The 72,089-nt window shown below is 35.3% G+C and overlaps 2 protein-coding genes across 2 annotated transcripts; both read left to right on the top strand.

Annotated features, from left to right (window-relative positions):
* Positions 1 to 33,739: 33,739 nt before the first annotated feature.
* LOC141684050 (putative methyltransferase TCM_000336) lies at positions 33,740 to 35,528 on the top strand. The gene is made up of 4 exons (XM_074488881.1): positions 33,740 to 33,929; positions 34,028 to 34,456; positions 34,604 to 34,876; positions 34,981 to 35,528. The coding sequence occupies exons 1-4, from the start codon at positions 33,855 to 33,857 to the stop codon at positions 35,311 to 35,313; spliced, it is 1,110 nt and encodes a 369-aa protein (XP_074344982.1). The 5' UTR covers positions 33,740 to 33,854; the 3' UTR covers positions 35,314 to 35,528.
* Positions 35,529 to 51,640: 16,112 nt separating this feature from the next.
* Positions 51,641 to 52,976, top strand: LOC141685199 (uncharacterized). Its single transcript, XM_074490316.1, has 2 exons — positions 51,641 to 51,732; positions 52,574 to 52,976. The coding sequence occupies exons 1-2, from the start codon at positions 51,641 to 51,643 to the stop codon at positions 52,974 to 52,976; spliced, it is 495 nt and encodes a 164-aa protein (XP_074346417.1).
* The last annotated feature ends 19,113 nt before the right edge of the window (positions 52,977 to 72,089 follow it).

The following is a 72,089-nucleotide window of genomic DNA, read 5'->3' as shown; positions in this document are numbered from 1 at the left end:
TGTTCCGCAGCTTTCTGGAAGCGTTGAGGCCGCTATAGCTGAGGTAGGAACTACCATTAGGCTAGGCTTTCAACTTATGATGTACCAGATTTATGTATATTTATGAATTGTAATAATGGCAAAGAAATGTAAATTTATTCAGAAACCTTTTTAGGGTGTATTGACATATAATTGTGGAATAAAATGACTTGTGTTATTTTTGAGTATTCATCTCTGAGACTATAACTTGTGGTGTGTGCGTGTATATTGTGGGGTCACAGTAAAGAGTAGTTGATTGTTTAATAAGATTGGGTGTAGTTAAGGGAAGTGGAACTCGTGACAACCCGGATCCCCGACCCCGGATTTGGGGGTGTTACAGAAATGGTATTAGAGCTAAGCGTTATAAACCTCAGAGATGATGTGACGTTAAGATAATAACTAAGATAATAAGAACTCTTGCCAAGTTCATAGTCGGGCTACCTAACGTAGTACTGATAGTTAAAACCCTTATGGGAATCCTTATAAATATCGTGATAGAAGCGTAGTTCGTTATCGTATATGGTAGCGGGAATCCGAACCCTGAGGTTGAGGAGCAACAGCGCGATGATGTTTTATTACTAATTGGAGATCGAATTGTGGATCCGATAGAGCGTCCGAACGCAGGACCGGATGATGTTGATATTGAGGATGTTGTCCTAGAAGGGATAGTTGCTGAGGAGGATCCCATAGAGGATCCTGACAAGAATGAATAAAGGACCACTGATGAATTGATGACCATGGTTAGGTCGACTACCAGAGGTAGGATTGGTCGATCACTACCGGAGGTTCGTTCAAGTTTGTAAAGATAGTAGCCCCCTTTAGCGCGGCTTACTCGTAAGACTGAGAAGTTTGAATGGACAGAGAAATGCGAGAACAGCTTTCAAGAACTGAAGCAAAGGTTGGTGACGGCCCCTATGCTGGCGTTGCCGGATGGAAAAGGAGATTTTGTGAAGTATAGTGACGCTTCGCACAAGGGCTTAGGGTGCGTGCTTATGCAACACGGTAAGGTAATCGCGTACGCGTCAAGACAATTAAGGGAATATAAAATTCGATATCCCCGCCCATGAGCTTAGGCTCGTGGCAATAGTTTTACCCTAAAGATTGGAGGCACTACTTGTGTGGAGAGAAGTGCGAGAATTACCTAAGCCATAAATGCTCTAGTACATTTTCACGTAGAAAGAGCTCAACATATGCCAGAGGAGGCAGTTAGAGCTAATCAAGAATAATGATTGGGAGATTCTTTATTATTCGGGGAAAGCCAATGTGGTGGCTGATGCCCTTAGTAAAAAGGAGAGACTCAAGATGATAATGTCTTTGGGAGAGTTTATAAGAGATTTTGGAAATAGTAGTGAAGGTAACCGGAGCCGGTACCGAAAAGCTGTTTGAGATTGCAATACAGTCCGAATTATCGGAAAAGAACATATTGTGCGAGAAAAAGTGAAGAATGAAGGCAGAGAGCCAACAAATAGATATGAGATTAATACCGAGAAAAATGATAAGGGAATAATAAGGTATTCCTATAGAATTTGGGTTCCAAATGTTCAAGAGCTTAAAGATGAGATCTTAGATGAAAGTCATAGTTCAAGGAATAAGATTAAGGGCAAACCCTGAATGTGATAGTCAGGGAGGATGCCATCAAGATAAAAGGAACCCATAACATAATGAAGTAGAAAATGAGGATTTTAACGTATAAGATAACCCCAAGTATGGGAGAAGGATGAAACATTTCATACTAAGGAAACAGAAAGTCGAGTAAGGAAAGGAGACCCGAGACGGTACTCCTATACGGCAATTCATGGACCTGTCTAAAAAGAACTTAGACTATTATCCCCAACCACCACCTTGAGGAAACAATGCGGTAGGAAATTCTTTCATGACCTTTAAGTCACTAAGCTCTTAGAGTTCTAAGGAACAAGCTGACCCAGTCGAGGCAAGAGCCTAGCTAAAGGAAATATAGGAATCATTTGAGATTCTAAATGATTGACGAACCACAAAAGACTGTTTTTGTCACTTACCCTCCTAAGAGAGAGACCACCCGCTGGTGAAAGACCAAGAAAGGCACGGAGCCAGAGGTTAGAATAAACTGATTTAAGTTCAGTCAATTGTTTTCGGGAAAGTAATTCCCAAAGATAAGGAGATAGTGTAAAAGCTTTGGAGCTAGAACAAAAGTGGATGAGTATGATGAATTATGAATCTAAGTTGTAAAAGTTATCAAGATTCATTCTGAAGACACGAATCCAGAATGACAGGATGTTTGGAATCAATACTTATGTTGTGTTAGTTCATGAAATAATGATAAGAGAAAGGAAAATAAAAAGAAACTGAAGTGGAAAGGAATATAAAGGCAATAGAGTTTGAGGTATGATAAGGGAGTTGTGTATGAGGAAACCCTAAAGACTCGTAGCAATAGACATAGAAAAGTATGTAATCGTCAGGATGAGGGTGATTCACCATGAGTTAAAATAGATGGTTGAAGGCATAAGAGATACATATATAATTATCCCCTATAAGTTGGGAGAATTCAATGAAACCTTGAGATAATTCGAAGAGTAAATAATAAGACGCGGATAGACTAAGGAGACAAGGAAGTAAGAAATTAGGAAAATTGGATGAAGGAAGTGACCTTCAAGGATGTGAAGTGTAAGACCTGTGGCTTGATACCCAGAAAGGGAGACGCCAGGTATGAAAGATATCCCAACATTGAGGTGACTGTTGAGATAAACAACAAAAGTAAATAAGGAATTATTAAGAAGAGGTTCACGTTGAACACGACCAATATCTTCCAGAACATCCTTGTTATCGTTACCAAACTAGGCAAGACAAGCGGATAACCGTTGTTATCTTTTGGAGGCCATATTGATTGACCCCCTTTTTAATACAGATGTTATTGTGAAATTAGAAATATACTATCGCGGTGGGAATGATCGAATAAGACCCCCTTATCAGGGATATATGACTTGACTTATCCATGGAAGGATACATGTACCTTTTTAAAGGTGGAATTAAGGATAGAACATCGGTAACTTAAAATGAATCCTAGGGGAATGCATAAAGGTTGGCATTTCACCCTTAATAGGGATAGTATGAGTTTTGACAGTATGAATTGGAAAGGATTAAGGTAATAACAACCTTTAATAATCAGTGGAGAAATTTTTCAGAAGAATATAGACAATGGATCTAGTATTAGTAAATGGTATTGTGATATGCCCTGTATCTAGGGAATACAGGAGGAACGATTGAAGGATAACCTTAGAGGTTTTACAAGGAGAAAGGTAATATTCAAAATTCTCAAGAATAGAAATATTGATAAAGGAAATATGACGTAATTATAATAATGCCAAGTGGGGCACGTGTTAAACCACGAGAAAGTATGGATCGAACCAGTAATGGTCGAAATTGTTCAGGGCAATTAGGACTTAAGATAAAAGATGTTCTAAGTATGATTGAGAGTCAGTCATGACAGTGATTAACCTCTAAAGACTGAGGCAGTAACTTATAGAAAAATGGTGATATTTTTTTTTTACTCATCAGATTTTAAGGAAAACATCTTCACATAAGCTGTGATTGAAATGAGGTAGAAAATTTATTTGGAGGTGGTTAAAATGACATTGACTGTAAGGAAATTTTACTATCAGGAAAGGCCAAAGAGGTGGCCGACACTTTAAAGGTAAGTGGATAATTATAGGCGCGTGTGCCAAAAGAATACAGTGATGATGGTTAAAACTGTGAAGGTTGTATTATGGTTTGGAAGATTGACATTCCTTCTGATGACTGTGCAATACCCAACCGTAATAGTAGTTGGTAAAGGTATAATTCGTGTAATCGCCATGAACGGGCTATCTATCTTAGAAGGTCCTATCTTGAGATAAGACAGTACCATGTTTCAAAAAGGACTAGACGAACCTTTGAGTAAGTCTTCTATTTAAGGCATATGATTTAGAATGGTATTAACCTGCTATCGTTGCTTTGATTGAAACTCTTCTGCAATTTTATCTGCTTCATGTCATGTATGTATGTCAGAATCAGGAGTGTACTTCATGAATCATGAATGGTGATTATGTTACCTCCTTAGAAGGATTTGATACGACATGTATGGACTCCGTATGGTTAGATATTAAGACTTCATGGAAAATGAATGACTACAGTAGGTCAGTGGTGGACCATAGTAAGGCAGCAATGATTCTGTGAGTAATGAGCTGATTACAACTGTGAGAGTTGTATTGGAATGGGTGTTGAGATTGAGTACCACTAATCGGGTCGTGGTAGTGTATAAGTTATTATTGATAGACTAAGTAAGTAGAGTATCTACCTATTGAATATTTACTCCTTCTTAGCAATAGAGAGTCGTATTACTATATGAGGAAGGTTGCGGTGCGAGCATAGAATCCTAGTAACGGTGATATATAGAATGAGATCCCAGATTCGATTTTCGATGTCGAGGGAGTTTCAAAGGTAATTGTGTATAAGCTCGAGGAAGAGCATGGGTCCATAGAATGATGGACGAAATAGCAAATATTTAGGCATGTGAAATACGATGCTATAATACTTGATGTTGATATAAATACATATATATTTTGTTCTCCTATGACAAACCTCTATAGTTCAGAGGTAGGTTCCAGGCCAGATATTTTGTGGCAGTATATTTTTTCATATATACAATTCTCTTCAATTCGTTCTTTTCTCTTCTTTTCATTTCATGTAAGCTGAGAAGAACAACCCTTCCAGAAAGGGGAGGTATTGCCGAATGACTATCTATCTGTGTGCTAGAAGCCTAGTAGGATACCATCTATTGTTTAATTGCTTATCAAGTACTAAAGGCTGGCCACCTTCTGTACTAACTATGCGATATAACAAGTGTTCATGATCATAGTGATCTCTCAACAAATTCCTTTACTTCTATATGAAGGATTAAGCTTTCAAAAATAGAAACAGCTGAAAAAGGAGTAATAAAGTTTTGGTAGTATTCGGAATGGAAACACATTCGTGATACTAAGGTTGACGTGGTTATTAAAAGGTTATAGAACGTTAACGAGCCAAAGGTATAACCAGTATAAGATTAGGAACGGAAGGTGATAGCGATTACGAACTGGAAAAAAATGGGTATTGAGAAGCAAAAGCTATAATGTTAGAAGCTATGATGAGAGTCTGTGTAATAGACTTGAAAGAATTTGGAATGATCACTTAACGCGGATTAAGTTATCTTACGACAATAGATCATATGTCAGGTATCGAGATGTCGTCTTATGAGATCCTTGAGGGAAGACAATGTCGATCTCCCTTCTGTTAGGATGAAGTTGTAGAGCGCAAGATGCTCGGACCCGCAGTAGCCCAAAGGGCCAGGGATATAATAGATCTAATCAGAGGACGGCTGGTAGTAGCCCAAGATGGACATAAGAAGTATGTTGATTTGACACGAAAGGACAAGGAATAGGAAGTGGGGGACCTAGTGTTGTTATAGGTATTCCCTTGGAAAGGAAGGATGAAGTTCGGAAAGAAATGAAAGCTAAGTCTACAATTTGTTGGACCCTTGGATATATTAAGACGTTTGGGAAGTTAGCATATGAGCTAGCCCTACCCCCGAACCTGTAGCAAGTTCATAACGTGTTCCACATATCAGTGTTAAGGAAGTGTAATTCAGATGCCAGATAAATAGGGGCACATGAGCGCATAGATATGCAACCCGACGTAACCTATATGGAGCAACCAGGAAGGGTTGTAGAGTGAAATGGGAACAAGTGCTTAGGAGAAGGGTTATCAAACTATTCAGAGTTTGATGGAAGAACCACAATGTGGGAAAATTTACTTGAGAGTTAGAAAGTGTAATGCTAAGAAAGTATCCCTATTCATTTTCTATCTGATTCCGGGATGGAATCCTTTTAAGGAGGGGAGACTGTAATAACCCCAATTTTTGGGAAATTTTGAAACCCTTAGGAATAGTGTTTTTGCTGAATGAGAAAACTTTTAATGCCACACTATGTAGGGGTTCTGATATGGATATTCTGAGGTTTTATTAGTACTCTATATGGTATATAAGTGTATGCAAATATCGTCAGAATCCAATTCCGAACACTTTGATTTTTCCCGGAAATACACTAGATACGGAGAGAATTGAGTATAAGGTAACATGATAAAAATGATTTAAATTAAAGGATTATAATAGAGGATCATAAAAAGTAATATAATGTATTGAGAAAGGTTAAGGGAACCTAAGTAATAAGATCCCGGGTATGATCCCTCAAACGATAAACGAGAACGAAAGTTAAGCGAACCGTATAACAGATCAGCAGTCATTAGGCAAACAATTAGGAAGTTAATCAAAGGGATTAGAGAGAGTGATGTCACCCAACCAATGAGAGGAGGACAAAGAGGGAAGGATGACATCATAACATGACCTAGGCATGACATGGGAAGGAAGGAGATATGGTGGCTTTTTAACCACACAAAATCAAGGGCAACAAGGTAATTAACTAAATCAAACACAAAACCAATCAACCAAGCCAAGCAAATCACTTTCATCAAAATCAAAAAAAAAAGAAACCAAGGCATTGTTCTTCATGCTCTCGGCTTTTTACTATTGCAAATGGGCAAGAATTCAAAACTCAAGATCCAAGCCTCCTAAATTGGTAAGATAATTCCCTAATCATCTTTATGCTTAGTTAGGGCTATATCATGAGTTTAAGTCATCAATTCCTTCTTAATCTTCTTCATTTAATCAAAGAAGAAGACAATGAATAGTGTTTTCAAGTTTTTAACTTGATATTTTTCTTGTTTTCCTTGAAGATCCAAACATTCCTAAGACTTCTCAAAGCTTCTTAAGGCTTCCTAGCTACTCCCACCACTTCAAGGAAGGTATATCATCTCCAAACCCTAGATTCCTATGTATTATAAGATGATTTTGATTAGTAGGGTGATATTTTAGCTTGATGTTGTGATTTAGAGTTTGGGATTTGAAATGGTAGTGAAATGGAATGGTAAATGTTGTTGTTTTGATTAAAAGAACTAAAGTATGGTTAAAGTTAAGCTTAGGCATAAGTATGAATGTTAAAATTGAATTGGTTGGGGTTTTTATGATGTGATAAGGATGGATGTTGGTTGTATGTTGGATTTGAGGTTGAATTGGGTTGGTTTTGAATGGTTTAAAATTGGGAAATCGCGTAAACATAGCCGTCGTAACGTCCGATTTTCTGTAGACTGTTTTTGTGCATAACATTAGGACCCAAGAACCCCCTGCTAGATTTTGACCATTGCCATGTTTAGATAGCTCATGTTACAAGCTTCGTTTTGATATGTAGTTCGTTCGATTCCGATGCACGGTTTTTGGAGAAACGACCGTTTCAAGTAACGGCGTTTCGCGAACGAAACTTTTCCCCTCGCCTTACTTTGAAACATAGGTTAAAGACCAAAAATGGTTAATTAATGTATGAAACATTTATGGTAAGTGTGTTAGGCAGTTGGTAAGACACTCGCGAAGGAATCGCCTTAAAACTCGTAAAGGTTAAATTATTAAAAATGGTGGAGCCGAGGGTACTCGAGTGACTTAAGAGAACCAGCGAGCGCAAAACGAGCGTTAGAGTCTGAGTTGGTTAGAGTATAGATTTACAAGTGACTTTGGTTTAATTCCAACTTACTTGTTGCTTATAGGTTACCAGACTCGTCCCGAGCCATTCGTAACCCCCAGTCGCTCAGGCAAGTTTTCTACCAGTTATAACTGTTGTTGTGATGTATATATGTATTTGCATTATCTTGCGATAGATGCATGTTGGTTAATTAGCAAATGTTGCAATATATTGAAGCATGCTGCTATGGTATATATATATGCATGCCTGTTTCGTATTCTTTCCATATATATCTGTTGATTCAGTTGATAATACCTATGCTAGAGAATAGCGGTAATTTGCGTATACCCTTAGTATAGGGGATAAAAGGTGAATATATTTCTAAACCGGGAGTCGATGTTCCCGAGTATATTATATTATATATATATATTTATATATATATATATATGGATATAGTTTTAAAACAATTGATCGAATAAGGTTTATTCGATACCTTTATTTTATCTAATTGAATATTTATTCGAATATTCATTCGAGGGCTTATGACTTCTTTATTTTATTAAATGAATATTATTTCGAATATTATTCGAGGGCTTATGACTCAGTTCATATTATTATTGAATATTACTTGGATATTCATTTGAGGATGTATGACTACTTTATTTTATGAATATTATTTATAGTATTCATTCGAGGTATTATGACTCCGCTTATTACTTAATAATATTCTTTATTGTAATAAAGAATAAGGTGTCGATAATCAAACTTATTTTTGATTATTCAAATAATGATATTACTTTCGTATAAGTATATCTTTGATTATTTGCTATTCATTCGAGTATAAGTTTTTCCAACTTCTACCTCAATTATTCTTCATGGGAATATTATTTAAATAATAATATTCAGATATTTCTTTCATATTGGGACTGATTTATTTTATAAATCAGCATTACTCCAAACATTCTTAAAAATGTTTTCGAGTCTTCAAAATGATTTTTAAAAGTTAGAGCGGATCCCAAAACTCATTTTTTATATTTAAGATCTTCCTTTTTAAGGGGATTTAAATACTCGCTCAAAACCTGAGGGATCCGGCTCTGTGGTGTATTTTATATTCGCAACAAGGTTGCAGTTTTGGTAAATGAATTGATTACTTACCCAACGTTCGGGAAGTAAGTCCATCTATTGAGTCGGCATAAGCAACATGGGCTCAGTGGGCGTCCATGATAGTGTAAGTGGCTCAGTGGGAGTCCATCAAATGCATAAGTGGCTGAGTGGCAGTCCAGCATAAGGTCCTATTACGACCAGGGTGATGACCAGTGGGGAATTCGTCCATCTACTAGTAGAAAAGGTTACCTATGGGTATCTTTGCCTGATCAACAAGATATCTGGTTTATGCCAAAATTCTTTTCCTTTCCCAAAATTTATTGGATGTTTCAAACTCTGTTCATACTTTACATGACAGAGGTTTTCAGGAAATGTATAAAGAAAATGTATATGTGGATATATATATATATATATATATATATCAGAACTTAATGAAGTATATCATAACTTCATTTCCTTTAATAATATTTCAAAGGTTTAATCTATTCAAATCTTATCTTGTAGTCTCATCTATGTGATGAACTGGTAAAAGCTCATTATACTTTGAACAGTGGTAGTTCAAGTAGCTTTATAAATGATATAAGTGTAGTCAAGTATTTGGTAACTTCATCTTTTAAACTTATATCTAGTTAATAATTGTCTTATGAATGACAAAGATTTTCAGAAAAACGTTGAGACAAGGTTAGATATATGAGATCACCTTGCAACGATATTTTTTTTATACAGTTATACACTGGGACTTTGTGTATATTATGCTTGGAAGAGGACTTCCAATATTTTGAAAAGTATATATGTATATATATATATACTGAATATTTTGCGACTTCATCGCATTAAGATATCAACTTGGTTCATTTCTTTTGACCAAGACTTTCATGAGTATTATGAGTAGGCTCATATATTGTTAATCATTATACATATTATTTTGGTGGGCTGGCTGCTCACCCTTGCTTTCTTCTTTCATCACACAACATCAGATAGATAAGATGAACATGACCAAGCTCCCAATTCGCAAGCGGATAGGAAACGTTCCGCAGCTTTCTGGAAGCGTTGAGGCCGCTGTAGCTGAGGTAGGAACTACCATTAGGCTAGGCTTTCAACTTCTGATGTACCAGATTTATGTATATTTATGAATTGTAATAATGGCAAAGAAATGTAAATTTATTCAGAAACCTTTTTAGGGTGTATTGACATATAATTGTGGAATAAAACGACTTGTGTTATTTTTGAGTATTCATCTCTGAGACTATAACTTGTGGTGTGTGTGTGTATATTGTGGGGTCACAGTAAAGAGTAGTTGATTGTTTAATAAGATTGGGTGTTGTTAAGGGAAGTGGAACTCGTGACAACCCGGATCCCCGACCCCGGATTTGGGGGTGTTACAGAGTCTCTCTCAGTGTAAGGCCCGGAGAATTCTTGATCCTCCGGAATAGGAGTCAAACCATGTATGTAAGGGGCGCCTGCCCTTGCGCTTCACTCCGATTTGCATGTCCACTTCCTCCAACCTTGGGGTACAAGGGCATCCCATAAGGGGGCTTAGTGGTCACAACAGTGTAATACTCATACCCAATGGGTCGAGGATTCACAGGTGCATGTAGCTTCTGAAATTGGGAATTCGTCCCTTGAGGATCCGTGGGATTCGTCCCTTGTGGTTGAGGCTCAGTTGCCCCTATCTGAGTTCCTCCTTGTGTGGCGGCATAGGTCGAATGCGGGGGTATCTCCACTACTGATTAAATTGGTTGGGTTACCCCAACTGGAGTTCCTTCCGGGGCGTTGCTCCCGCTCCGTGTTCTCACCATGGTTGTTGTTATGCTTCCCTGCAGTCGGTGCCAAATTTTATGGATAAAAACCTAAGGTATATTTAATGCTAGGGTTCGTGAGCTTCAAGGCTCGATTTGACTGCTCTTATGTTTCGTGACTCAATCTGCATTATCAAGATGCATACGTACCTCGCTGTATGCCAAAGATCAAGTCAAAAAGCGTAGTTCTGATTTGTGGGATGAGGCCCCTTATATAGATGTTGGGAGTCCTTGAATTGGACTAGAGTTAGGAGACTTGGTGGACAAGTCTCAGAATTAGAATGGACTTTGGAGTCCTAGGAAGTAGGAAACTGATTCCTTATCCTATGAGATTTATTGGAGGCCAATCTCCAAGGAATTGTGTCCTTATTTGGACTTTACTGATCAGCTGATTTATCCTTTATTAATTAATTATGAAATTAATTATATTCAGGGTTATTGGGCTTTCTTTGTTCCATCAGGCATGATCAATGTGTTAACCTTCTTGGGCCTGATTAATGTGTTAACCTTATTGGTTTGAATGTGATACATATGGCATTCTTTAATGGGCCTTGCAGCGCTAGATGTAATTAATGAAATATTAATGACATAATTAAGGTTTATTTTATTCCCTATCAGTAATAATTTTAAAAAAAATACTTTACAACTAATTGTGATAGTACTTTTTCTTACTAATCAATTGTCTTATGTTTTTCGTGAATAATATATTTTTTAAAAATTTTACTTTTTGTACTTATATATTTAGTTATTATTATTTTTTTATATTTGACCTGGATAACCTAAATATAACATATATGTTATAATTTATTTTATTTTTTAGTTTTCTGATTTTAATGAAATAAATATAGTATATAGCTATACTTTAGCACCCACATGCATGACGACCAAACTGTACCACCAAAACCCCTTACTTCAATTATATATAGGATATAATATAATCCGCTGATGTTCGAGACTTTGATCTAGAGGTATCTAATCTCGTAAGCAAATTCTGATACCATGATATGTTTTAATACCAACTTATTTGTTTACTTATTTATCAAAAGTTGGTGAGACATTTTATTCATGTATAATGACATATTTGTCTATATATATATAATATTACAATTAAAAAATGGTGTTGCTAAAAATCGAATCACAGTCTCAATATTAGTTCCCACACTATACTATCATTATGCCGCTATATCTGGTATATTTTTAATCAAACACATATTATGTATGTGACGTTAAAAAGAAATTTTGAATTATTTATTGCAATTCATGAAATGACATTTTTAGTCATATTTTTCCTTTCATATAAATATATATATATATATAGGCAAATCATCAAATAAAAACTAAATTTAAAATAGAAACTAGAAACTAATATAAGTCATTAGATCAATCTAAAAAATGGAGAACCCTCGATATATATATATATATATATATATATATATATATATATATATATATATATATATATATATGGGTAGCACTTCGTGAAAAACCTTATTATAAAGAGAATCGTGGATAACCGTTATTTAAAAAATATAAAATATGTAATTATTTTATTTTTCATCATATATAGTTATAAATTTTAATTATCATGTTAAGCACAATTTTTTAATTTTAAAATCATTGAAATTAATCAAAAAGTTTAAGTGAATCTATAGTAGAATCACAATAGAATCACACTTATTAAAAATTATTTCACTGTAGAATCAAATTTAAAATCAAGTAATTTTATCAAATTTTAATTGTTAAATATTTATTATATTCAAATATGATTATTATTCTAGATTAGCATCGAAATATTTTTTTGAAATAAAATTTTACAATTTGTGATGAGATTCTATAATAAAATCAATTGTTCTCCACGGTTCTCCATATAGGATGGTTCCCCACGGAGTAAAGGAATATATATATATATATATATATATATATATATATATATATTTGGTTAGCTATATATTTTTAAATGGTTTTTTCTAGTGTGCCCATGAGCAAATTTTAACCCCTAGAATTTATAAAGTTTGGAGTGTTTTGATTGGTGTATTTGTTGTAAATACGGGGGTCCATCATTATTAAGAAGTGTTGGCCAATAAAAAAACTAAAATTAAAAAAGTTTGTGCTTAGCGTGTGCCCGTGGGCACACCACGGAAAAACCGTTTTTAAATAAGTTGCAATTAAGATAATAATTTGATCAATATTTAACACATAAAGATAGCCATTATATGAAAAATATAAATAAATTAAGACATGACATGTATTTCGTAAGTAATGTAATATGTTTTAAGTAACTGTTCTATTAAAATCAACGATATTATATGTAAGAATTAATTAACAATGTTAATAATCATGTTCGTACGAAAAATAAATAAATAAACTTTATAATGTGTGTGTATTCAATAAAAATTATATTGTTAAAATGTATGTTTAATACAATTTTAAAAAATAGAATGTTAAATTTAAGTCATTTGACCGAAATAGACCGCCAAAAATATCAAATAAGTCAATAATTATGGGACAAATGGAATAGTGTTAAATGTAAACCACAATTCATAAATATATTTGATTTTTGGTTTTGACCAATATATTTAAGCATATTTCGAACTTAGCATCAGAATTTACCCGATTTAAAAAACACACAAAATTTGATCATTTTTCACAAATATTTTAGAGCTTGATCGAGTTGAATTGTATATTTCAATTAGTTGATTTAGAAAATATGTTTGTTAGATCGGTAAGAACATAACATTAATGAAATAAGGTGTTTGTGACATGTTTCATCCACGAGGTTTAATATGTTGGAGATTTTTATAAAAATCAAGTCAATAAATAATATAAATCAAAATTATAAAATTATTTTATTGTGATTTGTTGTGGACTCAACCCGATTTATGAAAAATACTCACTATTTGGTACATGTAATTGCACGATCAGATAAATTTACGGGTGTTGTGCTCGACCATTTTTTTATTCATATTCCACTTTTTTAAATCAAAATACAGTAATATAAAATTTATAATATGTCTATGTGAGTTTTTAACAAATGTGATTATTAAAGTGCAAATTTTAAATTTTAATTTATCTTTCATACAGAATTATAACAAGGATGTTAATATATTTATTTTTACAATTTTAAAAAATTATAGCAACTAATGTAATTTGAAAAATATATTAGTTTTAAAGATTTTAGATAGTACCCTAATTACAAAAAAAAATGTAAGTTATTTATAAATTTATATAATTCAAATACATATGAATTTAATATATTTTGAACGAAACACTGAACTTCTTATAATTGTGATAAATAATTAATATAAATTCTTAATCTATGATATAATTGGGTCTATATTTTTATACAAGAAATTTCAGAAAAAAATTGTTTTTTATTTTATCAAAATTGGTAATTTTTTGAAGGAATCTCAAGTCCGGACATGGGAAAGATATTATTTTAAAGAAATCATTAACTTAACGAATATTAATTAATAGTGATTTTACGGTATATTATAATTAAATTATAATTGGACTTTTGTACCCCTCTCTGCTCCTAGCAGAAAGTAAAATGGATCCCCACAAACTTATTTGTTGCGTATCAAACTTTTGGTCGATTATTAATTGATGCGATGGCGTACGTACATTATTTATTCGTGCGGTTTATAGTATCTTCGAGGAGAGTGTCAAAAAAAGTGTCAAAATATCATGTAATATTATATGACATTTTTCTCTTGTTAGCTACAAATCGGAGACTAAGAGCATCTCTGATCCTACAAAAGGCATTTAGGTGTCAAGTACGTGACATATTCAGATAATATGTAAAAAAAATTACACTCCAACCATGTATCCATCTAGCAAAAATTATAGACAATCATTTTTAGTTACCTATATTTGGTCAACCAAGAAAACTCTTAGGTATAACTTTACATAATCACAATATAGATAATACCATTGGAGTGTATATCAAACCCTTTAGAGCATCTCCAATGGTATTAGTTACAATTGGTTGGCTAAATTGGAGTCGTAGGATAATATGTAAAATTTGTTGAACATGTAAGACATTGTACTTCAATGGTATTGGTTATATTGATTAGCTATATTTTAAAAATAGTTTGTTATCAAAATTTTATGTTGTTATAAATAGAATATATTACTTCAATATGGTAATAAATGATTAAATTTCTTTTTACAGATTTCTTACAGGTCTGTAGTGGTTCAACAAATAGCCAACATCAAAAGGTTGTCTATATTTATAAACAAGGGGAATGTACCGTTAAGGATGGATTTTTTTACATAATCTCTATATTTTTTATTTATAGTATGTATTAATAATTTTTAGTTAAGGGTTCTATGTGGTTGGAGATACTCTTAGCTAAAATTTTACAAAATGGTGATAGTCAACCATTATAGCCAACTATTTTCTATTTTACCATTAGAGATGCTCTAAGGGGTGCTAATCAAATTAGCCAAATTTTAGCATCCTTTACACCCTCCATAAATGGCAATAATACAATATATTCTAATAATATAATAAATATATATACCTTCATATTTATTTTCAATTATATTTATTTGACAATTTTGAATGCTAATTATTGATATGAATTTTGATAAGAATGATATCAAAGATATAACTGAAGAAAAGATAATAATATATTACTATTATTATTGAGTTAACAATTTTGACAAACTTGATTTAATAGAAATACTCTTAGACTCTGTTTGAGATTGCTATTAAAAAATTGATGTACTGTTAGAAAAAGTGTTGTTGTAAAAATCAGATGACTGTTTGGTATTTTTTTTGATTTGTATATATTTAAATGCAAAAAAATAAAAATAATAATGCTTTTGATAAGGTTTGATGGTGAAATCAGCATCTGCTTCCCACAAAAGCTGAAAAGCAGCTTTTTCTAAAAGCATGGGGGACTTACTTTCTCTAACAGCAGCTTTTCGGTCAAAAGCACTTTTTTAAAAAACAGCTTTTAAATTTTACCAAACAGTTTTTTAACTGCTTTTCAGCGAAAAGCTGTTATTGCTGTCAACAACAGCAATACCAAACACACTATTGTTGTTTTCAAGTACAAATCAAAAAAATTACCAAATGTGCTCATCTGATTTTTACAACAGTACTTTTTAATACCTTATCAAAATTATGCTAAACAAGAAGGGTTTTCATAATTCTTGTTTAGCATAATTTCATAATATTCAAGGACTTGTTCATAAGAATTAAAAGTCATTCCAGCTTTAGGTTCTTCAACTAATTTTGTAGTAGATTTATCACATTTCATTTTGTATTTCAAGGATAAGATTGATATAAGTATCAAGATTATAATATACATCAAACTTCATAAAAATATTTAACAAATATACTTGAAAACATTAAAAAAAACTTAACATATTCAAACAATATATACAAAAATATAGATAAGTGTTTAGATAACATACCTGGGATCCACGAAAATTAGATTTGCTTTGTTAAGGTTTGCTAGCGGAGGAAGAAGAAAACGTCTGATTTGATTTGGAGCTGAAATATCAGAAGAAGTTAGAAAGACGAGAATAAAACTGTATACATTTTATTTATTGGCTTTTTTTTCAAATGATTTTTGTGTAAATAATTATTGCAAAAATTTATTTATGGGTATAGTAACGTGATGTTTTATTTTAAAATTCTTATTCTTTTATAAATATATAGAAAACAATGATGATGAAAATATTATTTTAAAAATATGAGTGAAATTATATTTATATATTTAGGTGTAAAAAGGATTTATAATTATTTTTTTTAATTTTATTTACAATAAAATTCAACTGTTTTATATAAAATTATAATATATGTTAAACAACATAATATACTGTAATATTTGTAATCTTTCCTGTAATATATAATATTATAATTTATTTTGCAAGTATTGTCTTATTATTAAAATAAAAAATTTATAATTTTGTATAATTTTTTAATATATAATATTTTGTATAATCTCTTCTATATATAATAGGAGAACAAGGTGATAAAATTGTGAGATTAAAAAGCCTAATTGAAAAGACTAAACTACCTCTGTTTTTAATAGTTATATAAAACATGTGGTTCGGGGGAATCGAACTTCAGATATTTCATTCACATATACAACCTCATACAACTGCATCATATTGTCACATGCGCTTTATATCATCTATACTATATTATAATAGACGAAACATTAAAAGTTTGGTAGTCGGTCGGTCGGTACTTGCTGAAATTACAAAATTACCCTTGCTAGATAATTATAATTATATTAATCAAATCAAATTCATATCTAACTAGACTACTATTAAACAAATTATATGTCAGAATAAAATTTCACTTCTTCACCAAACCTACACAGATAATTGATCTCTTAAAATTAAGGTTGCTTCCTACATCAATTACAAGTTCATTGAATTATCCAAGTTCATTGATCTCTCCATTAACATCTCTAATTAAGGTGTTCTTTACAAATTAATATTGAAAGAGTTTGAATACTTGCTGAAATTACTTAGTTACCCTTATTTAATTATTTATGTTATTTTAATTAATATCCCGCCCTTCATTATTTTTGGAACCTATTATTTTAAATCTATTTTAAATTCTAATTAATATATAAATCAATTGCTTTTCAACTAAAACACGTTATTTTCTCAATTACCTTATAATTGAAAGGTAATTCATTGGTAAACATAATAAAATCGGGCTAAAATCTAAAACGAAATAATATATACTACTCATCCGGGTTAAAATAAAATAATATTTTTAACCGGATTAAAATAAAATAATATTTTTAACCGGATTAAAATAAAATAATATTTCACACTAGATTAAAATAAAATTATAAACAACCTAAATATATATAATTACATGGATTTGGTTGATATAACATGCTTATACTATTACGGGTTTCTTCTATATCTATTTTATCCATAATATTTTATTAAAACGACATTAAAGAGTATTCATTAATTTGTATGATAGCGTCGTACTAAATCAAAGTAATATATGATATGCATTCGTCTATACTAAAAGAGTATTATACAATTAATTGAAGAAAAAGCAAAACTAGACCAACTCAAACAAAATAATGTTTACTTTGATCCGATGTAAAATAAAATTATAAGATATATGAATAAATATCATATTTTGAAATTTTCAATTCAATTTATTTTTTTAAAAATATTTTATGATATTTAAAACAATCTGTGCATCGCACGGAAACTAAACTAGTACACATAATATATAAGTGTGCTAAATGAATATTTTATTCAACTTTAAAGATAGTTACTTAAATTCTGCAAAAAAAAGATAGTTATTTGAATATTTGTATAATTAATTTTAAAGAATTAAATTACACGTATAAAGTTAGGCATAGTACATAAATGGATTATTATCTTATTTATTATTCATTTTCTTAGTTTGAAAATATATCTCATATATTTACATATATTTTTTACACATATAATTTTTAAAGAAAATATTGAAAATAGGCCCGCAAGGGTTGGCTCAGTTGGTTAAAGAGGGAATATTTATCAACTTGGTCACATGTTCGAATCCCACGGGAGGAGAATTTATGATTATGCCTCCTGAGCCAAATCATGTCGCTTAAATGCGGTTTACCTTGGTTCACGTGGTTTGCAAGCTATTGCGTGAGCCCGTAGGGTTTACCCAGTGCGCATCTGAAGGGTAGCGGCTGCGGGTTACCTACGATAAAAAAAAGAAAAAAAAAAGAAAAGAAAATAGAATCGCTTATATATAAATAATCTATATTGGTATTACATATAAATAAGTTCGAATTGTAATGAGTTAATTCATTTTAGTTTATTTCGAATTTGAAATCAGAACTTGGCCCATTATTCAAAAAAATACTTTTAAAACATCGTCACATTCAATGTTTAGTAAATTATATGACAATGTTTTGTATAGTTTATTCCCTTCACCTTTAGTTGATGTACGCCATCATCACGGATCAAGATAAAGCTATGCAAATTTCTATCGTAGAAGTATTTCCAGAAGCTCGACATAGATGGTGCTTATGGCATATATTGAAAAAGTTTCCAGAAAAGTTGAAGGGTTATGACGAGTATGATTCTATCAAAATTTTTTTGTTATGCCTCAATGATACTATAGAAGGGGGTTGAATATAGTATCTACAATCAATTCGATTATAAACACAAGTATGTAACAGAAAACAAGTTTATTCAATATATCAAACTCTATTATAGTAGGTTAATCTACTCTCTCAGTGATGTATGATATCACTAAGAGCTGCTAGGTTTACAATAAATAATCTTCTCGTGAATGATAACACATATAGTGTAAACCCTAAGTTGTGTTTATATAGTACACAGTTACAAGATATCTTCTAATTGATATGAAATATATCTCTTCCTAAAATATATCAATCAGATATTATCTTTCTACAAGTATTTTGGTCGTCCAAAACCTAAAGCATATCTTTCTTTGTTTAGTCCAGATCCTCTCCTAGAAATCAGCCGCACTTTACTTCTGAAGCATATCCTTCCTTAAGTTCTGATATTATAAGTTCTGATACCTTAAGTTCTGATATCTTCCTGTCTTCAGTAAATCCTGATTTCCAGCTAAGTCCTGATATTAAGTTCTGAAACTAAACACATCAGATTAGTCATGACATCATCAAATATATCTAACAATCTCCCCCAACTTGTATATTATAAAAAATGTACAAGTTATAAACCTGATGATGTCAAAAACATTTAAGTACAAATGCAATGAGAGTTTATTTAGACAACTAACTACAACTTACAGTCCTTGCAGCTTTTACCAATCTTACTGAATCAATCTGAATCCAAAATGATTCTTGACAAAGTTTGATATCAGCTTCTCTTCTGCATTTCTCAGGACTTGAGCTAATTTAGCCTTGCCTTGCTGCAGTTCTTCATCTTGACTTCCAATCTGGTAGATGACAGTCCTAAGTACTGAAATGTGATTTCTTTCCAATCCATCACCAAGTCTGATTACCCTTGGATGAGAGGAGTGTTCATTGTAGCATAGATATTTCTATTTCAGAATAACTTCTATCTTAGCAGAATTCTTCTTCATTGGAATTTCTCTTCCATCATCTTCAACTATCTTTGGAATAAATTATGCAACCCTTGATCCAGAGATCTTGCTTTATCCCTTATGATCTTCATCATGAAATTTGACCATCTTCTGGTAACCTCAGACTTTATCTCCAAAAGATAATGAATGAATTGAAGTTCTTTAAGAGATTTGTTCAGCACATCTGATTCTGACATTCTGTATGTTCTTCCATCTTTAAGAAATATAATCAGCTTTTCCTTGACTTTACTCTTATCATGAGTATCCATTACCACTTGAGCAGATATTACCTTTTCAAGGTGTTTCTGTGTAACTTCCTCAAGTGGTTTGTCAGTTAATAAAAATGGATCTTTGATAGTTACTTCAACTCTTGTTTTCTTCTTGGCTTGGCTTGATCCTAACCCATATCTGTCTTTTCTCTGGCATTCACTCCAACAGTCATGAAATCAGATAGCAGTTGACTTTTCTTAGGATCTGATGGTTTAACATTTCTCCACAGGAGTTTCTTCTTATCAGCAATTGTCATCTTGTCCAAATCAACTTGAGCTCTATCATAGGTTGATGTCTTGATGACTTGTTCAGAATTTGCAGATTCTTCTGTAGCTTGTTGTTCTGAAATTTCTTCAGGATTTGTTAAGTTCTGAACTTCTTCACTCTGAACAACTTGAGCTATGTCAGAGGTTGTCTTAGATTCTTCTATCATCTTTCTTCTTTTCAGAGTTTCAACAGTTTCATCTTCTGCAGTAGCGTCATCAAAGACTTGAACCATCTTGCACACATGATCCATCAGAATTTGAGGAATCTTCATTTTCTGCTTCTTGACTGTCTCCCCAACTTTTCCTTTTCCCTTGTCTTTGGGATCAGTAGTAGTTTGAGATCTAGTCCTTAATCTAGGAATCTCTGTGGCAGATCTTTCTTTTATCACAATCCCCTTTTCTTTTGGCCTTGGTGGCTTTTTAGCATCAAAAGCTTTTGACTTTGGTTTGCTCTTCTCAACAGCAAATTTAGCTTCTTCTTCTCTTAATTCCTCTAAATCCACTCCTGGATTATCCTTAAGGAATAGTCTCTTGGCCAGTTCTTCATCAATAGTTTGAATTTTGGGATCCTTGTAAAAGAATGTTGCTTTCTTTCCCTTGAATTTCAGAGTCTGCAAAAACTTCTGTGAATCTTGGCTTCCAGCTTGAATCATTACATCATAAGTAGTTGTCAAAACTTGATCATCAGAATTTGTGATCAACAAAGGAACATCCTGATTTGTAGGTTTCTTTCCTTCCTTATTCCTCCTTTGAGTAGAACCAGACAATCTCTGATGGGAATATGTCTGTTGAGAAGGAATCCTGCTCAATTGCATGGTCAGGAGTAGTGAAAGAAGAAGTTCCACTGAAGATTGGATCTCATTTCCCTGGTCATCACTATGATCATCCTTTTTCTTCAGTGTCTTGATTGGTGAGCGTTTGGACTTAACTATCTTCTCCCCCTTTTTGGCATCATCTTTCAGGAGTAGTGAAAGAAGAAGTTCCATTGAAGATTGGATATCATTTAACTGAGTCTGTTGAGCAGCCTGATTTTGTAATACCTCATCCCGTTGGGCCTGCTGCTGGACTTGAACAAGCTCAATAACCTCTACTTTTTCATGAATAGGTCTGATAAACCTCTTCTTGTCTAGCTTTTGTATCATTTCCATCTTATCGGCTATCTCTTGAAGTTTATCAACATTTGCATGAGTCATGGAGTGTTGTCCTTGTAGAGTTCTAGTACTGAGAGCTGTGACTTTTAGTTGGTGCTTGAAGTCAGAACTTGTCAGCAACTCATCAGCTTTTGAAATATGTCTGACAGAACATGTGGGCTAGGAATAAAATTAGTATCATTCCATTTGTGCATCCACTCAGCCCCTCTGAAGGTTTCCTCCCATGAAACTGGAGCCTCTTCCTCAAACTGAAATAAAGCCTCATTTCCTGTAGGCAATGAAGTATTTACTGAAGCTGACTCTCCAGAACTTGTTAGAATCTCCTCATCTTCAGATAACACCAAGGTGTGTGGCTATAGGAGACTCTGAAGCATCTAAATTCTGATCTTCAGTATCTATATCCAGAATTGAAGTTGATTGTATCTCATCCTGTAGAATTGGTGAAACAGGAGATGTTGGTTGTTTTGCTGGTGGAGCTTCCAGATAGAGAACAGAAGGTATATTCAAATTATGAATATCTATTTCAGGACTTGTCTCTTGTTCTTCAACATCATCTGTAGCTTTGATTGAAGAGTGAGGTGGAGAAGTCACAGATTATTGTTCAGGTTCTGATCTGTGGTCTTCAAGAATTTTAGATTCCTTTATCAGAACTTCCTCAGCTGCTGGTAGGGCTTCAATCACAATAGGTTCTGATGACATCAGAGATTCCTTATCCCCTTCATCAGCATCTTCAGTATCCTCATATTGAGTTTGTGCAAAATACACACCTGCTCTCACCTTCCTTGATTTTCTAGATGGAGGAGTGACATGATCTGTATCAGAACTTGAAGGTCTTTTCCTTTTCAAAATCCCAGAACCCACAGCTTCATTCTGTTTCTGAGGAGTTACCTCTTCAGCTTCTATTGTCACAGGTTCTGATGTAGGAACCTGGACTTGTTCTTCCTCATCTGATTCATCTCTCAAAATCAGCCTTCTCTTTCTCCTTGGTGGAGATTGAGGAACAGATTTTGCTCTTGAAGATTTGGGTCTGGATATTGAAGCAGATTTTACAACTGGCACCTTTTGAAAAATACCAGAGGTTGGTTTGGTTTTGGATTTGAAAGTGCTGACAACTGGTATCTACTGAGAGACACCAGAAGTGGATTGTGGTGGTTGAGAGGGTGCAACTTCAGGAAATTTGGGTGTGTATGTGTTGGGGTTAGAGTTTACTAAGAACTGTTTTACAGATAGAGGAATTTGAGGAGGTCTTAGTATGTCTTTCTTATTATCAGCAGGTAACAAGTCTGTGAAGGCCCTTTTATGAAGTTGAAAAGGTTGAATCAAGCCACTAAAGACTTGGGGCTTATCAGAACAACAAAAACTGTAAATAAGCTGACAGAACCTAGCAAAATAAACAATATTTGGGTCCTCTTTCATCCTATCCCCAATAAAACCCAAAATAGCAGTTGCATAATCAAAATGAGTTGGATTAAGAAGTGCATACCCTATTTGCTGACTCAGAATTGGAATAACATCAAAATTTGAGCATTTGTTGGCAAAGGCTCTGGTGATGCAATCAAAAAAGAAGCTCCACTCCCTTCTGATATAGGGCCTCTTTAGTTGTCCCAGCTTGGACAGACTTTTCTCATAGCCAAGATTGGCCATCATGCTCTGTAGAAGTGGATCCCCATTCTGAGCATTGAAAGTACAATTTTCTGGCAAATGCAGAGCTTGTCGAACAGTAGACAGGTTAACCAGATGCTCATCTTGCCCAGTTGTGAAAATGATGCTTGGAGACCCATCTTCACCACCATCATCATAGACTCCAGGCCTCCAAAACTCCAGTATTTGTGTTCCCGAGAGTGCTTGTGGTTGGGTCAAAGCATACCAAATCTCACTGCGAGCAAGAAAATCTTGAATGAAGTGAAGATCTGAAGGAGCATCGTCCTTGCTGAGAATAGCCATATAGTTGTTGGGGACGAACTTGGCTCCATTAAAGATAACGTCCTTTGGTGCCATTTCTGTGAGAAATTAAGTGAAAGAATGTGTGTGTAGAAAGTGTTTGATAAAATGCCTGTAAGAAAGTAGCATCAGAAAATAGTAAGAGTGTAAGAGAATAAGAGAGATGAGAAAAGAGTGAGAACGTAGGTAAAAGATTGTAAAATCTTTTATCTCTGATATATATACGCTCCACTTATTACAATGGCTAATTTCTGAAGCTGAACCGAACTTTTGACACATGGCAACATGTAATCAGTCAAAACATTATTAGTGGGCACGGTAAACGTGCAGTAATAATTGTGTACATGCAGTTGTCAAAACAAACACGTTTCCCATTAAGCAAAAGATTAACAATGTTTTTATCTCACTTAAGTATTTTCTGAAAATATGACCGTTACAGTAAATATCAAAAATAAGTCAAGTAAATAAATAATGCCATGTAAGCATCAGGATTTGCATCAGAACTTGACTATTATCATAATTTAACGGTCATCAGAACATGGCTTCTGTACTAAAAAAGGTGAATGACTATTTTTGTGTTTCTTCACACAAATACTGACTGGTTTCTTCAGAGTTTAATCATCAATACATAATCAGAACTTGTCCTCAGAATTTTTGCAAATAATACTAAACTGTTTATCAGAAACAACTTAATCACCACAGTAATTTTCATCATTCATATGGAGTGATAGTGTGTGTATGTGCAAATGATCATATAAAGATTAAAATCTGATAAACTTCAGTATATCTTAGAAGTAAGGCATAACTAAAAAAATGCTTAAAATATATCTTGAATTGTGAAGTCTACTGTAGAACAAAGTTATGCAAGAATCCACCTCAACTGTTTTTGCTTATTTTATGCATCTTTTGAAATTATTTTGAAAATGGCTTCTCAGTGTAAATGAGTTACAACTCTCATCAGAATTTATGTTGTTATCAGAATATTTCTCCAGTAATCAGAGAATGTGAAAAGTCACCAAGAAAAATGAATTTGATTTTCTAATGCATATAACTTAATTCCAGCAATGCATTTGGATCTTCCCTTTCACATTTACTCTAGATCTCAAAGGAGTACCTGATTTTAATTTATTTTTTTTATTTTCTATAGATAAGTGAGGCTTATCAAGCATGCAATTCATCCTTAAGATTTACAGACATCAAAATTTGACAGATAAGAAGCAATCATCTAGTTTGTGACTTAGTAATAAGATACAGGAAGTAAATTTGACTAAGATCAAAATCAGAATTTTCTTGTGTTATTGATTTCCACATAAATAACTAATTCAAACATGGGATACATAGTTTTTTAAAGACTACTAAGTCAGCATCTAACAAGATAATCCTCATTGGATTGAATAGTCACAGAACATTCAAAACACTTTCAGAGTTCTAGAATCATATCAGATAATAAGCAGTGTTTAATATGTTACAATTTAATCACAGATTACATTGAGATAAGAAAATCTGTAAACACTGATCATAAAGTCTGATGTATGAGAATAAAAACTAAACAGATTTTGAGAAAGAACCTGAAACCATTCCAAGTTCATTAACCAGTCATGTAAAAGTAGCTTCACATAGTGGTTTTGTGAAGATATCTGCTAGTTGTTGATCTGTTGGAACAAAATGCAATTCAACTGTACCTTCCATCACATGTTCCCTTATGAAATGGTACCTAATGCTGATGTGCTTTGTCAATGAGTGTTGAACTGGATTTCCTGTCATAGCAATAGCACTTTGATTATAACAGTAAATGGGTATTTTAGAAAATTCTAACCCATAGTCCAGTAATTGATTCTTCATCCACGGAATCTATGCACAACAGCTTCCTGCAACCATATATTCTGTTTCTACAGTTGATGTGGAAATTGATTTGTGTTTCTTGCTAAACCAAGAAACCAATCTGCCTCCAAAAAATTGGCAGCTTCCACTAGTGATTTTCCTGTCTATTTTGCATTCTGCAAAATCTGCATTTGAGTAACCTATTAGCTTAAAATCTGATTCCCTAGGATATCACAATCCTAGATCAGCTGTATCCTTGAGGTACTTGAAAATTCTTTTCACAGCTATTAGATGAGGTTCTCTTGGATCAGCCTGAAATCTTGCACAAAGATAGGTAGCATACATGATATCTGGTCTACTTGCAGTTAAATAGAGTAAAGATCCAATCATACCTCTGTAGTTAGTAATATCTACTGATGCTCCAGTATCTTTATCTAACTTGGTGGCAGTGGCCATGGGAGTTGGTGCAGTAGAACTGTCTTGCATTCCAAATTTCTTGAGTAAATTTCTGGTGTACTTGGATTGATTTTTGAAAGTTCCTTCTTCAGTTTTCTTGACTTGAAGTCCCAAAAAATAGCTAAGTTCTCCCATCATACTCCTTTGATATCTTGACTGCATTAGCTTTGAAAAAATTTCACAGATTTTAGCATTTGTAGAACCAAAAATGATATCATCAACATAAATTTGGACTAAAAGTAAGTCCTTGCCATGGTTGATATAGAACAGAGTTTTATCAATTGTTCCTCTGGTAAATCCACTTTCCAGAAGAAATTGTTCCAGAGTTTTATACCATGCTCTTGGAGCTTGCTTTAGGCCATAGAGTGCTTTATCAAGTCTGTAGACATCATTAGGAAATTTTGGATCTACAAATCTTGGAGGTTGTTCAACATATACCTCTTCCTCTAATTCTCCATTGATAAATGCACTATTTATATCCATTTAAAAGACTTTAAACTTCTTGTGAGCAGCATAAGTCAAAAATATTCTTATGGCTACCAATCTAGCAACTGGAGCAAATATTTCATCATAGTCAATACCCTCCTGTTGAGAATATCCTTTTGCAACCAGTCTTGCTTTATTACTTGTTATTATGCCATCACTATCAGTTTTATTTCTGAACACCCATTTTGTGCCAGCAATGGATCTATTCTTTGGTCTTGGCACTAGGGTCTAGACTTTATTTCTTTCAATTTCAATATAACTCATCCTGCATTGCTTGCACCTAATCAGCATCTTGAAGAGCTTCTTCCACTTTCTTTGGTTCATTCTGAGATAGAAAGGAATGATAGAGACATTCATTTGTTGTTGTTGTTCTAGTTCCGCCACCTGCTTCAGGATCTCCAATTATTAAGTCAGGTATGTGTGATTTAGTCAACTTCCTTGCAGATGGAAGTTGATCTCTAGAACTGGATCCTACCTCATGATCCATGTTGTCTCCATCAGCATTTTCTGATGCTCCCCCTGAAGTTATGCTTTCTGAGATTCCAGAATTTGAGTTGGATCCTTCAGGAATTGAAGAATTAGAGTTTCCGGTATTGTCAGAATTTGGCTCATCAGAACTTGATGAATCAGAACTTGAAAAGCCAGTGACTAGTTTTGATGCCTCTTGAGAGTCTTGAGATGTGGTATGATCATCAGTTTGCTCCCCCTGAACAGGTACATTTTTTTTTGGAGCAGTTACCACAGTTTCAATGGCATCAGAATTTAACCCACCAGAACTTACAGGATCAGGATTTAGGTCATCAGAATTTACATCTTCATTTTTAAATCTCAACTGATCATGATCATTGAAATCTACAAGTCCAATAATCTTTTTATCATCAAAAGATACATTGATAGATTCCATGACAACCCTTGTTCTTAAATTGTAGACTCTGAAGGCTTTTGTGGAAAGTGGATATCCAACAAAAATTCCTTCATCAGCTTTTAGATCAAATTTTGACAGCTGTTCAGGATGAGTCTTAAGAACAAAACACTTGCATCCAAATACATGAAAGTATTTCATATTTGCCTTCTTTTTCTTCACCATCTCATATGATGTTTTTCCATGCTTGTTTATGAGTGTAGCATTCTGTGTAAAACAAGTAGTCTGCACAGCTTCGGCCCAAAAATAGGTTGGTAGCTTTGCTTCATCAAGCATAGTTCATGTAGCTTCAATAAGAGTCATGTTCTTTCTTTCTACAACTCTATTCTGCTGTGGAGTTCCACGTGCAGAAAATTCCTGCTTTATTTTATGCTCTTTGCAGAACTCTTCCATGATTGAATTCTTGAACTCAGTGGCATTATCACTTCTTCTTATTTTAATAGAATCTTTGACTAACTTATCCAGTTGTCTGACATGATCAGTTAAAGTAGATGCAGTTTCATTCTTCTTGTGCAAGAAATACACCCAAGTGTATCTTGTGAACTCATCCACTATAACCATAGCATATTTCTTCTTTGCAATAGACATGACATTGACTGGACCAAATAAATCAACATGCAGTAAGTGATAAGGCTCAAGAATTGAGGACTCAGTTTTGCTCTTGAATGAAGAGTTTCTTTGTTTTGCCTCTTGACATGAGTCACAAAGACCATCAGGAGCAAATATTGATTTTGGCAGTCCTCTCACAAGATCTTTCTTTACTAGCTCATTTATGTTGTTAAAATTTAAATGAGAGAGTCTCTTGTGCCAATTCCAGCTTTCTTTAATTGATGCTCTACTTAACAAACAGATTGCAGAACCATCAGAATTTGTTGAAAGTCTGGCTTCATATATGTTACCATGTCTGTAACCTTTCAGAACCACTTTGCCTGTAGAATTACTTACAACTTCACAGTGTTCTTCAAAGAAATCCACATGATAACCTCTGTCACAGATTTGACTCACACTTAGCAGATTATGTTTAAGTCCTGAGACAAGAGCTACTGTTTCAATTATGACATTCCCAAGATTGATATTGCCATATCCCAGAGTCTTTCCTATGTTGTCATCTCCATAAGAAACTCTTGGGCCAGCTTTCTCCATAAAGTCTAATAGCAGGGCTTTATTTCTAGTCATATGTCCTCAACATCCACTGTCCAGAACCAGGATGTTTTTCCTGTTGCCCTGCAATCATAAAGACCACAATTGATTAGTTTTAAGGACCCAGACTTGCTTGGATCCTTTGGCCTTGCTAAGTTTGTTAGCATTTACAGCGGATTTAGTTTCAGAGTTTATGCTAACATGCTTTTTATCAGACTTTATATCAGACTTCGCATCAGAATTTATACTAGAAGGAATTACACTAACTTTCTTTAAAGAAGGTTTTATTTCATAATAATCATAGTACAAACTATGATATTCCTTACAAGTATAAATAGAATGCCATAAACTGCCACAATAAAAATAAGGATTTTGTGGTTTAAACCTAACAGATTGACTCTTAACTCCTGATTTAGGAGGTAAATAGTTTATATCTTTATTTTTCCTGCAAAAAGAAGCAAGATGGTTAGAGTTTCCATAATTATAGCATTTCTTTCTAGGAGCATTAGGAACAGGCATATAATTATTACTTTTATTCACACCTTCCTTTCCATTCCTATTTTTCCTAGCTTCCTTTACCTTGTTCACATTTTTAATCTCTTTCAGCTTATACTTAAGCTACTTCTTTGTCATTAAGCCAATATTTACCAAAGCTGGTTTATCCTATTTTAATTTGTCAGAAGTTAACTTTTCTTTGACTTCTTTTTTAGAGTCTTTCATCTCTTCAGAATCAGACACAACAGTTTTTGCAACAAATTTAACAGGATTTATCTTTGGCTTTTTAGTCTGTTTGATAGCAATTGGCTTAATTGGCAAAGTCCCTTTCTCACTTTTACCATCTTTATAACCTAACCCCTTTTTCCAGTTTCCACTACTTAGAATATTCTGAGTTATTTTGCCTGAGTTGGTCCAAGTCCTGATGATTTCTCTTTCTTTCTCTAATTCAGTTTTTATATAATCATTCTGTTTAAGTAATTCATTCTTAACATACACAGTATTATCTCTCTCTGTCTGAATAGTGTTCATCTTGACTAACTCTTCTTCAAGATAGCTATTTTTGTTTTTGTACTTTAGATTTTCAGATTTTAATATTTCATTCTCTAAAGTCTGATCTCTATAGCTAATATAAATGTTTTTCATAAATAATCTCAACTCAGTAATATCTTATGTATCAAAAGCAAGAGTTGATAGAGGTACCTCTAGTTTAACAACATCAGAACTGCTATCAGCATTTGTCATTAAGGCATAGTTAACCTCTTCTTCAGATTCTGAAATGTCTTCCCAGTTTTTCTTCTTTGTGATAAGTGACTGGCCTTTATCACCTTTTCCTTTCTTGCAATCAGGAGAGATGTGGCCTCTTTCACCACAATTGTAGCATTTGACATTTGAGTTGTCTCCTCTGTCAGACTTTCCTTCTTTGACTTCAGTCTTTCTGAACTCTTTCTTGTCAGAACTTCCATATTTCCTGGAAAAATGCTTACCCTTTCTGAATTCCTTGTAGGCTATCTTTGTGATATCCTTCACCATAAGAGCACACAGTTGTATCATCTCTGCATCAACATCCACTTCAGATAAATTTTCAGGTTCTGAATCATCATCATCAGAATCTGATGACTCTGAATCAGACTGTATGATAAGAGCCTTTCCTTTTACCTTCCTAGAGATAATTGGATTTTCTTCAGCCTTTAAAGTAACTGTCTTAGACTTCCCTCCATTCCTCTTCTTTTTTTGTTCCATCTCAATTTCATGAGTCTTGAGCATCCCATAGATTTCATCAAGAGACATATATGCAAGTTCATAGTTGTCTCTTATTGTAGTAGCTTTCAAATCCCACTTTTCAGGAATTTCAGATTTGAATCTTCTGTGTCATATTCCTTATCCACTAGTGACAGATCATTCAACAGCTGTGTGAATCTGTCATATGTATCAGTTAGTGACTCATCAGATTTTGAGTCAAAGTGCTCATACTCCTGTGTGAGTATTGTCATCCTGTTCTTTTTGATGGCATTGGTTCCTTGACATCTCACTTTCAATGCATACCAGATTTCTTTTGCAGTCTTGCATCCAATCACTCTGTTTGACATGACATTGTCAAGTGCACTATGAAGCAAGTGTCTTACTTTTGCATCCTTGCCTAGTGAAGAGATGTCTTTATTGGTGAATTCTCTCTTTTCTTTGGGAATCATCCTCTGTGGCTTATTCCCAATTGCAACAGAAAGCTTTGTGGGCTTGTGTGGATCATCATAAATTTTGTCTAAATATTTTGGATTTGTAGATTCCAGAAACATGGCCATCTTCACACTCCATACAGGGTACTCAGACACCCTGGGCATAGGAACCCTGATGGTTTCATATCTACCGGTGTTTTGAATGGGTTGAACCTTTGCAGGTTCTTGAGGGTCTGGTATTTTTGCTTGATCAGACAAGATTGATTGTTTGTTTGGATCTTAACTGTTTGTAAGCTTAACAGATTGGCTCTGATACCACTTGTTAGGCCTCAATGATACTATAGAAAGGGGTTCAATATAGTATCTACAATCAATTCTATTATAAACACAAGTATGTAACAAAAAAGAAGTTTATTCAATATATCAAACTCTGTTATAGTAGGTTAATCTACTCTCTCAGTGATGTATGATATCACTAAGAGCTGCTAGGGTTACAATAAATAATTTTCTCGTGAATGATAACACATGTAGTGTAAACCTTAAGCTGTGTTTATATAGTACACAGTTACAAGATATCTTCTAATTGATATGAAATATATCTCTTCATAAAATATATCAATCAGATATTATCTTTTTACAAGTCTTCTGGTCATCCAACTCCTAAAGCATATCTTCCTTTGTTTAGTCCAGATCCTCTCCTAGAAATCAGCCGCACTTTACTTCTGAAGCATATCCTTCCTTAAGTTCTGATATTACAAGTTCTGATACCTTAAGTTCTGATATCTTCCTGTCTTCAGTAAATCCTAATTTTCAGCTAAGTCCTGATAAGTCCTGATATTAAGTTCTGAAACTAAATACATCAGATTAGTCATGCCATCATCAAACATATCTAACATTTTCTAAAAAATATTATGTATAATTCCATAAGTATGGATGAATTTGAAGAAAGTTGGACTAATATGATTGAAAAGTTTGAGCTCCAAGATAATGAGTGGTTAAGTGGATTATACAATGAGAGGATTCGTTGGGTGCCAATTTATGTGAAGGAAGTTTTATGGGCTGGTATGTCTACTACACAACGAAGTAAGAGTATGAACTCATTTTTTGATGGGTATGTGAACTCAAAAACAACGATGAAACAGTTTGTAGAATAATATGACAATGCGCTTGCAAGTAAAGTAGAAAAAGAGAATCAAGAGGATTTTAACTCATACAACTCAATGTATCCATGCATTACAGAGTATGAAATGGAAAAATAAATTCAGTCTATTTATACAAATGCAAAGTTTAAAGAGTTTCAACAAGAATTGAAAGGAAAACTTTAATGTGAAGTTTTTCCAATTCAAGATGATGGCTCAAAATATGAAGTTATTGAAGACTGTAAATTTGGAAGTCATCTGCAACTGTAAGTTGTTTGAATTTAGAGGAATATTTTGTAGACATGCAATTCCAATTCTTATTTACAAAAGAGTTTATGACATTCCTTCCAAATATATCATGAATAGATGGAGGAAAGATATAAAAAGATGTCATGCTCGGGTGAAGATAAGTTATAATACTTTGGCAGTTAATAATGAGATACAAAGATTTGAAAAGATGTGTAAATCTTCCTATAAGGTAGTTGAGATGGCAATGGATAATGATTTCAAATATGAAAAGGGGGTGGAATGGACAATTAAATTAAAAAAAATTCTTGATAGTCATACCAAGCATCAGCTGCTCAACCTTCTAAAGATGGTGGAACAAAAATTAAGACAAACAGTGAGCATCCAAACATAATTGATCCGGTGGTTTTTAGAGGTAAAGGACGCCCACCAATTAATAGAAAAATTCCCACTGTTGAAAAAGCTACCACAAAGAAAAAAGGGAGTAAAAAGAAAAAAGATGAGAAGAAAGAACATGTATGGAATTTATAATTCTTGCATATATATTATAATTATTTATTTTTTAATTCATATGTTACTTATATTTTCATATTTTACCAGGACATATATTCCAAATCATTTGAAAATATTGATGAAGCACAAAATTCAAAAAGTTGCCAAACACAAAATCAAAACAAATATTGTCACATGGTATGTGCTTCCACCTAAAATTTAATTGGCAGTATGTGTTTAAAGTATTTAATTAGTAATAGTATGGTTATACAAAATTTTAAGTTTCATTTTTTTTGTTTTTTTCCAGGAAAATGTAAATATCAAGGACAATCATAAGCATCACTCACTTGCTGGTGATAATTTGTTCTCAGCACCCATGTACAGGCATTTTCTTCTTATTATACTCCTGGTTATTTTGAGGTATGTAATATGGCTATAAGATTATAATATCTTTATTTTATTTTAAGAGTATATATACTAACATAAAGAAGTTCTGTCATGGGTGATATCTCAAGATGAAAGGAAGGTAATAGTGGAGATGGACTCAAAGCTAACAGTTGATGCAACTAGAGTATATGCTGGAAGTAGGTCATGTGATCGATCATTGCAAAATTATTCTCCAAGGATTATTGGAATTTATTATCAAACATGTTCGAAAGTAGGCTAACAAGGTAGCTCATGGAATAGCTAGATTGCCTTGTGTAACGTCTCTCCCTAAACATTTGGTAGAGGCTTGTTTGTTTGATGCTTCTTTTTAATGGAATTGATTTCTTGCTTAAAAAAAAAAGAGTATATATATTAACATATTTTGTATACATTATATTAGGTAATCCCTTATTGGAGTCATGATGGTGGTACAACAAATATGGATCCAAGTCATCTGGAGGAACACATACAAGCCTTCTATCCTCCTATTTTAGAAATCAAAGAGAATAAAAATTATTAATGAGATGTTTTAAGTTGGAAAGTTATTGAACATGTTCTTTTTTATTTGATCTAATTTGGGTATTTCATTATGAACACAAGTATGTTATGGTTTTTTTTATTGAGACTTATTGTTGATTTCTATTGAAACATATAATTTTACAAGTCGGTTGTTCATTATGTTATAGTGTTTTGATTACTTTTTATCAATCTTATTTGTTGTAATGTTTTATAATGAAATTATTTTTTTTAAAACTTAATATAAAAAGTTAAACATTTAATTGAAAAGAAACTATACTAGCATTAAAATACAAAAATAAATACATACTATAAGAAAATATATAAAACATAAAGATGTAATTTTTTTTAAATAATAAAAAGTAAATGCATAGTAATAACCGGTACAATTAAATAATAAAAATTTTGTAAGTACACCACAAAAACACAATTTTTAGATAAACAAATGAAAATAAGTTGAGGGTGTACACTAGAGAACCATAATCATAGTGGCGACAAATGTATTTAATATAGTGTTGTACAAAAATTCTATACATGTAGCATTACTCAAACTATCTTTCTAATGTGTGCCCAAGGGCACACAATAACAACTAAATTTTATGAGTTTGGTCCATCAATATTTATGATTAGAGGAGCTTATTGTGTGCCCTTGGGCACACATTAGAAAACTCGTTACTCAAATGTTTTTCCCTAAAATAATCAAATTTCACTGATATATTTTACTTCTAGGTTATTATGATGATAAAAGAATAGGGGAAAAGCAAAATCTTATAACCTGGAAGAAAGAATCACAGCATTGCATAATCATCATCCTCCTATAAAAGGACTTGCAATGCCATAAATATTAAAACAAAGTACACTTATTGTTAAATCATGGATGTAGAGAAAGTTTTCCACATGACTGGAGGAGTTGGAGATACTAGCTATGCCAGAAATTCTTCATTGCAGGTTCAACTCTTATGTTCTAAATTTTCATATACTATCATGTAAAATCTGTTAATAATTATTTAACGTTTTGGCCTCGTATCAATTGTGCTGAAATGCAGAAAAAGGGATCTGATATGGTGAAGCATATAACAACAGAAGCGATTCAGGAAGTGTATGTGAAAACAGCTCCAAAGAGCATTGGCATAGCTGACTTAGGGTGTTCCTCAGGACAGAACACATTATCATCAATAAAAACTCTGGTTGATGCTGTTGGACAAACATGCCAAAAACTTTCGATCTATCCACCACCCGAGTTTCGGATTTACCTTAATGACCTCCCTACAAATGATTTCAATGCAATCTTTAAGAGCTTGCCAGATTTCTACAAAGAATTGAAAGAACACAAGCAGTATGGAACTACTGGTACAAGTAACTGTTCACCAGCTATTTACATAGCTGCTTATCCAGGCACATTTTACGGAAGACTTTTTCCAGACAAGTGCTTGCATTTTGTTTATTCCTCCTACAGCTTGCACTGGCTTTCCAGAGTAAGTTTCATTATGCACATGGCATAACCTAATCATTTGCTTTTCTTTTTTTCCCCTTCTTTTCATACTTCTTGGGACACCAGTAAATGTACATTTATTTTACTTTAACATATGCACTACGAAATTTATTGTGCATCTTATAAACAGGTACCAGCTGCGATATATAACAAAGAAGGTGAATCAGTAAACAAAGGCTGCATTTACATATCTGAATCAAGCCCGCCCGAGGTATCTCAAGCATACCATAGACAGTTCCAAGAGGACTTTAATTTGTTTCTCCGATCACGATCAGGAGAGCTTGTTTCTGGAGGATGTGCTGTGCTTATTTTGTTAGGTCGAAGTGGCTCAAATCATGTGGATAGAGGGAATTCCTTTTTATGGAAAATACTTTCTAGATCATTTAAAATTTTGATTTCAAAGGTAAATAACTAACTCGTTGATGGTATTTTCTTACAAGAAATATGATTTTACAAGGATTTGTAGATCAAGTATTGATTATCATTAAGAATGCTAATGTTATGCAGGGACAAGTCGAGGAGAAGAAGCTTGATGAGTACGATGTACACTTTTATGCTGCTTCAGAAGATGAAATAAGAGTTGAAGTGCGTAAAGAGGGTTCATTTGTAGTGGACCGCTTGGAAATGTTTGAAATGGAGAAGAAAGCCGAGGGGGAGATGAGCTATGGCACAGCAGTGGCAATGGCGGTTAGGGCTATACAGGAATCGATGATTAGCCACCATTTCGGTGAAGAGATCCTTGACAGTTTGTTTGACGTGTTTGGGAAATTGGTGGATGAAGAATTGGATTTGCAAGAAATTAGTCCCATCTCTTTTGTTGTTGCTCTGAAGAAATTATAGATGTTAATTTGATCATATCATTCTATGATTTATTGCTCTGTATCTTTTTCTAGTCCACAAGTTTCTTTATGTAATACTTGGGCAGCCAGATGAATGTACTTCTCGCAGACACAACACAATGTAACAATTAAAATGTGACTGGGTACTTTCGGGTATATTGGTTGTAATCGGTGTCGTCTTTCTTGAAATACCCAAGATAAAACTATGCATCTCTCTATAGACTGCATGTGGAACCAAGTGTCAATAAACAAGCTCTTATTCTAAGAAGAAGTTTTGTAAAAATTATTACAAGTTCACAACTGGAAAAAGCCCACAGGCGATATCCTAGCTACCGGTCAGCAGTCACTGGTCAGGTTCTGATATTAGAACGAACACCCTTATCATGTGACCTCTCCCTCAGAATAGGCTATGAAATGATGAAGCCAGAAAAGCCGATTCCCAAAAAACACGAATTATTCTGAATGATCAGGATTCAGGAATAAGTGAGCTTCCCCAAGGTAGAATTGGAAGAATGCCTAAACAGCCCAAACGCTGAAAGTGAAGGAAACAACAAAACTTTGAAAAAGGATTTACATGCAAGTCAAGGAACCGAAACACGTTTACAACAGCAGATGTCACACTTTCGATAATTTCACACAAATTGTATGAATATTTCTCTATGCACAAAAATTCATTACCACTCTCATTCAACACATTCTCTCCACGATTCTCTCTGCACGTCAAATTGACCCCAATATATGTTCTCCAGCCAACACTTTGCAAGGTGTGGGAGTCAACATCCAGTTAACTTCACATACACCAGGAGAGCACCTGTTAATAAACAGAAAAATATGAAGGGGTAAAAGGGTCTTTATCTTAAGAGAAGGTTACAAGGGTAAATTAGAAGGGAAGTGAATTAATAAGGAATAAAAGGAAGGAGTGGGGTATAGAAGGGGTTAAGAGAATAGAGTCGATTGTGATCGCTAGGAGAGACCTTAACCTCTCCAAAGTTAAGGGTTCCTTTGTGTGTTCATTTCAGAATCTGTAATCTATATTCTCATTATTATTCTCATTATTATTATTATTATTGTGAAGTGAATCAGCAGCTTGTCCATTCTCTTGTGCTAGTACTGGTGGGCTATAGTTGGGTTATAGCAAAGTGGTATTAGGGCAGTAGCAATTCGTGACTAGGCGACGATGGGAGCACCACCAACTAATCAATTTCGTATCGAGGTGTTAGAACGGGGGTTGGGAGAACTCAGATCAACGATGCTAGAACAAATCTCAGTGTCAGTACAGGAAGCTACCCATGATTTGCAGAAAACCCTAATCGAGCAATTGACAAAAACATTAGAGCAAACCGGTCAGCGATTGGAAGATAGAGTAGCTCGGTCGATGAAAAAACATGAGGGGTTTATGAATTTGATGAAGGGGGAACAAGATAAATTCCAAGAAGAGATTCGATCCACAATGACAATGATGAAGTTGTCGGATATGACTAAGGCTAATTCTGGGTATAAATCAGGCAAGGAACGATCTGTGATGTTCAGCGATGATTAGATGAACCCGAGGGGTCTGGTACCGGGTCGGGTCGTGGTAGAAATTTGGGGTCGGGTAGGGTTTATAGAGATCCAGGAGGGTAATTTTCAGCAGCAGGCGGGGGATTCAGTTGGAAGTTTAAGAAGCTTGATTTACCTAATTTTGACGGAAATAACCCGGATGGTTGGATGTTGAAAGTAAAATAATTTTTTTATTTCTATAAGCTGACCGAGGAAGAACAATTAGAAGCTGCTATCGTTACTCTGGACGGGGATGCTCTATTATGGTATCAGTGGGAACATGGAAGGGGACCAATAAACGGATGATCTGAGATGAAATATATATATTATTATAACAGTTTCGTCCGACGGCTGCAGGAAGTTTACATGAACAATGGTTAAACCACCAACAAGTAGCAGGAGTTGTAGAGTACAGACGAGGGTTATTGAATTAATGGCACCACTGATAGGGGTACCGGAGGAAATAGCAAAGGGCTAATATATCAATGGGTTGAAGGCGAAAATTAAGGCAGAGCTGAGATTATTGGGACCTCGTAGCTTGGATCAAGCTACAGATTTATCATTAAAAATAGAGGAAAAGTTAAAAGTTGGCTGTGAAAATAAATTTAAAGCTCAAGAAAGTGGAACGAGTTCGGGGTTTAAAGGTACGTATAGTTCTTACTCTTCAGATCCATATTCTTCCGACACTGGTACATCGGAGTATCATCTATGGGTGGCTCATCAAATGCATCACGTGCACCTTCAATGTTATCTCATAACTCTACATCAATGTGGACCAGCTCGAGAAATTCGAGTCCATTACGAATAGCCAAACTTGTAGGGGAAGTTCGTCGATTGAGTGACGAGTGGAAAAATCGGAGGGAAAAGGGGATTTGTTTTAAGTGTGATGAAAAATGGCATGTTGGACACCGCTGTAAAAAAAAGAATTAAGCGTCTTATTATCACAATGTGAGGAGGAAGAGGAGGAAAGTCCAGTCACGAGTCCTATAGAGGAAAAAGGACTGCGTTTATCTGAAGGGCCGGGGAAACCAGAAATTTTGCTAAATTCGGTGATGGGACTTACCAGCCCAAAAACAATTAAAATGGTGGGCACGATAAAGAGTCCACAAGTGGTGGTTATGCTGAATCTCGGCGCCACCCACAATTTCATTTCTGTTGAGGCAGTAAACAAGTTAGGATTGCCAGTTTCTTCTACTAAAGCTTTTGGAGTATCATTGGGTACCGGTGAATCTGTTCAAGGTGAAGGGGAGTGTTAGCAGGTTAGAGTGTGGATACATAGCATTGAAGTAGTGGAAGACTTTCTACCGTTGCATCTGGGGAACTCAGATTTGATATTAGGCATTCAGTGGCTCGAAAATTTAGGAACTATGAGTACCGATTAGAAGACTCAGACCCTGAAATTTCAACTACGAGGAGAAACATTGATATTGAAAGGGGATTGTTGTGCAAGACATGCCTGTACTATAACAAGACTAAGTCAAATTGACAGTCCTAATTGAGTTGTATGTTAATCTAAGTTTACATTTTGTATTGTATCACTTAAGTCTGTAAAAGTGTAAATATATTATATTGGGGTATTTTTCTGTAAACAGTCTCAAGCCTAAGAATAAATTCTGGAAAAAGATCATGAGGATCATGCCTCAGAGACAATGTGAAGAAGCTTGGAGTTGAATAAATCTGTTTTGGGAAAAACATTCTAAGTCAAGAAATCTACAAGTCACATATTAAGTCATATAGAGAAGTCATTCGAGAACTCCAGAATGACTTATCGAGAAGTCAAGAAAAGCTTATAAAGAAGTCAAGAAAAGCTTATAGAGAAGTCTCAGAGATATCGACAAGCCAAATTGAAGACATGAAGATTGGAGATATCGACAAGTCATTTCTTCACTATAGAACTCTGAGATATCGATAAGTCAAAATATCACTAAAGAAATCTGAAATATCGATAAGTCAAAATATCACTAGAGATCTCTGAGATATCGACAAGTCATTTCTCCACTAGAGAACTCAGAGATATCGATAAGCCAAAATGAAGTCATGAAGATTGAAGACCTCGACAAGCCTAATTCTTTTATAGAGAACTCGAAAACTTCGATAAGTCAAAACAACTATAGAGTAATAAGAGATCCCGATAAGCCATTAAACTTATCGAAATGTCGAGTTCTCTATATAACAAACTGGAGATCTCGATATAAAACTCAAGTACAGAATGCAGATCAGTTAAATATCCAAGAATATCAATCAACAAACAAATCAATCACTGATTTGAAAATTCTACAAAAAGTAGCTTGAAGAGTACATGATCAAAGGCCAACATTAACTGAAAAAGCAAAGTCACAGACATGCACGATTTGCAAATATATACTAAGCCAGGATTAGAAAGTTTTAGTTAACTTAAAGTAGGGTTTAGTAATGCTATTGCATCTTGTGTAAAACCTGTGTTTACTGTTCTATAAAGTAAACACTAGATGTTTTGTTTTAGTTGTACCAAAATAGATATAGAAAATTTTGTAACTCTCAAGAGAGAAGTTGAGTTCTTTATCAACAAAGAACCCAGAAATACTTGATTTTAATATAAAATTAAGTGAGTTTTGAAAGATAATGTGTTCATGTGCATGTTCCATTATTCCAGTTAAACATATTATCTCTACAGTTAAATTACTTTGTTCACCATCCACAACAGTTTAAAAAGCTTAAAAATAATCTAAAACACATTCACCCCTTTGTGTTGTATTCATTACCTAACAAGTGATATCAGAGCAAAATCTGAAAACAAACAGATTAAAGATCTTGGAAAAATGAAGACACAGAAGCTTAGCAGTATCAAAATCCCTACCTTTAACAAATCTAACTACACACTATGGAAAAAGAAAATAATGATGTTCATCAGGATGGCCAATCCATTATACATTCAGATCTTCAATAATGGGCCTTTCGCCCCAATGGTAAGCGTTGAGAAATCTATAGATGGAGACATGGTCATTCTGGCACATTATACTCCTAAAGATCTTTCAGAATATATTGAACCTGAAAAAGAAAAAGTTTCTCTAGATAGTGGCTTGCAGCTGATCTTGATAGAGTCACTCGACAATGTAATGTACAATGACATTGTCAACTGTGACACAACCAAACAGATCTGGGAGAAAATAGAGATCTTATGTGAAGGAACAGAGGAAGTTAGGTCAAACCAAAAGAGGATTATGGTTTCTCAGTATGAGGGGTTTATGGCTAAACCAAAAGAAGGAATCACTGAAGTTTTTGAAAGGTTCAATAAATTGATAAATGACTTGTAGCTACATGATAAATACTATAAAGCTGAGGAGGTTAACCTAAAGTTCCTTCGAGCTCTTCCTGACCATCTTGAACAGAAAATATCAGCTACTAGAGAAGGAAGAGATTTAAGCAGAATGACTTTGGAAGTTCTATATGGAATCTTGAAAACTTATAAACTTGAAATATTGCAAAGGAAGTCATTGAAAGCACACCATAGTCATGTTGTTGATGGTTCAAGTGCTTTGATTGTGAATGACAAAGAAGAAAGTGAAGATGAGCAAGATGATCAAGTTCCAGTTTTTCAAGCTGTGGAACAAAAGAACAAATGACCTCAGAAGTAAGTTATGTTGGAGCTGGAGGAAGATGAATATTACACCCTGGATGAGAGAGATGAATTGGATCAATCCATGGCTTACTTGTCTAGAAAATGTTCTAACATAAGAGTCAAGAAGCCAAGATTTTTCAAAAGCAAAGGACAATCTTCCAACAGCAACAACTGGAAACCAAAAGCTCAGTATAATTCAGCTAGCAAAGGTGGCTACAAAACAGGATCTGTGGACAGATCATAGATAAGGTGCTTCAATTGTGATGAGTTGGGTCACTTTCCTACTGAATGCAGAAAGCTTAAAAAGGTGAAGAAGGATAAATCTTACTTGGAACTGGAAGCAAAGTATGAAGCAGTCTGGAAAAGCTTATATTCCAGAAGGAAAGAGTTGGGATGATACTGATGTTGATGATGAGGATGAAAAAGTTGGAAACTATGCACTTATGGATTTTGAGCATGGAGAAGCTAACACTTCAAAATCAAAGGTACCAAATCTAACCACTATTGATTTGAATGCTAGTCAATATAAGGAGACTGTGGAAAAGATAAGTGTGGAGATGTTTCATATACACACTAGCTTAGTAGCAGCTACTGAGGAAGTCAGTAGGCTAATAAAAGCTAATGAGAAGCTTGAGAGTGAGAAGTAAAAGATGGATCTACTTCTTGTGGAGCTTGAGTCAGTCAAGCAAGAAAATGAATATCTAAAAAACAAGCTGAAGTGGCAAGTGAGATTGAAGCTGTGTTAAGAGAAAAGATTGAGAAGAATGAGGTAAAAATGAAATCATTCAGCATCTGAGTTGGTTATTTAGTACCATGAGAAGAATAAGTAATGTGATAACATAGCTATTGGTCTTGATTATGATGTTTTGAATAGCAACAAGAAAGCGGTAGGTGATAAAGGAAAAACAACAGAAAATGAAGATGTTCCAGCTATGTTGAGAAAGGTTGGTTCACCTATGTTCAAAGCATGTGAAGTAGATTTCAGTGAAGAAGATTTGATCATAAAGCAAGAAATTGCCGATGAAGACAATGAGAAGAAAAATGCAGAAACAACTCCAACTTCCAAAGCTGAAAAGAAGCCCATGGTCAACCAAGATTCCAAGACACCTGTCAAGGAAATAAAAACTGAAGATGCAAGAAAGAAGAAGAACATAAATGGAAAGATTGGGATAAATAAGAGCAATAATTTTGTTTATGTTGCGGATGCTCCAAGAAAAAAATGTCAAAAATGTGGTTCTGTTAATCATCTAACTCACCTTTGCAAAAAGGTTGTTAGTAAGCCACGAGTGGGAGCATGCAAGTACAATGAAGCAAAAGCTGAAAATCCCTACTCATTCTGTGACAAGTTTGATTGCATACCTTGTAACATGAAAGTAATGAAAAGTTTCCACAAGTTGGGAGTTGATCTTAAGAAAATCAATATTGAATCTTCAGCTAAAAATAACAACGTACATCATTGAATTAACTCTATTCTTTCTGAATCATCAAATTCTACCTTTATCAAATATGTTAAAAGGGAAAAAGTACCCAACACTGATTGGGTTTCTTAACACACTCAATCCTTATTGTGTGCAGGGCAAATAGAAGAAAGTCATATGGATCATAGACAGCGGATGGTCAAGACATATGACAGGTGATATGGCCCTTCTATCACAGTTTGAGGAGAAGGCTGGCCCATTAGTGACTTTTGGAGACAACAACAAAGGCTTCACAATGGGATATGGCAAGTTAATTTTTGGAAATATTGTCATTGAAGATGTAACACTGGTATCTGGTCTTGAAATGAATCTTCACAGTGTCAGCCAATTTGCAGACAAGGGTTTCAAGGTTTTATTCAACAAAGAAGAATGCATTTTCATCAGCAAGAAAACTGGTGAAGTTGTTCTGAAAGGAGCAAGTGAATGAAGCTTATTTGTTGCAGACTTGGAATTAGCAAATGAGGATGGAATTTGTTGCTTATACACCAAGGCATCTGTAGAGCAAAGAAAGCTATGGCATAAGAAGGTATCTCACATGAATTTTAAAGCAATCAACACTCTAGTCAAAAGGGAGTTAGTAAGAGACATGCCTAATCTGGAATTTGCTCAAGATGAAGTCTGTGATGCTTGTCAAAAGGGGAAAAATGAAAAGATTAAGTCACAAGAGTAAAACTGTGAATTATATAAGTGCAACTTTGCAACTTATTGACATGAATTTATTTGGACCAGTTAATGTCCCGTCAATTTCAAGAAAAGATATGTACTTTTCATGGTGGATGACTACTTAAATTACACATGGGTAGAATTTATGCACTCTAAAGATGAAACTCCACACATCATAATTGAACATATTAAGAAGATTGAGAAGCAGGCTGAAGATCATAATTGTGTGAAAAAAAATTGAGGAGTGACAATGGAATAGAATTCAGGAATGCAACCTTAAATGAATTCTGCAAAGATAAGGGCATTGTTCAAGAATTCTCAGCTGCTAGAACACCTCAACAAAATAGGGTATTTGAGAGAAAGAACAGAACACTAGTAGAGGTTGCTAGAACAATGCTACAAGATGCAAAACTGCCAACTAGTTTTTGGGAAGAAGCTGTGAATACTGTATGCTATACTCAAAACAGATATCTCATTAACAAGAATCTTGACAAGTCACCCTACTCAATCTTATCTAAAAGGAAGCCTATTCTGAAGCATCTTCATGTGTTTGGAAGCAAGTGTTATGTTTTGAAGGACAATTATGAATATATGGGAAAATTTGACTCCAAAGTTTTTAAGGCAATTTTTCTGGGATATTCATTGGAAAGGATTGCATACAAAGTCTATGAGATTGAATAAAAGAAAATCATGGAAAACACATATGTTACTTTTGATGATGACAAGTTCCCGGGCTTGGAATGCCTTGATAAAAATGAAGCAGAAGCCCTAAAGTTTAAAAATTTCAACATTGATAGTGATTCTGATGATGAAGTTGAAGTCAACACAAATCACAGAATAGATGAAGAGTCAACTGAACTAGTGAATCATGTGAATGAAAGCTCATCTCATGGACCAGAATTTGATAGCACAAACTCAGGGGGAGAAAGAGACAAAGATTATGCAAGTCATGTCAATGGTGAAGAACACACAGAAAACTCAAGTCAATAAACTCATACCAGAAAGGGGGATAGAAGTCAGTAGAGAAGCAATTATTGGTAATACAACAGCTGGAGTGAGAACTAGAAGTGCAACTGCAAATGAATGTCTTCATGCATGTTTTCTTTCACAAGTTGAGCCAAAGAAAACTGAAGAAGCTCTACTTGATCCTGATTGGATATCTGCTATGCAAGAAGAGCTAAATCTGTTTGAAAGAAATAAAGTCTGGGAGTTGGTTCATGCACCAAAGTGGGTGTACGGGAATAAGATGGATGAAAATGGAATTGTCACCAAAAATAAAGCAAGGTTGGTTACAAAAGGCTACTCACAAAAGGAAGAAATTGACTATGATGAAACCTTTACTCCAGTTGCAAGACTTGAAGCAATAAGGATTTTTTTTGCATTTGCTGTACATTCAAATTTTAAAGTATATCAAATGGATGTCAAGAGTGTTTTCCTTAATGGTGAGTTAGAAGAAGAAGTTTATGTACAACAACCACTTGGATTTGAAGATCCATAATTTCCAAACTTTGTATACAAGTTGCTCAAGGCTCTCTATGGACTAAAACAAGCACCTAGAGCCTAGTATGACACATTTTCTGACTTTCTACTTAAGCATGGATTCACTAGAGGTACTATTGACAAGACTCTCTTCTACAAGAAGCATGGTGATGATATGATCCTAGTTCAGATCTATGTGGATGATATTATCTTTGGTTCTACTAATAAAAAGTTTTGCCAAAGATTCTCTAAGCTTATGTAGAGTGAATATGAAATGAGTATGATGGGGGAATTTAGTTACTTTCTTGGACTTCAAGTCAGTCAAAAAAGTGATGGAATCTTCACAAGACAAACTAAGTATGTCAAAGATTTATTGAAAAATTTCGGTATGGTTGATTGTTCACTTGCATCTACACCTATGTCTACAGCTACAAAGTTGGATGAAGATAAAAATGGCAAGAGTGTAGATATATCAAGCTATAGAGGAATGATTGGATTTTTGCTATACTTAACTGCAAGTAGACCAGACATTATGTTTGCAACATGTCTGTGTGCAAGATTTCAATCCAATCCAAAAGAATCACATTTGATGGCTGTAAATAGAATTTTCAGATACTTGAAGGGTACTTCAAACTTGGGATTATGGTATCCTAAGGGAACTGGTTTTGAAGCTGTTGGGTACAGAGATGCAGATTTTGCTGGATGCAGGGTTGACAGGAAGAGCACTAGTGGAAGCTATCAGTTTCTTGGACAAAGACTTGTATCCTGGTATAGCAAGAAACAACAATCTGTGTCAACTTCCACAGCTGAGGCTGAATATGTAGCTGTTGAAAGTTGTTGTGCTCAAGTGCTTTGGATTAGAAATCAGCTAATGGATTATAGCCTAGTGTTACATAAAACCCCAATTATATGTGACAATACTACTATTGTATCTATTGTAGCTAATCCATTTAATCATTCTATAACAAAGCATATTGTTGTAAGGTACCATTTTATTATAGAATATGCTACAAATGGTACCATTGAGCTCATTTTTGTTCCAACAGAAAAACATTTAGCTGATAGTTTTACTAAACCTTTGGATGAAGCGACTTTCACTAGACTTGTAGGTGAAATTGGAATGCTTAATTCTTCATCCTAAGGCAAGAACTCGGCTAATATTTTGCAGCAGATTAATTTCTAATAAATCAAATTTTATTTGATTAAATGGATATTAAGTGAAATATGAATTTTAAATATTTTGGAAATCTCTGCATATTAATTTTTCAAAATTCAAAATTTAGCTTGGAATTTTTCAATTCTAAGAAAACTATCTAAATGTTTATGTACATTGTCAATATGTAAAATTAGCACAAGGCAAAATCAAAGTGATCAAGAGTATATAGAGAACTGAGTTCTCGATAAGTCTAATTCGATAAGTCTAATTGACTTATCGACGAGTCATTTTAAGACTTCTCGAGTGAGTTCTCGACAAGTCAATTTTCTGACTTCTCGAGGGACTTCTCGATAAGCTTTATTATGACTTATCGACAAGTCATTGTAGAGTTCTCTATAAGTGTTAACTCGCAGAGTTCTCTACAAGTACAATTTTAGACTTATAAATAACTCAGAACTGAAATAATTTAATTCAATAAATTATTTTGGTAAATTACTCTTGATAAATTTATTTTGATTTTATTTGGATTTATTCAAATAAAAATTGGAAACAATTCAGTCCATTTTGGAAAACTAGGTATTTATTTGACATCTCGACAAGTCAGTTTTAGTTCTCTAAAAGAGTAAATTAAAATAACTTCTCGATATGTAATTCTCTTTTTAAAATTACTTCTCGATAAGAAAATTTCAAACATTTATGTTTCAGTTCTCGATAAGTCATTTGCTTTTACTGTAAATACTCAGACATCTCGATATACACATACTTACGCCTTCGAGAACTCTGAGTGACCTAGAATTTTCAAATCAAAACCGATTTCTCTCTCGTTTCGAACTCTTTCTCTTCAATTTTTCTTACCCACTATACTTCCTACTCTTCTCAATGACAACAAACATTATTATACCCTTTATCCCAAAAGAAACCAACTTTCTTGCATTTCTGGGTGCAAATCAAGCTCTTGAAGCTTTCAAAAGCTTTGTGAAATTTCTGTCTTAAACATACTTTGTGGAACTCTTACTGTTAATCATGTACTCTATCTAGATATGTTAGGGGATTTCTGGAATACAGCAGTGACAAGAACAGTGGTGCATGAGAATCAGGCAGCATCAATAGTGATAAATTGTACAATCAAGGGCCAATAGGTGGAGATCTCTGAGAGTGATGTTAATATGGTTTTAGGCATACCTACTGACAAGATGGTGGAGGTTCCAACTCAGGATGAGCTTTATGAATTCATGGACTTCATCAATTACTCTGAAAAGATTAATCTGGCAAGCATGAACAAAAAGAATCTGAGTAGGGAATGGTCTTTTCTTTTTGATTCAGTGATAAGGGCTTTCACTTGCAGAAAGTCAGGGTTTGACAATATTTCCAGTGTTGTCCAGAAGCTAGTCTACTCAATGGATCACAAATCAGGGAGGAGTGTCTAATTGGGGAGCAATGCTAGATCCTTATCTCCACAGGAAGTATATGATGCAGTAAATGAAGTATACAAGGCTCAAATCAAAACTTTCCATAACTTTGGAAAAGCACTTTAAATAACTTTAACTGGGCATCTGGATAAGATCATAAAGATGGTTAGAGAAAAGATGGACCAAATCATTTCCTTACAGACAGAGATCAAGAATAAATTCACAATCTTTGCAGATCAATTGGCTAGGTATGATCTAAGTGGAGTGGAATCTAGTGTCAAGAATCTAAGAACCTTACTTGTATCCCTGCATGACCAACTTAAAAAAAATATAACTCACTCCAATGACTCAAGACTGAAGCTGGATCAGATGCACTCTAGCAGATACACTCCTTCAGCCTTGCTCATGGAAGAAATTAAGAAGGTTGTGCAGGATACTTTTGGTGTCTCTACTTCCTCCACATTTCAATCCTCATCCACCATACAAATTCAAGAACTTCAATAGCAAGTATCTTCTCTCCAAACCTCAAATAACTCATTAAGTGCACAAGTACATGCTCTCACATCTTTGGTGCATAATCAACAAACATATATCAAAACCCTGGTGGACTCTCACAAGTATCTCCAAATGCAGAATTTTGTGGCTTTGGGAGCCATCATGGGGAAGCTCAACATACCATTGCCCTCATTGCCTGAAGCTGTAAGGCCAGAAATACTAACTCCTCTGCTCACGCCTGTTCCCAAGACTAAGGGGGAGATAGCAGCTAGGATTCAACAATCTAAGGATGCTGGTAAATCTAAGGAGCCTATCACATCAACTCAGCATGGCCAATGTTCTTTAGCTCAATCATTCTAAGATGTGGGAAAAGACAGACTCAACAAGGCTGCATAATGACCAAATCAAGATCAAGAATTCAATGAACTTCTTGCAGTCCTAAGGTTGTCTCTTCAAAACAATTACATCACCTACAAAAGAGCATTGTACAAGAACATCAACTCCATTAGGGCAGTGGTTGTGAAAATTGATAACTATTTGGAGAAGAGGATTGTTGTGAATATCAACGATGCTGGTGTGGACAGATGTCTCCAAGTGCCTCTTCCAAGTCTCAGAACCTTAAGAGTATCTGAGCTGGATGTAATGATTGACAAGGTACACATGGTCATCACAGAGGACACCCAATTGCTTCATGAACTCAAAAAGGCTCAAATAGATGCTTTTCTTGAAACTTATCTATATCCAAGCAAGGGGGTTAGGGATGGCAATCGGGTCAGATCGGATCGGGTATTGTAGAATCTATATCCAAACCCGAAAATTTTATACATACCTGAACCCGACCCGAACCCGAAAATGAATACCAGAACCCGATCCATCGGACCCGAAACCCGAAATTTTTTGAATTGGATATTCAAACCCGAAACCCGAACCCGAATCCGAAATCTAAAAATTTGTATAATTATTGATATTGCAAGTGCTTGGGATCGAACACGCGACTTGTAGAGAAAGAGTTTTAACGTGTCATCTTCAACCACTACACCACATCATTAATTGTGTTATTATATGTATAGCTATATTTAAATATCAACTCAATTGATACTTAGTTTTTTAGATTTATTACTAAAAGATGTTTTATTAACCTTATAAACCTTATCACCTGTTTAAATGATTAAATAATTATATTTAATTAAACTTTATAATTAGTTAATTTTTAACATAAAAATAAAAATATATGTTCTAAACATTATATAATAATATGTATAATGTATATTATTAAAATATTTATATATAATAATGTGTAGTATATAAAATTCTAATATTATATATATAACTAGTATATATAATAATTCGGGTTTTTTCGGATTCGAATCGGGTCCGGATAGAGTTTCGAATTTCGGATCGGTATACCTAATATCCAAATCCAAATCCAAAAATTTTCGTGTTTAAAAATTAAATCCATATCCAAATCCAAATCTGAAAAATCGGGTTCGGTAAATCCAAAATTTCGGGTTTCAGATCGGGTATCCATCGGATCAGATTATTTTTCCATCCCTAAAGGGGGTGGCCTATTTGTTCTCAGACCAAGAAATGCAAAATCTTCAATAATCCCAAGAACTGTGTTAGAGGAAACATGAGGCTGATTGTGAAACTTCAATTTGATCTGAAATGTAAAAAAGAGCAAGAAAATTGAAGATGAAATCAGAATCCTTGAAAGGTACCTTGTGAATGTTGACACCATGTTGCCAAACTCACAATTCAATTTAAAGGATGATGATGAGCAGAAGCAAAATGATCAACCACCTTCTGGCTCAAATCCAAGTCAATCCTCTAGAGCAATTGGTAGCAAATATAAGAAGAAGGAGAAGAAGAAGGGAGAAGAGAAGAAGGGGGAGATGAGAGAAGAAATAAGAAAAAGGAAGATGGTTCAGGGCCATAAAAATAATCGCTACCAATCCAAATCAACCAAGCTTAATCCGCTAAACCTTTTAGCTCAAACACTCAACCATCCTTCACCTCAAAGCCAAATTCTTATATAATCCAACTGCAAACTTTCTTCTCAAAATCCCAATCACTACCCGCCAAACTAGCCTAAAGAAAATCACAAAACCACCTTCATTTAAACCACCAACCAAGATTCACTTTAAATCTGCTGGGAGAAAAACAAAGCAAATGCAAGTTACTGAAAGATCTATCTGGAATTGCTATGATCAATCTGACTTTCTACCACTAAACTGGTGCTTCACAGATGAAGAGTATTTTCAACAGCTAGCTGAAGAAATAGTCAGATTCTGGGTTGTATCATATACAGAAATCAGAATATATTATGATGATGGTTCTTTCACCTTACTTGGCAGTAACCTAATGGACACACTTTCAACCACATAATTCAAAAGAGTGATCAGTTTAATGAAGGATAAGGATACAATCACAAGGTTCTGGAAAGCTGTATGTTGTGTATGGGTGAAAGAAAGGGATGAGAAAAATGCAAGGGAAAAGGCTGAAAAGGAAGAAAAAGATACAAAGTATGCAGAAGAACTTGCAAGAATTGAGAAAAGATAAAATGAGCTTAAAGCGAAAGGGATGAGCAGACTTTCCAAATATGGACATTTTCTGAATATAAAGGTTGGTAGATACTCCAGATTTAGAGCTGGTTACTTAAATGGTTATTCATTAGATGAGTGGCTCAAGCTTGTAGAAGCTTTAAGAAGAACTGGAATTATAGAAGAAATGGAAGTGTTTATAACTCTTAAGGATCTCATTAGAAAGGAGCCAGGCTATGAGGATTTTATGTAATGAATGTCTTGTTAAAACTTCTATAACCACTCAATGTTAAATATTGTACTTCTGTTAATTTTTATGTAAAGATTTATTATTTATTGTAGCTTGGTGTTAGTCTTGTTAACATGCATGAACTTGTGATAAGCAATCTTCTCACAAATTGGGGGAGATTGTTGTGCAAGACATGCCTGTACTATAACAAGACTGAGTCAAATTGACAGCCCTGAGTAAGTTGTATGATAATCTAAGTTTGCAAAAGTGTAAATAGATTAGACTGGAGTATTTTTCTATAAATAGTCTCAAGCCTAAGAATAGACTCAGGAAGAAGATCATGAAAATCATGCCTCAGAGACATTGTGAAGAAGCTTGGAGTTGAATAAATCTGTTTTGGGAAAAATATTCTAAGTCAAGAAATCTACAAGTCACATATTAAGTCTTGTAGAGAAGTCATTCGAGAACTCCAGAATGACTTATCGAGAAGTCAAGAAAAGCTTATAGAGAAGTCTCAGAGATAGCGATAAGTCAAATTGAAGACATGAAGATTGGAGATATCGACAAGTCATTTCTTCACTAGAGAACTCTGAGATATCGATAAGTTAAAATATCACTAGAGATCTCTGAGATATCGACAAGTCATTTCCCCACTAGAGAACTCAGAGATATCGATAAGCTAAAATAAAGTCATGAAGATTGGAGATCTCGACAAGCCAAATTCTCTTATAAAGAACTCAGAGACTTTGATAAGTCAAAACAACGATAGAGTAATAAGAGATCTCGATAAGCCATTATACTTATCGAGATGTCGAGTTCTCTATATAACAAACTGGAGATCTCGATGTAAAACTCAAGTATAGAATGCAGATCAGTTAAATATCCAAAATTATCAATCAACAAACAAATCAATCACTGATTGGAAAAGTCTACAAAAAGCAGCTTGAAGAGTACAAGATCAAAGGCCGAGATTAACTGACAAATCAAAGTCACAGACATGCACGATTTTCAAAGATATACTAAGTCAGAAATAAAAGTTTTAGTTAACTTAAAGTAGGGTTTAGTACATGTTATTGCATGCTATGTAAAACCTGTATTTACTGTTCTACGAAGTACACAATGGATGTTTTGTTTTAGTTATAACAAAATAGATCTAGAAAATCTTATAACTCTCAAAAAGAAGCTAAGTTCTTTATTAAAAAAAAGACAATTTCGGATGGCACCAGGGTGCAACAACAACATTCCAACAGTTAAAAACTGCCATGACCTCTGCCCCAATCCTGGTAATGCCAGATTTCTCACTTCCCTTTATTGTAAAAATAGATGCGTCCGGATATGGGTTGGTGGCTGTCTTGTTACAATGAGGCCATCATATAGCTTTTTATAGTAGAACCTTAGGTACTCGTACCCAGTTGAAGTCGATATACAAAAAAAAGCTCATGGAAATTGTGTTATCAGTGATGAAATAATGTCATTATCTATTGGGGAGGAAGTTTACTATCAAGACAGACCAACAGAGCTTGAAACATTTGCTCGAACAACGAGAAATCGGGGCAGAGTATCAAAGATGGGTCAACAAATTGATGGGATTTACATTTGATATTATGTATTGACCCGGTCCTTCAAACCTGGTGGCGGATGCGCTATCTAGAAAACAACCGAACCAAGTGGAACTGGGCTTGTTGGTGGCTACGTATGGAGCTAGTTGGGAACATGCCCAACAACTGGTAAATGCAGACCCCATGTGTAAGAAGTTGAAAGAGGATATTGTACAAAAAGAACAAGCTCCGGCTGGGTTTACTGTCGAAAATGGGGTACTGAAATACAAGGACAGGTTGGTTTTACCTAAAGAATGTCCCCTGATCCAGACTATATTATATGAATATCATGACTCAGTTATTGGGGGCCATGCTGGAGAATTAAAAACATATCAACGAATTGCTAGGGAGTGATTCTGGTCAGGCATGAGACATCAAATAACTCAATACGTCCGTGCTTGTTCGATTTGTCAACAAAATAAGACTTCAACACTGAAACCAGCAGGGCTACTACAACCATTAAATATCCCAAATCAGGTGTGGGATGATATACCCCTTGATTTCGTTGAAGGGATGCCGAAATCTCAAGGGTTTGATACAATATTAGTTGTGGTCGACATTTATAAAGTATGCTCATTTTCTGGGATTAAAACATCCATTTACTGCACAATCGGTTGCTGGGATTTTTGTGAAGGAGATTGTACGATTACATGGTTTTCCCTCACCAATAGTGTCTGACAGGGACCGTATTTTTTTGAGTCTATTTTGGAGGGAGATATTCAGGCTACAAGGAACAAAGTTGAATCATATTACTGCCTACCACCCTCAATCGGATGGGCAGACGGAGGTGGTAAACAAAACTCTTGAGACGTATTTATGATGTTTTATTAGTGGTCGGCCGAGATTATAGGCGAGGTGGTTAGGTTGGGTGAATATAGCTATAACACAGCTACTCATGCCTCAACAGGGTTTTCTCTATTCATGGCACTTTACGGTAGAGAACCTCAGCTATTAATCAAGGGGTCAACAACTAATACTAGTGTGGGGAGTATTGATGAACAGTTAGTGATACGTGATGCAATGTTGGATGACGTTCGACTGAATTTAGTAAAGGCACAACAGCGAATGAAAATTCAGGAAGACAACTCGCAAGGAAGTGGAGTATAAGGTGGGGGAATGGGTTTATGTCAAGCTACAACCGTATAGGAAGCAGTCCCTGGCACGACGCCCCTGTGAAAAACTATCAGCTCGTTTTTACAGACCATTTGAAATCAGTCATCGGGTTGGACAAGTAGCTTACCGTTTGATCCTGCCAATGCATTCTAAAGTACACCCGGTCTTTCATATATATAAATTGAAGAAAGCCATTGGAGCTACACAGGTCAGTATACAGATTCCTGCAGCAATTTCAGAAGAGTTAGTATTGGAAGCGGAACCAGAAGCTATTGTGGGTGTGCGCAATAACCATCCTAATGCGGTGGAATTTTTGGTCAAATGGGTGGGAATGGACATTTGTGAAGCTACATTGGAGGATATGTAGGCCATATCACAGCACTTCCTAGCTTTTCACCTTGAGAACAAGGTGGCTCTTTGGGAGGAGGGTATTGCAAGGTACAAGAGTCAACATCCAGTTAATTTCACATACAACAGGAGAGCACCTGTTAATAAACAGAAAATATAAAGGGGTAAAAGGGTCTTTATCTTAAGAGAATGTTACAAGGGTAAATTAGAAGGGAAGTGAGTTAAATAAGGAAAAAAAGAGTTGGGTCTAGTAGGGAAAGAAGAGAATATAGTCGATTGTGATCTCTAGGAGATACCTTAACCTATCCAAAGTTAAGGGTTCCTTTGTGTGTTCATTTCAGAATCTGTAAAAGCTATTCTCATTATTATTATTATTATTATTATTATTATTATTATTATTATTATTATTATTGTGAAGTGAATTAGCAGCTTGTTTGTTCTCTTGTGGTAATACCGATAGGCTATAGTTGGGTTATAGCACACTTATATATTTTTAATTTATTATTTTTATCAAATTAAAATACTCAATTTTTACACTTTAACATACTTGCCAAAAATCAAGGTTACCAAAAAGGAGATAGATTAAGATCATAACAGTGTTAAGCATGCTCGAAACAAGTCAAATCTTTCCTACCAGTGTTTTTATCCGCCTAATCGGAACACATCTCACAAATTTACCAATACCAAGTCTAGTGCAGATATTTAGCTCAAAATAAAAATATAAAAGAAAGAACGTCCAATGTAGTTGAGCAAGCTCAAAACAAGTTGAATCTCTCCTGACAGCCAAGTACACACTTATCAGTTATCACCTCTTACATGATGGGTCACATGAGAATTTTCTATAAAATGATCAACTACAACGCGGTAGTTTATACTGTATTATTGTTGGGTGATGTTTGTCATTGGAGTAATGCATTGTTTGATAAAACTCTCATGGTAGCAAGCCACGTACCAACATCATATATATATATATATATATCCTAACCTGAGTCCCTACCTAAACCAGGCTCAACATCGTGTATATATATATATATATATAAATATATGTTTTGGACGATTATAAGTCCATAATAGTACGTTTTAAAAGGGACTCAACGTCCACTTACGAAACATTAAAACACCTCGAACTTTTATTAAAACAATTTCCCCAACGATCATATTCCCTCAACTATATTTTATTGATGCGAATAATAAATACTATATACTGATTCCTTTATTATGGGAGAAGTATACTCCAACGATTATTTATTTCAAACCCGATTAATCACTATAGATTATTAATTATGGAGACACAAACTAGTTGAGGAATATTATTTTAAATATTCTTTGAAAGAGTAAACTCATTCGAGGTTTAATTATTTATCGATTTTTATTTAATTATTTATTATTTATTAAAGGGTTTATTATTGATTTAAAAATCATAGATCCTGATTTAAAACATACTTTCTGATTTCAGAAAATCATTCGAGTAATTTCAGATCGTCGGTGAATATTATCCCGACTTATTTAATATTTTGAATATAGTTTCAAGGAGAAACTTTTTCCCCTTATTAATTATCTGTTGACAACGGTCAACTCACATCCTTAGTACTTCCTCCGAAATTCTCGAAGTACGTATATACATATACATACACTTATATCTTAGAGAGATAAGATGTTTCTATCAACAAGCAAAACGCTTGGGAAACTTCAATGTGGTTCGAGTTCTCGAGATTGATAGAATTCTTTTAAAGGACAAGGGAGGGGTAGACTCTGGTACTATGTGTGCTAGATGGACTACCAAAGGTACCGCGGGCGAAGGTACTCAGTGTACTCAGGAACTTGTGAAGTATGTGTATACCCGAAAATGGGACACGTAGCCCGAATGCGGCAAGGGTGATAACTGGGATACGAAGGTGTCGTCCTTCTACTAGTAGAAAAGGTTACTATTATCGTATTACGGCTGATCATCGTATACGGTGACTCCAACGAATGTCCTATTCTTCCAATTGAAATTGTGATGCAATACCGTAACCCAAGCCTAGGTGCTGGGTTTACTATTAAGGTATTCGCAGGATAATATAATCCACTAAAGGATTGTTTTCATGAGAAGGTGTGTGTCACCAAGGACAACTATTTTGAATAAAACGTAATTATCATATATGATGTTTTACGTGAGTTTATCATACAGTCATTTTCACACTGTACATTATTATGCTGGGCATTATAGCTCACTCTTGTTTTCTTTTAAATGACACAACACAACAGATAACCAGTATGCCGATGTGGGACTTAGTCGCTTGCAGTCATGGGGAGAATCCCTGGCAGCCTTGTCTCAGGTGTGCCAGAGTGTCAGATAGGTATAAGATATCAGTCGTAACTATTGTAACTTCATGTAGAGGTTATGAATAATTGTTTGAGATCCTGCGAAGTACATTTGAGTGTAATAAAAGAAGATTACATTTTGTACATCATTTCTAAAGCTATAACTTGTGTGTGTGAGTATGAGATTGGGGTCTGTTGGATTATTGAATCAATAACAGGTTACACATGAGTGAAGGATGGCGTGACAACCCAGATTCCTGACCCCGGAGTTGGGGGCGTTACAGAAATGGTATCAGAACATTAAGTTATAGTACTCAGAAACGAGAGTGTTAGGAGTCTGTCTAGATGCAAGATTTCGTAAGAGCTCATATAGAGTTCATCATTGGACTACCGGATGTAGCCTCAATATGTAGGTTAGGATAAGTGTATATTTGAGGTATTAAGGTATGACTAATGAGACCATTGGAGATTATCAGAATGAGGAGGAGAAAAATTAGAATCATATTTGATTTGGCAAGGATATGGATGTAGAACTTGGAGCTGAGTCTCCAGAGCATTTGGGGTAAAGACGATATTACCAACATCATATGTAAATTTTGATAACACGAGCCTTGTTATTCGTAGTTCTTTATAGGTTGCCCGTGAAGGGGCATCACATGTGAGGATCATGAAGTCTAATTATTAGTATACAGTTGAGGTTATTGGCCCAAACTAGTTGACAGTGTCATTTTACCAATGAGAAGGTGAATATCGTATTAATAACGAATTCAGCAGAGATAGTGTATGATATACCCTTGAGGATTTTTATTTCCATTATGTAGTGTAATACAAGTACACTACATAATATTATTAATGCGCTTAACATGTAAGGTTATGATGGTTTAGCTCAAAAAAATTGAGAGCATTGAGAATTGATAGCATGCCTATAATTAAATGGCATAAGATTACAACGAGCGATGGTTTGATCTTAGAACCTTTTAAAAGGATAGACCAGTGAGTCTAAAGCGGAATTATTCGGTAGAAATGATGTCAGAGGCTACGTATATATACACGTAGACCTCTAATATATTCGGTAACGTATGTTCAATTACACACACATGCCACTGAACTTATGGACTGCATTGAGATCCTTAAGAGATCTCTTTGATCTGTTCCCAGGGGGAACTGGCCACTTATAGTTAGTAACGGATGCGTGTAGCAGGCAACTATCAGCTTAATAGATATTTTTGGAATATTTCTGAGAAAGGTCTTCGAGGTAAAACACCGGAATGACAGATATACGTGCGAAAGTCAAGTTAGTAAGCGATTTTAAAATGATGTTGAAAGAGAAACTATTTCAACCATGGAATTACGAAGAAGAAGAGGTGGGATCATCCTCAGATGGATAATGACGAGAGTTAGGATAATCAGTGAATTATTTTGGCACCTACTCACTGTCACGTTACTCCCTCCAAATTGTTGATCATTTGTAATGCCTTGATAAGTCATATCAGGCAATCCTTTTCGTTCCCTACTTTGAACTTCTGATGTGACCATCTTGAATAGTCTTTCTCCGCATCAGGATTTGTTCAATTCTTTTAGTTAATCCATGAACTTTCATTCATAGATTATGATCTTCTTATTCAACTCATAGATATTTATACTTCATTTCAATTATCTAAGAGATTATATATATATATATATATATATAAATATTCCCATAATTCATCGATAAATATTCATAATGAGTATCTTCATTTGATTCTTCTTTCATACTTACTCTTTCAGTCGAGATTATAAATATCTAACAAATTGTTAAGAAGTTGGATGATCAAATATCCATATATTCCTCGGGAATCCTTTTTCCTCTAATCGGGATAAAATTATATATTGAACTTTAAAATCATAGTAAGGGTGTCAATTTGATATTGGTATTCGGATTCAATTCTATTTAAAGATCTGATAAAGTATGTGAACTAGGGCACCTATGAGTGTACCCTTTATTTGGAAAAAAATATTTGATAAGAGGCTATCGATTGTTCCGATGCCAAGACCACTCGATTTAGAGTTATAATTGTCTTTCTCGGCCCAAATTTAAAAAACCTTTATTTCAAAATTGTCATCCAGGTAGCCACAATTTCTTCAGTGGTTACGATGTTGAGATTTTTACAAACAAACTGGAAATATGCTTAGTTGCATATGTTCTCATGAATAACTAGTTAATTATCCTAACTAGTCAAAATTTTAATTAATACGACAAAAGCCTAGCTAATCGTCCTAGCTAGTTGCTATGGGTCAAACCAATTGTGCTGGCCATTTTCTTAGCCGGTTGATAATATTGCTTGATATGGACTAGTTATTATTTTGCTAGTTCCACTTCCAATAAATTTTTGATTATTCCATAGTGCATTATATATGCCAGATTTAATTGTTGATGAAATTTTCAAAGAATGATTTAATTGAGACCTAACTAGGTCGCCCACTCAAACGAGAATTCATATTCAGTTTTATGAAATATTTTGTTCATGAAATATTTTATTCTTTCGTTTGTATAACGAATATCCAATTAAAATTACAAAGTGATTGAAGAATAATATACTTCCTTATTTATTAATCATTGGATAAAATTCCTTCTTTCAAAATAGCACCTCTTGGAGACCTCAATGGTTAACCTTTGGTTGAGGATGTCATTCGATATTTCTTTCATTATTCGAGAAGAAAAGTATTCTTTCAATGGGAAAATCTTACAAGTATCATTCGTATGATGTTATTATTTAGCAATCATTGCTTTCAATGGATATTCTCCATAATATCATAATATAGAATTCTAAGGACATGGAAGGATAATCCTTGTTATATTCTTCCTTCCAAGTTATAAATCTTCTCAGTGTTGCGACTCTTTTATTCAAAGCTCATTATTTGTTCAGATGTTAGATTTTGAAACCTTGTTAAAACTGTCTAAATTTCATCGATATCGTGAAAATCATCTTTGCAAGGCTAATTGCCTTCCAACAAAGAAGAGGTATAGTTGAGAACCGATTATTGTAATATGAGACTGAAAGCTCAGTGATATGATGGTGCAATCGGAGCATCGTGATGAGTAAGTTGTTTAAAAAGGGAATACCATGTTTAGTTATTATCATAAGTATCATTAATATGGTATTAGAAGAACGAAAATGGGGATACGACGTGGTTGGTGAGGTACACTTCTATGAAACATTAGCGGGAGAGGTGCTAATAAATTCGGGAAAAACCAAGCATGTATGAATTTGAGGAATAAGATTTTCAAGAATTGAAGATAAGGTTAGTAGCAATCCTGTGCTAGAATTACTCGACGATAAAAATAGGATATTGCGTGAAGTCTAATGATATGTCTACGCAACTTAAGGACCGTGACATAAGGCTTTCTAATAATAATCTAGAATAATTGCGATAAGGTTCGGACTGAAAGGGACAAGGAGTTTATTTATGAGAAAATTTTGGAATTTTTTTTTACACTGAACACGAGATAGAGGAGATAGTCAAATTGATCAAAGGCCATGATTGAGGAATTTATTATCATCAAGGAAAGGCCAATGTGGGGCCGATACTTAAGTAGGAAAAGATATATGGAGGATGACAAATCTCAGAATAACTGATGAGAAGGATCGTATGAAAAGAACGCTTTATTACTTAACAAGAAGACTTAAAGATGCCTAAAAACATAAACGGATATTAGTCATGACAGAATATGAAAAGACCCAAACATGATCTAATAACACACCAAATTTTAAGATTTCAGAAAAAGACCCAAACATGATTTCATATATATATATATTGTTAGGAATATGTGTATTAGTTTGATGATAAGTTAAACAAAACACTTAAGTAGAAATCTAGTGTTTGTAGCTTCAACGGATAAGACCATTTTGGTTATCCGTTGAAGGAGTAGATTTACTTAGAAATAAGTTTAGTATTGTAGCACATTTCATTCTCTGTACTTAAGTTGTAATTCTTAGATGTTGTGGGAAATTATCAGTCATGTTGGCTACTAGTGGATATTCAAATAGGAGGGCTAATTGTAAATATTTCATGCCTTATAATTTTGTATAAGTGAAGTAGTATCAACTGATATTAAAGGACTTTAACGGATGAGAAACAAAGCTTCAACGGATGTCTCTAAAGCTTCAACGGATAACATCCATCAAAGGATGAGTGTTTCAACGGATAAAGCTTCAACTGCTAATGCATCAACGGATAAAGCTTCAACGGATAAAGCATCAACAGATGAAACCTTCAACGGATGCTTAGTTCAAATAGCAGTTGATAGTGACAATTCATAAGCTGACAGAGGCACATGGGTTGACAGAGACAAACTGGAATGTGGCAGCCTCTAGGAGGAATCAAGAAAATGCAGCATTTCTATTCTGGTGCAAACAAGGAAGTATTCAAAGATTCATAGCTAAACCTAAATTGCATTGGATATAGAAATGAAGAAGAAACATGTGAAGAATCTTTTAATTATATTTTACAGTTTTGTCTTCACTTGTAAACTAGGTGATATATAAACCAAGTAGCAGCTAGTAATTAGATGGTGAATTTTCCAGAGCTGTTTAGAAAAATCCAGAGAGAAAATCATCTAGTTTGTACTAGGACGCAGCTGTGATTTAATTCTTTGAATCACAGATTTTCTGAAATAACACATCTCTGGTGGACCAACAAATCCACCAGAAAAGTTTTTAAGACTGTTGTGTTCTTTACATTTGTGTTTGAATATATATCTATCTGCATTAGCTGGAAGCAATTCACACACTTGTTCATCAAAACACATAAGCCTAGAAACTGCTCAAAACTTGAAAAAGTTTTGAGATTTACATTCAATCCCCTTCTGTAAATCTCATTGTTAGTTCACTGGGAATAAAAATTGGTATCAGAGCAAGCTCTTAACATACAAAGAGTTTAAAGATCTATTCTGCTAACATCATGAGTAAGAAGGATATTGGTGTAAAGATTCCAATCCTGGAAAGAGATAACTATCATCACTGGAAAGTGAAGATGCATTTACATCTTCTCTCTCAAGATGAAAGCTACATCAACTGCATTGAAAATGGTCCTCACATCCCTCACAAGGTGTCCACAACTGCTACTGCAACAGTTGCTGTTGGACAGTCTATTCCCAAGCCAAAAGCAGAATGGACTGTTGAAGATATTGAAGAGGTTCACAAGGACAAGAAAGCCATGAACATTCTGTTTAATGGCCTAGATCAAGATATGTTTAACAATGTCATTAACAACCAAACTGCTAAGGAAATTTGGGATACTGTGCAACTTATCTGTGAAGGTACTGAGCAAGTTAGAGAAAACAAAATGCAGCTTCTCATTCAATAGTATGAATATTTTCATTTTGAAGAAGGAGAATCATTGAATGATACCTTCAACAGATTTCAGAAACTGTTGAATGGATTGAAGTTGTATGGAAGAGTGTACCAAGTCAAGGACTCCAATTTAAAATTTCTAAGGCCTCTACCAAAGGTATGGAAGCCTATGACTGTTTCTCTAAGAAATTCTCAAGATTATAAGGACTTCACACTTAAAAGATTATATGGAATTTTGAAGACATATGAACTTGAGATGGAGCAAGATGAGATGTTGGAAAAGGGAAAGAGAAAAGGAGGATCAGTTGTACTTGTAGCTGACAATGAGAAGATTGAAGCCAAGAATGAGGAAAAGACAATGCCAAGTCTCAAAATTGGCACAAGAAAATCAGAATCAAGCAAGGGAAATGAGCAAGTAGCTGAGGATGAAGACAATTCCAGTCAAGATGACTCTGAAGATGTTGATGAACATATGGCTTTTCTGTCCAGGAGGTTTGCAAAGATGAAATTCAGGAAAAATACAAAATTTACTAAGTCAAACAAAAACATGGTGGACAAATCTAAGTTCAAATGTTATAACTGTGGCATTAGTGGACACTTTGCCAATGAGTGCAGGAAGCCAACCTCTAATAGAAGAAATTTGAGCAAGTTGATTACAAAAAGAAGTATTTTGATTTGCTCAAAAAAAAGGAAAGAGCTTTTTATGACTCAAGATGATTGGGCAGCAGATGGAGTCAATGAAGATGATGATATGGAATATGTCAACCTAGCCCTGATGGCTAATTCTGATGAAAATGAAACTAGTTCATCAAGCAACCAGGTAATTACTACTGATCTCTCTCAGCTTTTTAAGATTGAATGCAATGAAGCCATAAATGATATATCCAATGAATTATATCATTTGCGTGTTTCCCTTAAATCACTAGCTAAAGAAAACACAAGAATCAAAGAGAATAATTTGTTTTTAAGTGATAGGAATGCTGTATTAGAGAATCAGGTAATTGAGCTTGAAAAGATTAAAATTAAATGCTTGACTGTTGAAAGTGAACTAGAAGAAGTTGTTAAGAAAGTAAAAATTATTTCTAAACAGTTAGAAAGTGAGCAAAAGGTAATCAAGGCCTGGAAAACATCTAGGGATGTTAGTGCTCAGATTGTCAAGGTTCAGGGAATTGAATCATTCTGTGAGAATGCCTGGAAGAAAAACAAAAAGGAGTTAGAATTAATTGATGGATTGTCAATGGATGTGGAATCAACGAATGATGAAAGTTATCCGTTGAAGGAAGAAAAAGAGCATCCGTTGAAAACTCATCAATTAAAACAGACAACTGATTCTAAAAAGAATAATCTCAATAAGAAGGTTTGTAACACCCCCAGATCCGGGGTCGGGGATCCGGGTTGTCACGGTCTTTCTTTCCACAATATCACTTCACTTAATTAATAATAAATAACCTCATACTGTGACCCCACACTAACACACACCACAACCCGTTATAGTCTCAGAGATGAAATTAAAATAAGTACAAGTTTTTGAATCCATAATTTAAAATTATTACAACCCAAAATGATTACTTGATAATTTACAGTTAATTGCCATTATCTGCCACAAGTTATAATTATACATAATTTGATTCTCAAAAGTAGATGGTCTAAACTACAATGGATCTACCTCTGCAGCTATAGCAGCTACAATATCAGCGGGAAGACGCGGGACGCTTCCCACGCGCTTGCGCTGGGTCTGCTGGAGTCTGGCCATCTCTCCTAACTGTTGTTGTGTGATGAAGAAATAAAGCAAGAGTGAGCCTTACAGCTCGCAAGATAATATGTATAGTGATAACAATAATATAAGTATCTAAATGGATACTTAATAGCATCTCTATCATATGCAAGATAATTACTTGCTAGATATAAGTAAAAACAAGGAATGAAGTTACCAATACTTCCCCACACTTATATCATTTATAAAGCTACTTGAACTATCACCGTTCAAAGTATTATAAGATTCACGAGGTCATCTTATAGATGAGACCACAAATAAAACTTGAAAATATTTGATCTTTGAAATATTTTGAAAAGAGATGAAGTTACGAGATACTTCATTCAATGGATACACCAATAAAAATGTTTGACCCTGTCAATGCTTCGGCAACCACCCATTAGTAGCCTTTCGATCGAAATGCTACGGGTAGTGTTGCAGAATTATCCAAATGGATGATGAACTCATTACGGGAGTTTACCGCGCCAGGAAGACCACTTACGATGATCAGTCGTAGTAGTACAACCCCACCATTTTCTACATGTAGAGGAGAACCTGTCGGATTTACTTGTCAACCGAACACTGAACTCCTAAGGAATGGACCGCCTTAGCGGAACTTCCAGGCCATTTGGGCCAATATAATAAGGCTGGGCCGGCGCTACTCGACCACTTACGCCACTCCTAGTTCAGATGAAATCCATGACTCTGAAACGTAAAGCTCGTTTCCCCCTTTCCCCAAGTAGAAACTTGTTGATACGGCTCCACCAAGAAGTCGTACCTAGTTGGAAAGGAAAACTCACCGATATTTCCCAGGCGATGCCTGTTAATGGATTAACTTGTTCCAAGAATTTTACTTCCCGAATATTGGGTAAGTAATCAAAAACTCTTTTACCAAGACAGCAACCTTGTTGCGAATATAAAACACACCACCGAGCCGGATCCCCCAGGTTTTGAGCGAGTATTTAAATCCCCTTTTTAAAAGGAAGATCTTAAATATAAAAATAGTTTTGGGATCCGCTCTAACTTTTGAAAATCATTTTAAAGACTCGAAAACACTTTAAAGAGTGTTTGGAGTAAAACTGATTTAATGAAGTAAATCAGTCCCCAGAATATTTAGAAAATGTCTGAATATTATTATTTAAATAATATTCCCATAAAAAAATAATCTTTATAAAATAATTGAAGTAGAAGTATTAAAACTTATACTTGAAACGAGTATTAAATAACCAAAGATATACTTATATGAAAGTATTATCTTTATTTGAATAATCGAAAATAAGTTTGATTATTAACACCTTATTCTTTAATAAAATAAAGAATATATTTCAGCAAATAATCAGAGTCATAGATCCTCAAATGAATATTCAAATAATATTCATTAAATAATATAAACTGAGTCATAAGCCTTCGAATGAATATTCAAATAATATTCAATAAATAATATAAAAGAGTCATAAGCCCTCGAATGAATATTCAAATAATATTCAAATAAATAAATAAAAGGAGTCATACGCCTTCGAATAATATTCGAAATAATATTCAATAATAAAATAAAGTTAAAGTTATCGAATAAACCTTATTCGATTAATAGTTTTGAAAACTATGACCATATATATATATATATATATATATATATATCCATATCCATATATACAAAATCTACTCGGGATCCTCGACTCCCGGTTTTAGAAAATATTTTCACCTTTGAGTCCCTATACTAAGGGTATATGCAAGATACAACTATCCTTTAGCATAGGTATTATCAGATAAACCAACAGATATATATCTCAAGAATATAAAACAGGCATGCATATATACCATATCACATGCTACAATATATCGCAACATTTGCTAAATAACAATCATGCAATATCACAAGATAATGCATAAACATACATTTACATCACAACAACAGTGTATCGGATAGAATACTTGCCTGAGCGACTTGGGGGTGAGAAAGGCTCGGGACGAGTCTGGTAACCTATAAACAACAAGTAAGTTGGAATTAAACCAAAATCACTTGTAAATCTATACTTTAACTAACTTAGACTCTAACGCTTGTTTTGCGCTCACCGATTCGCTTAAGTCACTCGGGTACCCTCGGCTCCATCATTTTTAATAATTTAATCTTTACGAGTTTTAAAGCGATTCCTTCGCGAATGACTTACCAACTGCCTAACACACTTACCATAAATGTGTCACACATTAATTAACCCTTTTTGGTCTTTAACCTATGTTTCAAAGTAAGGCGAGGGAAAAAGTTTCGTTCGCGAAACGCCGTTACTTGAAACGGTCGTTTCTCTTAAACCGTAAATCGGAATCGAACGAACTACATATCAAAACGAAGCTCGTAACATGAGCTATCTAAACATGGCAGTGGTCATAATTTAGCAGGGGGTTCTCGGGTCCTAATGCTATGCACAAAAACAGTCCAAAGAAAATCGGACGTTACGACGGCTATGTTTACGTGATTTCCAAATTTTAACCCATTCACAAACAACCCAAATCAACCTCAAATCCAACATACAACCATCCTCCATCCTTATCACAACATAACAACCCCAACCAATTCAATTTAACCATTCATACTTATGCTTAAACTTTACTTTAATCATTCTTAAGTTTCTTTAAATCAAAACCACAAAATTACCATTTCATTTCACTACCATTCCAAATCTCAAACTCTAATCATAACAACAACTACAATAACATCCTACTCATCAAAATCACCTTATAATATATATGAACCTAGGGTTTGAAAATGGTATACCTTCCTTGAAGTGGTGGGTTGAGCTAGGAAGCCTTAAGAAGCTTGGAGAAGCCTTAGGAAAGCTTGGATCTTCAAGAAAAACAAGAAAAAGTTCAAGTTAAAAACTTGAAAACACTATTCATTGTCTTCTTCATTGATTAAATGGAGAAGCTAGAGAAAGAATTAATGGCTTAAACTCATGATATAGCCATAACTAAGCATAAAGATGGTTAGGGAATTTTCTTACCAATTAAGGATGCTTGGATCTTGATTTTGAGAATTTTAGCTTTGAAAAAAAGTGAAAAGCCGAGAGCTAGGTGATGAACAAATGCCTTGGCTGATTTTTTGATTTTTGATGAAATGATTTGCTAGCTTGGTTGGCTTGGTTTTGTTTTTAATTTAGCAAATTACTACCTTGCCCTTGAATTTGTGTGGTCCTTAATCAACCACACCTCCCTTCTTCCCATGTCATGCTTACCTCATCCTCATGATGTCATCCTTCCTTCCTTGTCTTCTTTCTATTGGTTGGATGACATCACTCCCATTAATCCCTTTGATTAGCTTCCTAATCGTTTGCCTAATGACCGCTGATCTGTTGTACGGTTCGCTTAACTTTCGTTCTCGTTTATCGTTTGAAGGATCATACCCGGGATCTTATTACTTAGGTTCCCTTAACCTTTCTCAATACATTATATTCCTTTTTATGATCCTCTATTATAATCCTTTAGTTTAAATCTTTTTTATCCTGTTACCTTATACTCAATTCTCTCCGTATCTTGTGGATTTCCGGGAAAAACCAAAGTGTTCGGAATTGGATTCTGACGATATTTACATACACTTATATACTTCATAGAGTACTAATAAAATCCCAGAATATCCATAACAGAACCCCTATATAGTGTGGCGTGAAAAGTTTTCTCATTCAGCTAAAACACTATTCACAAGGGTTACAAAAAGTTGAAAAATTTTGGGGTTATTACAGTCTCCCCTCCTTAAAAGGATTTCGTCCCGGAATCAAACAGAAAACAATTGGGGGTACTTTTCTAGCATTGCGCTCTCTAGTTCCCAAGTCGATTCTTCCACATTATGATTCTGCCATAGTACTCTGACTAGCTTGATCACTTTGTTCCGAAGCACCTGCTCCTTCGTATCCATAATCCTTACTGGCTTCTCCACGTAAGTTAGATCTGGCTGCATATCCACCTGCTCGTACTCCACTATGTGCCTGGCATCCCGATGATATCTCCTTAGCATTGACACATGGAACACATTATGAACTTGTTGCAAATTAGGGGGTAGGGCTAGCTCGTAAGCTAACTTTCCAATCCGTCTTAATATCTCAAAAGGTCCAATGTATCTTGGGCTTAGTTTTCCTTTCTTTCCGAACCTCATTAATCCCTTCCAAGGGGATACTTTCAACAGTACTAAGTCCCCTACTTCATATTCCTTGTCCTTTCGGGCTAGGTCTGCATATTTCTTCTGTCTGTCTTGGGCTGCTACAAGTCGCCCTCTGATAAGATCCACTATATCTTTGGTCCTTTGGACCACTTCGGGTCCGAGCATCTTCCGCTCTCCTACTTCATCCCAGTATAAGGGAGATCGACACCTTCTTCCGTACAAGGCCTCATAAGGCGGCATCCCGATGCTAGCATGAAAGCTATTGTTATAAGAAAACTCGATCAACGGCAGGTGATCATCCCAACTTCCTTTAAGGTCTATTGCACAGACTCTCAACATATCCTCTAGTGTCTGGATGGTCCTTTCACTCTGTCCATCCGTCTGGGGATGGTACGCGGTACTCATATTTAACTTGGTCCCCGCACATTCCTGAAAGCTCCTCCAAAATCTGGAGTTGAACCTAGGGTCTCGGTCTGAGACAATGGACGCTGGGACTCCATGTCGTGTCACTATTTCCTTAAGGTAAATGTCCACCAGTCTATCGACTGTGTATCTCTCATTGATAGGAATGAAATGAGCTGACTTTGTCAATCGGTCTATAATTACCCAAATGGCATCGTGATTGGCTTTCGTCCTTGGCAAGCCTACAACAAAATCCATCGCTATCTGTTCCCATTTCCATTCGGGAATCTCCAGGGGTCGCAAAAGTCCACTGGGTCTCTGGTGCTCTGCCTTTACTCTTTGGCAAGTCAAACACTTGTTTACCCATTCTGCTACGTCCCTCTTCATGTTGGGCCACCAGTAATATTCCTTCAAATCCCTATACATCTTGGTACTTCCCGGGTGAATGGAATACCTTGAACTATGGCTTTCATCCAAAATCTCATCTTTGAGTTCTTGAACATTCGGAACCCAAATTCGGTAGGAATACCTCATTATCCCTTTATCATCTTTCTCAGTATGGATCTCCTCTCCAGTCATTGACTTTCTGTCTTCATTCATTATTTTCTCTTGGCACAATCTGATCTTTTCCAATAATTCTGGCTGCATTGAGATCTCAAAAAGCTTTTCAGTTCCGGTTCCGGTTACCTTTACCTCTATTTCCATTTTCTCAAAATCCCTTATCAACTCTTCCGAGGTCGTTATCATTCTGAGTCTTTCCTTTCTACTAAGGGCATCAGCCACCACATTGGCTTTCCCTGGATGATAGAGAATCTCACAATCATAGTCCTTGATTAGTTCTAGCCATCTCCTCTGGCGCATGTTGAGCTCTTTCTGCGTAAATATGTACTTGAGGCTCTTATGGTCTGTGAAAATCTCGCACTTCTCTCCATACAAGTAGTGCCTCCAAATTTTTAAAGCAAATACTATTGCCGCGAGCTCAAGGTCATGAGTAGGATATCTAACCTCGTATTCCTTCAGTTGTCTCGACGCATACGCAATGACTTTACCGTGCTGCATAAGCACACATCCTAATTCTTTGTGCGATGCGTCACTATATATCACAAAATCTCCTTTTCCATCCGGCAATGCCAATACCGGAGCCGTTATCAACCTTTTCTTTAATTCCTGAAAACTGTTCTCGCATTTCTCCGTCCATTCAAACTTCTCTGTCTTACGAGTAAGTCGTGTCAAAGGGGCTGCGATCTTCGCAAAGTCCTGCACAAATCTACGATAGTAGCCGGCCAATCCTATGAAACTCCTTACCTCTGTGGGTGTGGTTGGCCTTTCCCAATTTGAGACCGCCTCTATCTTGGAGGGGTCGACCAATACTCCTTCTTTATTGATCACATGTCCTAAAAACTGTACTTCATTCCGCCAGAATTCACACTTCGAGAATTTGGCATATAACTGCTCCTCTCTGAGTATTCCTAGAGCTATCCTCAAATGCTCTGCATGTTCTGCCTCAGTCCTTGAGTAGATCAAAATATCATCGATAAAAACTATCACACACTTGTCCAAGTACTTCTTAAATACTCTATTCATTAAATCCATGAAAGCTGCTGGGGCGTTGGTTAATCCAAAGGACATTACCAAGAACTCATAATGCCCATACCTGGTACGGAACGCTGTCTTGGAAATATCTTCGGGTTTAATCTTTAGTTGGTGATATCCAGTTCTCAGGTCAATCTTGGAAAAATAAACAGCATCCTTTAGCTGGTCGAACAGATCGTCTATTCTAGGCAATGGGTACCTGTTCTTTATGGTTAGCTTGTTCAACTCTCGATAGTCTATGCACAACCTCATGCTCCCATCTTTCTTCTTAACAAATAAAACTGGTGCTCCCCACGGAGACACACTGGGTCTTATCATACCCTTATCTAAGAGTTCCTGTAATTGGATAGCTAATTCCTTCATTTCTAACGGGGCTAACCGGTAAGGTGCTTTTGAAACTGGCGCCGTCCCTGGGGCCAACTCAATAGCAAATTCAATCACTCTATCGGGTGGTAATCCCGGAAGGTCTTGGGGGAATACATCTTCAAATTCGTTGACTACTGGAATATCTTGTAAGTTGGGCACCTCCTTCTGCGTGTCCACCACATAGGCTAGGTAAGCCTCACTTCCTTTTCGTAGCATCCTTTTGGCCTGGGCCATAGTCAAAAATTTCTGCGTCTGCCTCTTTCCTCTAAATATAACTTCTTTCTTCCCTGGGACATTTAACTTAACTTTCTTCCCTTTACAGTCTATCTGAGCATCGTTGCTAGATAGCCAGTCCATTCCCAAAATCACATCAAACTCCCCTAATTTAAAAGGAATCAGATCAACACTGAAAGATTGCTCCCCTATGCCTATCTCACAGGCGGGGTGAATCTGGTTAACAGGAATAATTTCATGATTGGCTATTTCTACTTGTAAGGGTTCTATCAAGGGTTTAGCCTTAAGTCTTAACTTACGCGCAAAGTCCCTTGATATAAAAGATTTAGTTGCTCCCGAATCAAATAAAACATTTGCACTGACTGAATTTAGAGAAAGGGTACCTGCTATCACATCTGAATCTTTCATAGCATCCTGGACTGTCATGTTGAAAGTCCTCGCAGTAGGTGGCTTATTAGAAGCAGCCCTGCTTGCTCCCGAAGCTGCTGGTTTGTTCATTGGGCATTCTCTCTTCCAATGACCTGGGCGTCCGCACTGATGACAAGTGGTGGTTGGAATGACGGCAGGGGCTGACGAAGGGCATTTGTGAGAATAGTGGCCCACTTGCCCACACTTAAAGCAGGTTACTGGCTTTCCTTTACACTCCCCAGTGTGATTCCTTCCACATGTGTTACAGGCTGGCAATGGGGGTCGAGACTGGTTGGAATAGGACATTCTTGACTTCTGGCCGCCCTGGCTCACACTCACACTCATTGGTCGCTTAAACCCAGTGTTCCTTCCTGGCAGGGACACTGCTCCTCGATTAAATCTAGTTGGGAAGCTCCTTCCTGCGGAACCTCCACCCATGCTCATACTTTTCCTCTTTATTCCTTTCTTCTCTCTTTCCTTCTGCATCTGTTCACTTCCGACTTCTACAATCGTTGCTTTTTGCACCAGAGTGGCATAGTCCGTAAGCTCAAGGATTGCCACCCTATTCTGAATCCATGGTTTCAGTCCCTGCTGAAACCTCCTAGCTTTCTTTTCCTCAGTGCTCACAAACTCCGGCACAAACCTTGATAATTCAGTAAATTTCGCTTCGTACTCTGCTACAGACAAATCATTCTGCTTTAGCTCCAAGAACTTGAGCTCCATCTGGTTTTCCATAAACCTCGGGAAATACTTTCCCAGAAACAACTGACTAAATCTCTCCCAGGTTATAATAGCATCTGTCTCCATGTTTTTCTTGGCCTCCCACCAGTAGTTAGCTTCTCCTTTCAGAAGGTAGGTAGCAAATACAGTTTTCTGTGCCTCATCGATACTCAAAATCTCAAAAGATTTCTCCATTTCCTTTAACCATGCCCTTGCCTCAACTGGGTCGGCTGATCCGTGGAACTCAGGGGGCTTAAGGGACTTAAAAGCCCTGAAAGAGTTTGCCACTGCATTGTTACTTCCTTGAGGGGGTGGGTTGGGTTGACGTTCCAAATTCTGTCTTAGGAGTTGCATGAACTGGCTCATGGGATCCATGCCTGGGTTTGGTACTGGTTGCTCAACCTCGGTTTCTCCTTCTTCAGCCTCTATCTCAAATCCCTCAACATCATATGTTTCCTCTTCCTCTTCATACAGGGAGTCATCCTGTTCCACATAATCCTCATCTTCCTCTTCACTGTGTTCTTGGTTTCTATTGTCCTGATTATGGCTTCCCTGGTCCTCAGACCCAGGGTTCGCCCTAGTTCCAATCTTTCTTGGCGGCATGATTCTGATAATAATAAAAACAATTATTGGGAAAAATTCAACGTTAGGTCACAATCATATACAACATTGTGCCTTGCACAGCTCTTATAATGGGGAGAACGTATATCGCAATTCTATTATTTTAAGAAAGTTCTAATACGAAGTGCAGTAATAATAATAATAAAACAGTGATCCCGTCACTATGGAACTGAACTGAAAGGAAACAAATATATACATAATGCGAGAATACATAGTTTGATCTGGTCAAAAGTACAACAGTGCTACAGTCATCTGTCCCAAAAGTGATACACAAGAGTCTATCTGTCTAGTCAGAAAAAGGGATGCTATATACAAGTCAACTATCCCGGAAAATTGGCTCTTACTAAGGCCTCGGCTAACTAGACAACTAGACTATTCCATCATCAATCCTGAATCACACACCGGAACGGGTCAGCTCCCAAACCCTTTCCATCGCACGACGGAAGATATAGTCGGCCTGCCGCCTGGAGATCCTACCATGCCTGTCCTCCTGGAGAGATCTGAGTCTCGCTCGGGACGTGAGCTCTATCCCCGTAAGCTCCCTCCTCAAGGATCGGGGTATAGAAGCCCTGGTCTCATAAGCTCGGGTACGCCTACCCGCCCTCTCTGCATCCAACTCCCTCCTGGCCTCATCCAGTCGGGCCTCGGCAACAGCCACTCGGGTCCTCAAAACATCCTGAACATATCCATGAGCTAACGAAGACTGTCTCTGGGCAGGGTCAAGAGGTGGTGAATCCGGAGCCGCTGAGGGTGCCTCCTCGGTCTGCCTAGGCTCGGAAGTATGGGTCTCTGAGCTGTCATCATCAGGAATCCAAGATAGTGGTGGAGGGGTAGGGGCTCTGACCACCGGAAGTGTGGGTAAAGGGATACCATCATACACTACCATAGGTCCAACACACTCCTCAGCTACTGGGACCTCATCCGGGTCCTCCTCATCTGAAATAGCAATGACCTCCGTCTCTGACTCCTCTGAGGGGTCCTCCTCATCCTCCTCCATCTCAGGCTCCTCCTGATCCTCAACATCTAGCAGTGCCTCATCATGCTCACGCTCGTACATCTCAGGGTCCTCCATCTCAGGCGCCTACACATTAAACGAGCTAAGTTACTATCATGATACTTATAAGGGTTCCCGTAAGGGTTTTAGCTGTCAGTACTACTTTAAGTAGTCCGACCATGAACTTGGCAAGAGTTCTTATTATCTTTGTGAGTTTATTATTTTATCGTCGCATCATCTCTGAGGTTTATAACGCT

This window comes from Apium graveolens, chromosome 9, assembly GCF_009905375.1.
Source record: "Apium graveolens cultivar Ventura chromosome 9, ASM990537v1, whole genome shotgun sequence".
Taxonomy (NCBI): Eukaryota; Viridiplantae; Streptophyta; class Magnoliopsida; order Apiales; family Apiaceae; genus Apium; species Apium graveolens.
This window is presented reverse-complemented; position numbering and strand designations above follow the sequence as displayed.

Coding starts and splice junctions, on each gene's coding strand:
- LOC141684050 (XM_074488881.1), top strand. CDS start 33,855: ATGGATGTAGAGAAAGTTTTCCACATGACTGGAGGAGTTGGAGATACT. Junction 33,930..34,027: donor CCAGAAATTCTTCATTGCAG/GTTCAACTCTTA, acceptor GCTGAAATGCAG/AAAAAGGGATCTGATATGGT. Junction 34,457..34,603: donor GCTTGCACTGGCTTTCCAGA/GTAAGTTTCATT, acceptor TCTTATAAACAG/GTACCAGCTGCGATATATAA.
- LOC141685199 (XM_074490316.1), top strand. CDS start 51,641: ATGTGTAAGAAGTTGAAAGAGGATATTGTACAAAAAGAACAAGCTCCG. Junction 51,733..52,573: donor GTACTGAAATACAAGGACAG/GTTGGTTTTACC, acceptor ATGAAAATTCAG/GAAGACAACTCGCAAGGAAG.